Source organism: Lepus europaeus, chromosome 5 (genome assembly GCF_033115175.1).
Source record: "Lepus europaeus isolate LE1 chromosome 5, mLepTim1.pri, whole genome shotgun sequence".
Lineage (NCBI taxonomy): Eukaryota > Metazoa > Chordata > Mammalia > Lagomorpha > Leporidae > Lepus > Lepus europaeus.
In genome coordinates this window covers 23996932-24066829 of record NC_084831.1, presented here as the reverse complement: position 1 = coordinate 24066829, position 69898 = coordinate 23996932, and the positions used below count along the sequence as shown (strand labels likewise).

At 53.5% G+C, this 69898-nt stretch overlaps 1 protein-coding gene across 1 annotated transcript; it reads left to right on the top strand.

The window, feature by feature from the left end:
- The first annotated feature begins 39747 nt into the window (after nt 1-39747).
- SPOCD1 (SPOC domain containing 1) lies at nt 39748-69116 on the top strand. The gene is made up of 15 exons (XM_062190053.1): nt 39748-41067; nt 57954-57998; nt 59234-59419; nt 59648-59750; nt 59855-59917; nt 60172-60262; nt 60541-60700; nt 60802-60918; nt 62218-62343; nt 65386-65500; nt 65691-65841; nt 66121-66256; nt 66687-66776; nt 67021-67207; nt 68422-69116. Exons 1-15 carry the CDS (start codon nt 39748-39750, stop codon nt 69114-69116), a joined length of 3585 nt encoding a protein of 1194 aa, XP_062046037.1.
- The last annotated feature ends 782 nt before the right edge of the window (nt 69117-69898 follow it).

Here is a 69898-nt window from a genome sequence, read left to right as displayed (position 1 = left end):
TTTGGACCATGTTCTGCTGCTTTTCCCAGGCCATTAGCAGGGAGTTGGATCAGAAGTGGAGCAGCCAGGACAGGAACCAGTTCCCATATGGGATGCTGGCATCGTAGGTGGCGACTTTCACGCTATGCCACAATGCTGGTCCCCAAAACTTTTCATTGTACCCTGTATATCTCCAAATCTTCTATATTCCTCAACAGACTTTTTTTCCCCCCACAAAGCTTTTGCACACCTTTGGTAAGTTTGTTTCTATTTTACGTCTTTACTAAAATCATGAGCAGACTCTTTCCCCCATTATATTTTCTAACTACTTTTTTTTTTTTTTTAAATTTGAGAGGCAGAAAGAAATAGATAGAGAACTCCCATCTGCTGGTTTACTCCCCAGATGCTCACAGTGGCTGGAGCTGGGCTGGGCTGGGGCAGGGGCCAGGAGCCAGGATCACAATCGAGGTCTCGCACCTGGATGGCAGGAAGCCACCTCTGCTGTCTCCAGGGTCTGCAACAGCAGGAGGCTGGAATAGGAGTTTGGCCACGGACCCAGGACTCTAATGTGGGACATGGGAGCCTTAGCAGCTGGCTAAACACTTCTCCTCGCTACTGTTTGTAGTTTGATGGGAATGCTATTGGCTTTTGCATATCTATTTTGTCTTACCATGTTCAATATTTGTAATAGATTTTTGTGAGATTTTGATGTATATGTATATACATATCCATACTAACTTTAAATAATGATTATTTTGCCTCCTTTTTGGTATCAATATCTCTGTCCATGTGTTTCCCTAATTAAATCAATGGGGTCTTCCCGAACATTGTTTATTGAGAGTGTGGTAGGCATCTTTGATGGTTCCTTACCTGCTGGCAATATTTCTGGAGTTTCATTGTGAAACATGGTGTTTACAGTTGCTTTGGAACATTTTAAAAAATAATCATAAGAAAGTATCTTATTTCTATTTTGCTAAGATTTTTAAAACTTAGGTATGGATATTATATTTATCAAATGCATTTTCATTATCTTCTAATATGTGGTTTTCTTTTTCTACTAATTCATAAAATAAATTATATTAATAGACTTTCTAATATTGATCTATCTTTCTAGTCCTGTAATGAATACCACATGGTCATGGTATATTATTCTTTTAAGCCATTATTGTAATCTATTTTCTAGGATAAATTATATGAATAAGTTTATTAATATCGAACCATCCTAACATTCCTATAATAAACACCACTTGATCACAGTATATTTCTTGCCTAATACACTGTTAGGTTCCCTTTGTGAATATTTTTTGAAGATTATGAACTCATGCTACAAGCTCCATTGTACAAAAAAAATACTACATTTGTTGTTCTGCCACAATTTTACTTAGGAGTTTGCATCCGTATCAGTAAGAGAGGCTGGGCTCTTTTTTTCCATTTCTGTACTACCCTTGCTGAGGATGGGTGACAGACAGGATCTTCCTCAGGACAATCAAGAACATCTCCTCCTCTCCCTGTGCCGTTAGCTGATGTAATTCCGAATACTTGGAGGAGATGGGGGGGGGGCAGGGAGTGAGGAGCCTCTGGTAACCCTTTGGGAGGCAAACTTCACTGACAGACAGTGCTGCCTAGTGGTTGTCTTCGTCTGTGCTGCTATAGCAAAACATCAGATGCTGGGTGCTCCATAAACGACAGAAATGTATTTTCTCACAGCCCCAGAGTCTGGGGAGTCCCGGATCAAGGCTCCATGGGCTTGGTGTCTGGCGAGGGCCTGCTCCATCAGTGGTGTCTTCCCGTGTGGCATTCTCACATGGCATAAAGCGAAAGGGCAGAGGGGTCCAGCTAGCTCCCTGGTGCCCCCTTTTAAATTGCTAATTCCATTCTTGAGGTGAGGCCTCACGGCTTCATCTCCCCGGAGGACTTCCTGCTGCATGCCCTCGCCTCGAGGCTCAAGTGCCTCCAGGTGGGATTTGGAGGAACACATCCTTCATTTTTTAAATTTATTTTTTATTTTTTAATTTTATTTTATTATTATTATTATTTTTTTTGACAGGCAGAGTGGACAGTGAGAGAGAGAGACAGAGAGAAAGGTCTTCCTTTGCCATTGGTTCACCCTCCAATGGCCGCTGCGGCCGGTGCACCGCACTGACCCGAAGGCAGGAGCCAGGTGCTTCTCCTGGTCTCCCTTGCGGGTGCAGGGCCCAAGCACTTGGGCCATCCTCCACTGCACTCCCAGGCCACAGCAGAGAGCTGGCCTGGAAGAGGGGCAGCAGGGACAGAACTGGCGCCCCGACCGGGACTAGAACCCCGTGTGCCAGCGCCACAAGGCGGAGGATTAGCCTAGTGAGCCGCGGCGCCGGCTAGGAACACATCCTTCAACCCAGTGGTTAGAGTGTGGACAGTGGGGACAGGTGAACCAGTCAGGCCTTAGCTGAGCAAGAGTCGGGAGACGCCCCCCGCTGCCCCGGGAGATGTCATGAGGATTTAACGAGAAGATTGCGAACAGAGCTGAGAGCAATGACTGGCACGCGGTAAACACTAGACAGACATGAGCTGGAAACAAAACAGCGAAACAAAGCCCAGTAGGTTGTTTGGTGAACTGGGAATCGGGCCAGTGAGACGAGCAGTCCGAGGATAGCGCCTTCCAAGCTCAGAAACCCCGTCCGTTCACAGCAGCACCCCCTCTCGAGAGCCCACAGCCCGCACAGCCCCCTCCCCAGGTCAGAGATGCAGAGACCACCTCGATGGTCAGCTCTCTGCCTGGAGATCCCAGGTGCTTCTGGGCCAGGGCCTCACAGGGTTCACCCTGGAAGAGACTGGCATTTGATCTGGGGCTGAGTGAGGAAGATGCACCCTCACCCCACGTGGGTGGGTGCCATCCAATGGCCTGAAGTTTGGAGAGAACAAAAAGGCAGAGGAAAGGCAAATCCGCCCTGTCCGGAGCGGGGGCACTCGTCCTTGCCTGTCCTTGGACACCAGGGCCCCAGCTCCTCTGGCCTCTGCGCATGAGTCTTCACTCTTGGACTGAGCCCTGTGCCACTGGCTCCCCTCTTTCTCAGGCCTTTGCTCCCACACTGAGCTATGCCACCAGCCTTCTTGGCTCTCCAGCTCACAGATGGCACATCAGGGGATTTCTGCGGTTCCACTATCATGTACGTCAGTTCCCCTGCTGAGTGCCCCCTCCGCTGTCTGTCATTGTCATCTAATCTATCATCGATTTGCCTGTCTCTCCCTGTCATCTACCTACCTGTCATCTGTATCATCTATCAGTCATACCTACCTATCATCTGTCAATCACATCTATTATCTACCTACCTATCATCTGTCAATCACATCAATCTATCTGTCTATGTACCTGCCTGCCTGCCTGCCTATCTATCTGTCACGTATCCATCCGTCCATCCTAGAGCTCGGCTCTTCTGGAGAATTCTGATGAATTCAGGATTTGACGAAGAGTGCTCATTCCTGAACTCGCTTCCTTCCCTCCTAAGCTGTCTCACTCACACTTTCTGGTTGCCTTGAAACGCCACCCTACGCTCTCAACTTGCACCGGGGCTGGGTGAGCATCCTCTCTCTGCTCCCCCCCACCCCGCCCCGGCCCCCACGTGGTGCCTGCTCCTAGGACTCAGGCCCTGTCGTGACCCCGGCCAGTGAGTCTGCCTTGAGCTCTGGCTCTCCTCCCACAAGAGCTGCCTGGTGCTGTGCTCCGTTGCCCTTGGTCCGCGGAGACAACGATTAAGAAGGTTTATTTTTGGTTTTAAAAATGGAGTCAGTTTATTAAAATTACAAATTCTGAAAGCTTAGTTCTTCCTCAGGCTTTTATGTTCAGCTTACAAATCTTATTATTCTATTTATAAGCCTAATAAATGTTAACAATAATTCTAAAGGAGATCTTGAATAATGTTTGGTCCCATTTATGAACTTAGTTAATTAAACACCTTCACCATCGTAAAACTGCACTGATAAATTGAAATGTGTTTGATTTCCTTTTTAACTATTTAAATTTTCTCACTTAAACCAAACCTCCCTAAGTACAAAATAATTCCTATCAATCCAGAAGATTAAACTAATAAATAAAGTGAGCTTGAAACTCAGTTAATGTTCCAATATCGTGCATTACTCTAGTGAGATTTCAACGTGGAGTCACAAGTCTCCATCAACTTCCTCCATGGCACGTTCAAGTTGGAGTTCCAGGCTCACGTCTTGGTTTGTTGGCCAAGTCCTCTCAAGCTCTGTGACCACATGAAATAGCGCATGCGCGGAGACGGTCTCCTTATCACAAAATACCACCTCTGTGGCTGGCAGCTTCCTAGACTTTTCCATACTTAGCTTAAAATAATAACAGCGAAGACTTCTGCACAATTGCCCATGTGCCGGAGTCTCTCGTCCAGGTGCTGTTCATGTATTACACATGAGCTCCCTTCACTCCCAGGGTCTCGCCCACCGCCCTCAAGCGGGGCCTGCAGGCTGCCTGCAATCCCGCCCCGGCCTCAGGGAGGGCTTCACCTGGTCCGTTGGCCTCCCTCTCTCACTCCCAGTCCGGGCCCTGCCTCCCAGGGATCCACCGCGTCGTTCCCATCAGGAAACAGACCTGCAGCTCTGGTCAGATTCCCCTGCCAGCCCCCAGCCCTGCTTTTCACTCCTCTGTGACAGCAAAGTGCCTCCAAAGAGGAGCTTTCTTCTCACCCCCCTCCCCCAGGGGTCCTGCCGCCCCCCCCCCCCCCCCCCCCCCGTCCCGTGGGACCCAGCGGCCGCCCTGTCTTCCGGAGTCACCGCTTCCAGACCCTGGCCCCCTTGCATTTTCCTCCCACCTCCCTGGCCGCACTAGCTCTGTCTCCTGTGGGGTCCCTCGTCCTCTCTGCCCTCCTCACGTGCCATGTCCCAGGCCGCAGTCCTCGGAGGCCTTCGTCCCGTCTACTCTCGCTCCTGTTCCTCTCATCCAGTCCCAGGGCCTCCATACATTTCTTTCTACACCTAGGATTTCCGATTTTTTTTTTTTTTTAAATTTTTTGACAGGCAGAGTGGACAGTGAGAGAGAGACAGAGAGAAAGGTCTTCCTTTTGCCGTTGGTTCACCCTCCAATGGCCGCCGCGGTAGGCGCGCTGCGCTGACCCGATGGCAGGAGCCAGCTGCTTATCCTGGTCTCCCATGGGGTGCAGGGCCCAAGCACTTGGGCCATCCTCCACTGCACTCCCTGGCTACAGCAGAGAGCTGGCCTGGAAGAGGGGCAACCGGGACAGGATCGGTGCCCCGACTGGGACTAGAACCCGGTGTGCTGGCACCGCAAGGCGGAAGATTAGCCTAGTGAGCCGTGGCGCCGGCCTGGATTTCCGATTTTTTTAAAGGTTTATTTATATTTATTTGAAAGGCAGAGTGACAGAATGAAGGAGGGACAGAGAGGGAGACAGATCTTCCATGTGCTGGTTCACTCCCCAAATGCCGGCAACATCCACACTGGGCCAGGCTGAAGCCGGGAGCCAGGAAGCTGCATGTAGGTCTCCCCTGTGGGCGGCAGGGGCTCAAGCACTTGAATCACCACCTGCTGCCTCCCAGGGTGAGCACTAGCAGGAAGCAGGACTGGAAGCGGAGGCGGGACTCAATGCCAAGCACTTTGATGTGGGGTGCGGGTGTCCTGAGCGGTGCCTAATCCGTCGTGCCACCGTGCCTGCCCCCGATTCTCCCGGTTTTTATCATCAGCCCCGAAGTCCCTCCTCAGCTGCACACTTGTCTCCCAGTAATGACGACCCAACCTCTCCCCTTGGAGGTCCACTTGGAGGTGCCTCAATCGCGACACAGTCCAGTGGAATCCCGGGGCACCCCAGGCTTGCTCCTCTTGGGGCTCAGACCCAGGACCCTGCACCCCCTCTCCCTCCACCCCATATTCCACCTGGGAAGTTGCTGGTCCTGCCATCAAAATCCATCCAGAATCTGCCCTCTTCCTGCCACCTCCACACAGGCTGTTGCTTCCTGCCCGGTCTCCTCACTTGCACCAAGCCCACTTGCATTTTATTCTCGACATAGTATCCACAGGCGGCCTCGTAAAATCTGAACCAGAGCCTGCCGCTGCTCTGCTCAACACTTCAACGGCTCCTGCTTCATCCAGAGTCCAAGCCAGAGTCCTGTGGTGACCACCAGGCCTGCCACGATCTCATCCTCCCCTCCTCCTTCCTCCTCTCCGCCCCTCCCGCTGCGCTGGCCTTCTTCTTCCTCTTCTCTTCCTCTTCCTCCTCCTCCTCCTCTTCTTCTTCTCCTCCTCCTCTTCCTCTTCCTCCTCCTCCTCTTCCTCTTCCTTCTCCTCCTCCTCTTCTTCTTCCTCTTCCTCCACCTCTTCTTCCTCCTCCTCCTCCTCTTCTTCCTCTTCCTCCTCCTCCTCTTCTTCTTCTCCTCCTCCTCTTCCTCTTCCTCCTCCTCCTCTTCCTTTTCCCCTTCCCCTTCTCCTTCTCCTCCTCCTCCTCCTTCCTCTTCTTCTTCAAGATTTATTATTTGAAAGGCAGAGTGATGAGCAAGAAACAGAGAGATCTGCTGGGTTACTCACCACTTCCCTCAACCGCCAAGTCAAAACCAGGAGCCCAGACTCCATCTGGGTCTCCCATGGGTGACAGACACTCAAGTACCTGAGCCAGCACAAGCTGCCTCCCAGGCACATTAGCGGGAGGCTGCATTGAAAATGGATTAGTGAGGACTCAAACCAGGTGCTCTGCTGTGGACTCTGGGTGTCTGGAGCAGTGGCCTCAAGGCCTGCCCTGCACTGGCCCCCTTGGTACTTCCAGTGTCTCCAACACTTCCAGGAGAGTGCCCGCCACAGGGCCTTTGTATCAGCTGTTCCCTTTGTCTAGAAAGTTCTTTCCTTAAACGTCTGCTTTGTTGCACTCACCTCCTTGAAGTCCTCACTCAGATATCGCCACCTCCATGGAGCCACACAGGACATCCTAGTAACATCCTGTTAACACGTCCTGTCACCTGCTTTCCTCTCCGTCCCCCTCTGCTCTGCTTTTCCACAGCTTTTGTTATCCCTGGAGGTACAGATATTTATATTATAGAATACATTATATCCTCTATATACTTACATTACATTCTATACATTTTATATTCTATATATATTTTTGTATATATTTTTTAAAAGATTATTTTATTTATTTGAAAGAGAGTTACAGAGAGAGGTAGAGACAAAGAGAGAGAGAGGTCTTCTCTCCGTTGGGTCACTCCCCCAGATGGCTGCAACGGCCAGAGATGCACTAATTCGAAGCCAGGAGCCAGGAGCTTCTTCCAGGTCTCCCATGCGGGTGCAGGGGCCCAAGGTCTTGGGCCATCTTCTACTGCTATCCCAGGCCATAGCAGAGAGCTGGATTGGAAGAGGAGCAGCTGGGACTAGAACCGGCCCCCATATGGGATGCCGGTGCTGCAGGCCAGGGCATTAACCCGCTGTACCACATTGTCGGCCCCTATTCTTGTATATTCTTAAAAAATAAATATATATATTCCCCCTTTTTCATTTGTTTAAGCTGGCTAGTGATTTTGTACTTTTTAAAAATTATTATTCCTGGGGCTGGCACTGTGGCACAGTAGGTTAATCCTCTGGCTGCTCCTCTTCTGATCCAGCTCTCTGCTATGGTCTGGGAAAGCAGTAGAAGATGGCCCAAGCACTTGGGCCCCTGCACTTGCCTGGGAGACCCGGAAGAAGCCCCTGGCTCCTGGCTTTGGATCGGCGCAGCTCCAGCCTTTGCGGCCATATGGGGAGTGAACCAGCGGATGGAAGACCTCTCTCTCTGTCTCTCCCTCTCACTCTACCTGTGAAATAAATAAATAAAATTTTTTAAGAGAAGTGGATGCTAATTCCCTTCAGGCAGATTCATTTAAAACTTATTATTATTAATTCATTTGAAAAGCAGAAAGAGAGAAAGAGAGAGATCTCCCATCTGTTGGTTCACTCCAAATGGCTGCAACATCTGGGACGCAGCCAGGTCGAAGTCAGGAGCCAGGAGCTTCTTCCGGGTCTCCCACACGGATGCAGGGGCCCAAGGACTTGGGCCATCTTCTACTGCTTTCCCAGGCACATTAGCAAGGAGCGGGACCAGAAGTGGAGCAGCTGGGATTCAAACCAGAAGCCATAAGGGATGCTGGCACACAGGTGGAGGCTTAACCTGCTACGCCACAACACCGGCCCCGAGTTTGTACTTTTAAAAAGTATTTTCAAAAAGTTTTTTTTTAAAGATTTATTTATTTATTTGAAAGTCAGAGTTACACAGAGAGGAGAGGCAGAGAGAGAGAGAGAGAGAGAGAGGTCTTCCATCCGATGGTTCATTTCCAAATTGGCCACAATTGTGCCAATCCGAAGCCTGGAGCCAGGGGCTTCTTCCAGGTCTCCCGAGTGGGTGCAGGGGTCCAAGGACTGGGCTATCCTCCATTGCCTTCTCAGGCCACAGCAGAGAGCTAGATCGAAAGTGGAGCAGCCGGGTCTCAAACTGGCACCAGGGTGTTAACCCGCTATACCACCGCGCCGGCCCCCAAAGAGTTAGTTTTAAAATTTGTTCTTCTAATCTCTTTTCTACTTTATTATTTCAAAATGTTCTCTATTTTGTTTCTACTTTCTTTTGTTTATCTTGGTCTTTTTCTGCATTCTTGAGTGCATATTTAGTTCATTTACTTTCAGCGTTGAAACTGTTTATTTGAAAGGCTGAAAGGGAGAGACAGACAGACAGACAGGTCGATATCTCCCATCAGCTGGCTTATTCTCCAAGCCCTTGCAACAGCCAGTGCTGGGTCAGGACAAAGCCAGGAGCTGGAACTCAATCCGAAACTCCCACATGGGTGGCAGCAACCCAAGTACTTGAGCCAACAGCTGCTGCCTGCCCATGTTAAAGAAAAAGCATCTTAAAAAGAGAGAGAGAGAGAGAAGGAGAAGAAGGAGGAGGAGGAGGAGGAGGGAGGGAGGGAGGAAGGAAGGAGGGAAGGAAGAAAGAAAGAATAAGGGGCCGGCGCTGTGGCATAGTGGGTAAAGCCACGACCTGCAGTGCCAGCATCCCATATGGGTGCTTGTTCGAGTTCCGGCTCCTCTGTTTCCGATCCAGCTCTCTGCTATGGCCTGGGAAAGCAATAGAGGATGGCCCAAGTCCTTGGGCCCCTGCACCCGTGTGGGAGACCTGGAAGAAGCCCCTGGCTTCGGATTGTTGCAGCTCTGGCCATTGCAGCCATCTGGGGAGTGAACTAGTGGATGGAAGACCTCTCTCTCTCTCTCTCTCTCTCTCCCCCTCTCCCTCTGCCTCTCTGTAACTCTGCCTTTCAAATAAATACATAAATAAATCTTTAAAAGAAAAGAAAAAACACACAGGGCAAAGCTAAGCAAAGCATACTGTCTTTTGTGCCACAATGAGGTGAGGAAGGGGTATAACTACAAGAGGATTTCAGATAGTTCATAGGAAAATGAAATTAGATATTTATTTTGGTGTAAAAGTCTTTTCAAATTCATGCATCATTTTTTCATTATATGCATTTTTATGAAATTTTTGAAGCCTTCTTATATGCATGAATTTCAAAAATGCACCAAAATAAACTTATCTTTTAATTCCATTTTCCATGAATTTTGCAAAGTGCCCCCAAGTATATACAAATTTGTTTGTATTTGCAAAAGGAACCTCTGGCAGGATAAGCAAACAGGTGGAAGGTAACAGAATGAGCAGGTACGGAGGCGCGACATTGACGGAGGGCAAAAGCTTCATGTAGCTTTCGACTTTGGAATCAGATATTTTATACATTCAAAAATAGCACTAAACCAAAAAAAAAGGAGAAAGGCTAAAGTTTGAAAACAACCCAGAAGAGGGGCTTGACATGAGCATCAACTTGGTGATGTAGCACTTAGTGAAAAGAATAATTACTTATTTATTTTATAGATTTATTTATTTATTTGTAGGGCAGAGTTACAGAGAGAGGAGGAGATGGAAAGAGAGAGAGAGAGAGAGAGAGAGGTCTTCCATCCGATGGTTCTCTCCCCAAATAACTGCGACGGCCGGAGCTGGGCTGATCCGAAGCCAGGAGCTTCTTCCAGGTCTCCCACATGGGTGCAGGGGCCCAAGGACTTAGGCCATCTTTTGCTGCTTTCCAAGGAGCAAGGATTGGAAGTGGAGCAGCTGGGACTCAAACCAGCACCCATGTGGGATGCTGGCATTGCAGACAGTGGCTTAGCCTGCTAAGCTACGATGCCAACACCGGAGATTATTTTTGTAAGTGGCTTTACCTCACAGCGTATTGACTGTATGTGGAGTCTTCAAAAGATTCATGGGAAATGCATATTATGAGAAAACTATGTATCGATGTAAATAATTTTTGTACCAAAATAACTATCTTTTAATTCCATTTCCACACACTTTTTGAAGTCCTCTTGTATATTCTTAAAGATATATTTTCCTTTTTTTAAAAAAAAATATTTATTTGAAAGGAAGAGTTACTGAGTGAGAAAGAGATAAAGAGAGAGGTCTTCCGTCTGCTGGTTCACTTCCCAAATGGACACAATGGCCGGGGCTGAGCCAGGCTGAAGCCAGGAGCCTGGAACTCCATCCAGGTCTCCCACATGGGTACAGGGGCCCAAGCATATGGACCATCCTCTTCTGCTTTCCCAGGCCATTAGCAGGGAACTGGATTGGAAGTAGAGCTGCTGGGACACCAACCAGTGTCTTATGGGATGCCGGTGCTGCAGACAGGAACTTTATCTACTAAGCCACAGCACCTGCCCCAAGAATTATTTTCCAAGAACAAAAACGACTTTAACTAAATTTCAGAACCTCATTTGGAAGGCTTATGTTAGTCAAAGCATTGACATTGCTTGTGAAACTATTTTACAAGAACCACAGCGTGATGCAAATCACCAATTATAGTAACATATAATCTGGGATCTTCGGTGTGTGAGAAAAGAGAGGAGAGGCTAAGACCAAACAGACTGAACACAAACCCTGCAGTGTTACATCTGAACTGGAAGGAGCAGCGGAAACAACGAATCCTTTTGCTTTTCCTGTTCAGAAATCGATATTTCCCGGCTCTGTCCACTGAGGAAGTCGAGACGCCGGACGACCCGGAGCGGGCGGCGGGCCTAGGGTTAAGATGCCCGCGCTCCACATGGGAGCACCGGGGTTCGAAGCCTGGCTCTGGCTCCTGACTGCAGCTTCCTGCCAATGCAGCGATGCCGCCAGCGAACTGGCTTCCTGCCACCCGTACAGGAGGCCTGGGTTGAGTTCCTGGCTCCCGGCCGTGGCCCAAGCCCAGCTCCAGCTGTTGTGGGCATTTGGATAGTGAGCAGCTGAAGGGGTGTGCTCTCTCTCTCTCTGTTCCCTCGCTCTCTCTCTCTCTCTCTCTCTTTCTCTCATATGAAATAAAAACCCCACTCTAATGGATACACCTGGGGCTTGGATCGTGGTCTGCAGCTTGGTTCCTGGAGCAGCAGCTGACTCCTGGCCTGGGGCAGGAAAGCAGGACACGAGATCCAGGGGATGACGGCCAAAGGACATGGGCGTGGCCAGAAGGGACGGCCACCGGCTGACGATGGGAAAACGCATGCATGAGGAAGAAGAAGGTGGCAACTGATTGAAAACCCTGACTAGCACTCATTCGTTCGCATTGCTCTACACAGGGAAAAGGCCCCAAAGCAGCAGATACCACTGAACACCACTGGAGGCAACTAGGCACCATCCCCTCCCCTGAAAACGAGCAACGGAAAGGAAAGAATTAGGCCTTATCCTGTCATTTTCCTACTAATTCGTCTCAACCTTAAAACCCCAGTTTATGAAGGAATTTTCTTTATAAAAAAATTTCCAACTAATAAATGTGGAAGGGTTGATAGGATTAGAAAACCAGCTTTATTTTTTAATAAACCTTAAAGAAATAATGGACTTAGGCACTAATCACCAATGGATAAAATGCTTAGTACGAGAGGTTGACGGGGAATTCCTGGTAGGGGATCAGGTTGTCACCACCTGCGGCCACGGCTGAGCCGTCTCCCAGAGTGAGGGACACCGCCCACCTCTGCTGCACCTGTCTTTCCCCAGAACAGCGGATCCCAGGGAGGAGACCTGGGTGCACACAGTTTATCTGGGAGATGACAGGGAAGTGAGGCAGGAAAGGAGGAGGGGCAATAAGGAATGAATTAATAGGGGGTGGGCATTTGGTGCAGGGGTTAAGGCACCACTTGGCACACCTGCGTTCCCCGTCAGAGTGCCTGGGTTAGAATCCTGCCTACACCTTCAGTCCAGCTTCGTGCTAACCTGCACCCTGGAAGGCAGCAGGTGGATGGCTCAAGTACATGGGTCCTTGGTGCCCAGATTAAGTCCCAGGTTCCTGACTCCGGCCTGCCCAGCCCTGGCTATTGTGGGTATGTGGGACTGAACCAGTGGATGGAAGATCTCTTTCTGTCTGTCTGATCTTCCTCTCTTTTTCTGTGGGTGTCTCTGCCTTTCAAATAAATAAAAATAAACAAAAAAATTTGTTTTAAAGATGAACAACTAACTTTTAAAGAAAATAATGAATAAGCGGGCCACTTCTTGGCAGCCGAACCTGCACCTTGGCTGAGAAACCTTCCCCAGCTAAGAAGAAACCCTGAGGTGGGGAGGCTGAGGGAGCCGCTGGGCGCGTTGGCTACAGGGTTCAGGCAAGATGCATGCGGCTCTCTCCCAGCAGCCCTGGGTCAGGTGGGATGTGGGGAGGCCCCCAGCGTCTGCAGTGTGCTGGCAGATTCTCGCATGGGCTCAAACAGGAGTTCCTGCTGTGAGGGGCAGCTCCTGCGTGGCTGGGTACCTCCGGCAGGTACCCTCACCAGGCGCCAGAATGTCCCTGTGAGGTCTGTACCAGGAGTGTGTGCGCATGTGTGAGCAAGTGCAATGTGTATGCGCATGGCTACAGATGTGCACGGGTGTGTATGTGTGCAAGCATATCTGTGCAACTATGCGTGTGTGCATGTGTGGTGTGTGTGTATGTGTGTGACATATGAAAGTGCTTTGCAGGCCTGTCTTGCTCTCCGAAGTCTCGGGCCTTTCTCAGTGTGGTTTAGCTGGGACCCAACCCATTTCCTCCTAGCAGATGTGGGCTATGTGAACACCCAAGTTCAATTGCGTCACTTCCCGGTTTAAGGTCATCCAAGCAGCCACCCTTGGTTCCTGAGTTTCCAGACCTGAGATGATGGAGCGAGTGGAGGATGGGCTGCTGCCCAGCTGCCTGGCTGTGGCTCCTGGGCTGATGGGGTATCAAGGAGTTGATGGGGAAGTTGAGGCTCTGACGGTGGCTATCGGGCAGCTGGGCCCTGGTTTCCGCCCCTGACCTTGACCTGGTCTTTGTCTCTCTCCAACTTCATCTCGATTTCCCCATCTTTCTGCCTCAGTGTCGCCCTCTCCCTCCTCTATCCGGGCTTCCTCACATCTGGCCGGGTCTCTGTCTCTGCCTCGGCCTCTGACACTTCCTGGAGCTCACACTGCCCCGTGCCCTTCCTCCTTCCCTCTCCACTTTGTTGCCTGTCTTTTCACTAAAGCAACCTCGGGGCAGTGCAACTCCACCGCCAGGTGGACCAGGCCCCTTCGCGGGGGGTTTTCTCAGCCCTCCCTGGTGCACGTCGTGGCTGAAGTGGAGCTGCTGGGTTTAAAGGTGTGCCCTCAGAGACGTCTGTGGCTTGCCCAGCTGCCCTCTGGCACCTCCACCAGGGGTGTGCCAGGCTTTCTGCCGCACCCCTTCAACTTTTTGCCTGTTTGGTAATCAAAATGTTTCTCCTTGGGGAAGACCACTTGGCGTAGCAATTAAGACTGCTACTACCTGGGACACCTGTGTCGCATATCAGAGTGCCTGGGTCCAGGTCCCAGCTACGCTCCTGATTCCAACTACCTGCGAACATGCGTCCTGGGAGGCAGCAGGTGATGGCCCAGGTGGTTGGGAGACCCCAACTGAGTCTGTCCCCAGCTGCTGGCTCTTACCTGTCCAGCTCCTGTTGTTGTTGTCGTTTCAGGAGTAGACCCGTACAACCAGGCGAGATCTCTCTCTCTCTCTCTCTCTCTCTCTCTGTGTGTGTGTGTGTCACTGCCTTTCAAGTAAATAATAAAATGTATCATGCTTTATGTTTTTCTAATTAGAACCTACACTAAACATCTTTTCATAAACTCACTAGGTTGTTGCAGTTGATTTCTCAACAATGTTGCAGTGGATTCCTTTCTGAGAGGAGCGTGGTGGGGGCAAGAGGCGCGGAGTCACCACACAGACCCCCGGGAGTCGGGTGAAAGCAGGCTTGAGGCATTGAAGCAAGCAGCCTGCAGACTCGTTTATTTCAGTTGGTACAACAGCTTATATAGCCAAGACCAGCCAATCCGGTCAAGGGGCAGTCTATGCCCCAACCAATCACAGCCTGTTGCCAGGCAGTTTCCAAAGCCATCCAATCACAGCCTGTTGCCAGGCGGGCTCCGTTGCCAGGTGGGTTTCAAAGCCATTCCTGAGTAACTGACGCTCCTTGCCAGTGGCCACCTTGGCATGACCTTCTCATTCTACCACACTAGGTGTTTGTATTTCTTCTGTGAATCCTCTTTTTTGTATCTTTTGACCATTTTTGTCTTGGGTCATTGGCCTCTTGTTGATTTCTTTTTTTTTTTTTTTTTAATTTTTTTTTTTTTTTTGACAGGCAGAGTGGACAGTGAGAGAGAGACAGAGAGAAAGGTCTTCCTTTTGCCGTTGGTTCACCCTCCAATGGCCGCCGCGGTAGCACGTGGTAGGACGTGGGTGGGCATCACAGCTCTGAGCATTCCAGACAGACAGGGAAGAGTTGAATGGTCAGTGTGGCTCTTCAGTCAACGTGGTCCTTGGCACCCACTTGAGTGGCCCCAGAGGGCCACAGCCCCATCAGCTGTGGCACAGGGGGGTTCAGCTGTCTCTGGGCACCCCCCCTTCCTCTCCCTGCGGTCCCACAAGTCCTGTTCCCTCCTCGTTCCTCCAAGGTCATGCCTCCCTCTCTCTGTCCCAGCACCGGGAGCCCATTTAGCTCCCCCGGGGCGGGGAGGGGGGGGGGACGGTCAGGGTCTTCTGGGTCTTTGTCAAGCATCTTCCCAATCGGTAGCGAAGGTGTCGGTTTTATCTCCAGCTTCCTTCAGGTCCTTGCCGCTTGATTTTCAAGAGCATTTTCTTCTCTCGGCAAAAGCAGCCTCTCGCAAATCAAAGGAGCGGCCTCACAGCTTGGTTTCTGATGTGGGCTTCAGTAGGCTATCTGGGAAGCTGAAAAAACAATGGCATCTCCACACCGACCGCTTCTCTCTCTTTGTGTTCCTGCTATAAAGGCACTAATGCTCTGGGAGCTAACGTGGAGCCTCTGATTGACGGGGGAAGTGGGAAAAATGAAAGCAAAATGGTTATTATTTCAAGATAAGTTCTTGTTGCCTTCCTGTATGTCTGCGGCGGGTTTGTTTTCCTGTCCCGATGTCTTTTAACTTTGTTCGGAGTCTTCTGTCATTCGGAAGTTAAATGTTTTCATGTAGTCAAATCTAGCCATCTTTCTGATTTTTTTTTTGTCTAAGGCTTTTGTGGCATTTTGTTTTTTACATTTAGTCCTTTAAATCAAAACATTTTTGTATGTGGGTCTGCTGGAAGATAGGATCCAAATTTTCTATTTTGCATATTGGGGAGCCATTTATCCTGATGCTGTAGGTCAGATAGTCTGTGTGTGCTTCACGGTCTTGAAATGTACACTAGCTCGCTAGATGGACGATGCAGATGACGACAGATAGATAGATAGATAGATAGGTGATGGCTGGAGAGAGACGACAAATGGATGGATAGATGCATATACACAGCTAGCTGGCGATGGATGATATATATCGGTAGATAGGTAACATTTATCTTACTGTACAGCACATTTGTATTTCACTTTTGCTTATTGTAAATGTTTCTTGTAGCAGGGGGTGTGGGTTTCTCTTTAATCGGTGCAGAGTTGCAGTTAGGGACGATGCGGCACTTTTGGAGGTGGGCAGCAGAGATGGCCTCCCACCACGGGAACGCACTTCGCACCGCTGAGCCTGCTCGTGGCTAAACGGGCAACTACTGTGTCACGTGTTTTACCATGATGAAACAAATGAACAATTTTGCATTTTGTATCTGTGTGCATTTTTCCACCTTTTCTTCTATATGAACTTGTCAACTTCCACCAAAAATGCCTTGGCAGGGTGGGTGTTGGTGCAACGGCAAAGACATAGTTTGGGATGCCCGTGTCCCGTTACCGAGTGCTTGGGTTCAAGTCCCTGCTCTGCTCTCCGTTCCAGCTCCCTTCTGATGCACACCTGGGAGGCAGCAGGTGATGGCTCAACTGCTTGGATCCCTGCCACCCATGTGGGAGACCCTGGTTGAGTGCCAGGATCCTGGCTTCATCTGGATCCTAGTCTGGATACTCTGGTTGGACCTCCATTACCTTTGTGGATTCCTCCAGGGCACGGACCTCTTTGGCATTCTCGGTCCTCCCAGGGGAACACGGCCTGATTCTCCTTTACTTGGAACTTGAGACTTTTGCAGCCTTCAGTAATGGGTTTTCATTTTATTCTGCTCGTTCCTACGTAGGTGATGGCTTTCGTAGCCACTGTGAAGGAATGCTGAGGCTGGCACAGACGTTGTCCCTCTGGTCTGTACCCAGCTCGGTCCCCCGGGGATGCAGGACCAACTCCAGGACACAGAGGGCAGGAAGCGCAGACTGCAGGAGTCACGTGACCAGGGCCTTGGCGACAGGTGGGGGGCTCTGAGCGTGAGTGTTGGAGAGAGACAGAGCAGGGCAGAGGGAGTCAAGGGGCCAACCGGAGGGGACTGTGGGGCCAGAGAACCCTGAGATTGTCACCAAAGGAGTCAGGAGGAGGCCGACGCTGAGACAGACGCTGGAGAGGGGGGCTGGTGCTCAGGCCAGTGCAGATGCAGCACAAATGTCCTTTCCACGCTGCAGGGCACATGCTAGCGGGGGAGCTGGGAGAGCCGAGTGTGAACCCTGACCCCATTGCTACCACGTACTTACTTTTGGGGGACTCAGTGACCTCACTAAGAGGAGGGCTGAAGTCTCGTGACAGGTGCAGGACATGATAGACTTGTCTGTCCTCCACTGGAGACATGAATCCCGTGGGCAGGACCACGTGGGCTCCCTTCATCCATGTGTGCAGGGCTGCTGCCAGCCCAGGCACTGCTTTGGAGAGACTCAGGCACGGCTCTGAGAAGCCAACTCTTCGGCAAGGTTCCTGGGCTGGATCTGGGGCCTGGGGTGGGCCAGCGTCTTCACACGTGAGCAGCCTGCCCTGGTGTCTATACCCAGAGCTCCGCGTAGGCTGGGACCCGAGAGATGCTCCAGGGGCGCAGTGAGGGCAGGTGTTTGGCCTGGCGGTTAGGATGCTGCTGAAATGCCTGCATCCCACGTCGGAGCAACTGGGTTTGAGTCCTGGCTCCAGGTCCTCACTCCAGTTTCCTGCTCATGCAGACCCTGGGAGGCAGCAGAGATTCTTCCAGTAATCAGATCCCTGCCACCCATTGAGAGAGCTGGATTTAGTTCACGACTCTTGGCTCTGGCCCTGGCCTAGTCCTGGTCCTAGTGGACATTGGGGAGTGAACTACTGGATGGGAGAACTTCTCTCTCTCTCTCTCTCTCTCTCTCTCTCTCTCTCAGCTTCTCAAGAAACAACTAGAAAGGAAAGGAAGGAAGGAAGAAACGCATTGATAAAGAGCTGCTTGGATGCAAGGTTTAGAGATGAGTGAGGTATTTCTGGGAGCCCCTGAGGGGTTCTCACTTGTGCTCAGAAAGAAGGCCTCTGCTTCCAGGTGCGGAGTAGCACAGAGTTCTGCAGGCTCTTGGGTTCAGGTGTTTCTCCGGGGCCTGGGAGTGTGTGCCCAGCGCTCAGGCTGGGAGCCCACAGGAAGAGGCTGAGTGATGACTGGGCAGGATGCCCCACGGTTTGCATGAGCACGGGGCGCCTCCGGGAAGCATCCTTGCTGGGGAGGCGGGAGCCTGACTTCCTACAGCCTGGACGGACAACCCCGGGGCAGTGGTGATGAAGAGTCCCTGGGGAGGCTCTCCCAGGAGGGGCAGACTGCGGGGGACCTGAAGGGTGAGGAGAAGCTGGGGAAAATGCACTTGAGGCCAGGGGACAAATGTGCGAAAGTCCTGGGGCGGGCTGCAGGGGCAGGGCCTTTGCAGAGCCACACGTGGACAGCGTGGCTGCCCTCCACGCGCCACTTCAGAGAGCGTCACTACTTAGGTGTGCTTTAGAGCTTTTGCCCGCTGGCCTGCTCTTCATGAACTTCAAGTTCAAATAACTGAGAGTCCAGCTGCAGCTCTGACCCCTCTGTACAGGAGACTTTGGATGGAGGCAGCCAGCGGCTGATAACCATCCCGTGATGCAGATAAAGATCTCGGGGCCAGTACTGTGGTGCAGTGGGTTAAGCTCCCTCTTGCAATGCTGGGATTTCATACTGGAACGCAGGTTGAAGTCCTGGCTGCTCTGCTTCTGGGCCAGCTCCCTGCTGATGAGCCTGGGAAAGCAGCAGAAGATGGTCCAAATCCTTGGGCCCCTGCACCCACATGGGAGACAGGATGGAGTTCTTGGCTCCTGGCTTTCACCTGGTCCAGCCCTGGCTCTTGTGGCCATTTGGGGAATGAACCAGTGGCTAGAAGCTCTCTTCCTCTCGCTCTCTGCTTTTCAAAATAATTTTTTTTCTTTAAGAATCTCAGCACCACTGAACATTGCCTGTGGATTTTATCAGCCTTCCACAGTCTCCTTCTCCACCTGTAAAATGAGAATGAGAATAGCAACCTTGCTGAGTTTTTGGGAAGAGTTTACCCTTGATAATAACAGCAAATGGTGTAGGATCAGAGGAAAGACAATGGACAACTCCAGGAAAAATATAAGGATGCAGAAGGAGGGAAATATACAAGCACAGTTCTTGACTCAGCAATGAAAAAACGTAGATGTTGGGGCTTGCTCTGTGGCATGGTAGGTTAAGCCTCCAACCTGTGGTGCTGGCATCTCATATGGGCCCCCGTTTGAGTCCCGGCTGCTCCACTTCTGATCCAGCTCTCTGCTATGGCCTGGGAAAGCAGTGGAAGATGGCCCAAGTGCACATGAGTGCAGGAGCCAGGAGCTTCTTCTAGGCCTCCCTTGGGCCATCCTCCACTGTGCCATAGAAGATTAGAAGACAAGTAGCTGAGACTTGAACCGGAGCCCATATGGGATGCTGACGTCACAGGCAGAGGCTTAGCCTACTATGTCACAGCGCCAGCCCCGAAGTGACATCTTGACTCCTGTCTTAGAAGCACTTGAGCCATCATTAGCCATCTTCCCAGGGACATTAGTAGGCAGCTGGATGGTAAATAGGGCAGCTGGGACTCGAACTGGCGCTCTGCTATGGGATACTGGTGCTGCGGGCAGCCACTTAACCCGCTGCGCCACCAGGGCGGCCTCCGCCGGCAGCCTCCAAGGCCGGCTCACCTCCTCCAGGCTGCTCCCCTCTTGCCACCCACAGCATTTGCTGCAAGACTCAACACAAGCCCCAGTCTTTTCAGTCTTCATTGAATGTTGAATAGGAATGTAAATGAATCCCCGACTAAACTCTAGGTCGTGATAAGGAGAAAATTCTGTTTCCCCAACAAATCCAGACTGTGCTGTTGCCTCAGCCCCTGAGCTTCCCACACAGGCTCAAATGCATTGCCTTTGTCTTTGTGCTCCAGGAGCGGTTTGGCTGAAAATAAAAGGCTTGAGTCACACTTTCTTCCCTGGGTGACTTTGTAGGTGTTGCTCTCCTGTGCTCTTGTTCTGGAAGCTTCCAGAAGGAAGTCAGAGGCCAGCCTGGTTCTTCTTGTCTAGTGTACAAAGGATTCTTTCTTCATCTTAAAATCCAATACCTTTTCATTGCACTATATTTTGGTATTGATCATGCTGCATCAATTTTCCTGGGCTGCACTAATTTTTCTTTTTTTAAAAAGTATTTACTGGGCTGGCGCTCTGGCATAGCGGGTGAAGCTGCCGCCTGCGGTGCCGACATCCCATATGGGCGCCGATTCGAGTCCTGGCTGCTCCACTTCTGATCTAGCTCTCTGCTATGGCTTAGGAAAGCAGTAGAAGATGGCCCAAGTCCTTGGGCCCCTGCACCTGCATGGGAGACTCGGAGAAAGCTCCTGGCTCCTGGCTTCAGATCGGCGCAGCTCCAGCTATTGTGGCCACTTGGGGAGTGAACCAGCGGATGAAAGACCTCTCTCTCTCTCTCTTTCTCTCTGCCTCTCCTCTCTCTGTTTAACTCTGACTTTCAAATCAAATAAATAAATCTTATATTAAAAAAGTACTTATTGGAGGTTGGCATTACGGCATAGTGGGGTAAGCTGCCAGCTGCCGTGCCAGCCTCTCATTTGAGTACTGGTTTGAGTCCTGGCTGCTTCACTTCCTGTCCAGGTTCCTGCTAATGTGCCTGGGAAGGCAGGGGAGGATGGCCAAGTGCTTCCATCTCTGCTACCCATGTGGATGGAGTTCCAGGTTCCTGACTTTGGTCTGTCCCAGCCCCATCCATTATGGACACTAAGGGAGTGACTGAATGAGCCGATGGAAAATTTCTCTCTCTCTCTCCATTTCTCCTTCTCTTTCTGTAACTCTACCTTTCAAATAAATAAATAAATCTGAAAAAATAAAAGTTATTTATTTTCATGTTATTTGAAAGGCAGAGAGACAGATAAGGAAGAGATCTTCCATCAGCTGGTTCACTCCCCAAATGCCTGCAACAGCTGGCCCTGAGCCACTCTAAAGCCAGGAGGCAGGAACTCTTGGATCCCCCACGAGGGTGGTGTGGCCCAAGTACTTGAGTCACCTGCTGCCTGCCAGGGTGCAGGAGCAGGAAGCTGAGTCAGAAGTGGAGGAGCTGGGATTCGAACCAGCGCTCTGACCTGGGCAGCAGCTTAACCCCTGTGTCAAACACCCATCCCTGTGTGATTCTGAATTCAGCCTCAACCCCTCTGTTCCACGAAACTCAGGTCCAGGGCGGCCCCTGCTGCTGGCCTGCACCCACACAGCCTCTGAGGTGTGAATCCTCTGCCTCTCCCCGCGCTCCTGTCGGGGGCTCCCTGCCCTGTCACCGCGTGTGATGCCTGGTTTCCTCGAAGATGGAGTTTGCGTCTTTTTCCTTCTCTTGTTGCTTTCGGAGAAGAGGAGTGGGGAAGCGCCAGCTTGACTGTTTTCAAACAGGAAGTTCCGACAGGAAGTTTCCCGTGCCCCTCCACTTCCTCCTGCGCGGTGGCTCCCCCCCACCCCCGCCCCGTGTCACCATGTGTGCTGTGGCGAGCCGGGATCGGCCTCTGCTGACCTTGGTGACCTTGCTGGCAAGCCCGTGATCTTTCCTGCCTCAGGGTTTCTACTTCGTGCTCCTGGCCTGGCTGACTCCACCCACCATCCACAGCTCAGCTGCAAATGTCCCTCCCTGAGGAGCCTGCCCAGCCTCCCCCAGCAACCCTGCGGGGGCTCCCAGGACCTGACCCTTTCTGGTGCACAGTCAGGAGCTGCGGTCTTTCCCCGTGGGATGCTCTGACTCCATCCAGGGAGCCGGCCCGGCCACGCCGCCTGTCTAGGGTGCAAGCACAATTGCCACATGGCTTTTTGCAATCCTGACCACAGAACTGAGACCCCCCTGCGGAGGGACCCAGGGTGCCCGGGGTGCCCAGGGAGCAGGGAAGAGGCCTGGTGAGGAGCGTGCAGGAAATGCCAGGTGCCTCCCCGCGGGCTTCAGACCCGATGACGAGGGACAGAAGATTCAGCAGGGCTGCTTCCTGGTATTGTTCGGGCAAAACCGTGGATGTCAGCCAATGGCAGGGTGGGGCTGTGGCCCGTGGAGCTCTCTGGAGGAACAGGGACTAACGAAACGGCCTTCTGGGGACAGCTTTGATTTGTCTTTAATTGTGTTTTAATTGCGCAGATGACATTTAAAAAGCACTAAAGGCAATATTTAAAAAGAAAGAAAAGCCACTGGCCCCCGTCCATCCGACACATCTGACATGTTGGAAAGAGCGCTGGACTTGGAGTTCCACGCAGCAGGGCGGCCATCCTGCCTGCCAATTCCCGCCACGCCCCCTGGGGCAGGTTTGACGGCCTCCTGTATGGTGGTGGTGCCTCACCTGGAAAGAGGAACATCTCCTACCTTCCCGGGGACTTGGGGAGAATTGACGAATTAAGAGCAATGCCAAGTATGCGGGCTCTTGGCGTGGCGTCTGGCACAGGGTGGGCTCTCGCTGGTTTCTCTTTTTTATCCAAGCAACTGTTTTCATTTTCTTGCGTTTTTCCGCCAAGCTTTCATGAAGGCCAGATGAATGTTTTGCACACTGTGATCATACTTGAAATTTAGTGTCGCAGTCGGCTTGTGGACCACCTGACCACAGCACTTGCTGCAACGTTTTCCTGCTTAGTTGATGGCGGACGCTGTGCCACGGAGCCAGTCTACCATTATTGATGTCGCCATCCTTCTGCTACTGGCCATTTTTTGCCATTGACAATAACTCTGTACTGAGTTCTGGATCCTGGGCTGCTGGTGCTTTCGTCTGTAGCTCGTCTGTATTGCTCCTGTCAAAGGCTGACTTTCTCCCGTGTTTGCCTGCTACTTCCGCTTCCTCCCTGGCATCGTGTGCCCATGACCTTTGTACAGCTCAGGTATTTCTCGTTGGCGTGTGTGTGAAATCTTTACCTAATGGAGACCCTGGTGGGTTTCCGCTTCCCATACCCTCAGCTGATGCTGTGATTTCTGGCATTGTTGTTGTTGTTACACAAACTTGCAGGGTTTTATCTTCCCGTCTTTGCAGTTGTGACGTCTCCGATTGAGTGGATCCCACAAAAGTTGCGTGAACGTCTGGTCTCTGTAGCAGGTGCAGGAGCGGGCCTGGGGAAATGACAATTTAGCCCCTGACTTCCCAAAAGCCTCCATTAAGCTGGAGATGCAACTGTGAAAGCGAACACCCTGTTGCTAAGGCGGAAAGAATCCTAAGAGCCAGCAGCAGCAGCTCACGGAATGCCTTGCTGTGCCAGGCACCCTTCTGAGACCTTATCTCATTTAAACAACCCTGCAACTTACCTACTGTTTATATCTCCAGTCCCTACTGGCCACACTGAACCAGCTCCCCAGGGCCAGCCTGTCCTGTCTCCATGGTGACAATGGTGGTGGTAGGGATGGAGTTGTCCATCAAGGCGGGCCTCCGGGAGGAAGCGAATCAAAGAACTGAGGGACCACTTCATCAGGAGGCGGGGTGAAAGCAAAGATGGCTGCCTGGGTGGCCATGGCCTCAGCGTGCGGCTGGTTCTGTTCCAGCCCACGTTGTGTTCAGCTGGTTCGTCTCCACAGGCTCCGTGTCAGGTGTGAGACGCAGCGACCAGGGTGTTCAGGTCCCTGCCTGCCCGGCGTTGACAGGGAAGCTGAGGGGGAAGGCGAGACAGAAGATGACCGAAAGCTGGTCTTTGCCTGCTGCTCAATGCTGGGAGAATCATTTCCTCCTAGGAGGGTGTTGTGGCAGAGATGGCTAAACTTCCTGCAGCCCTCATCAGAGTGCCTGCGGCTGAGTTCCTCCTCCTCCTCTCCTTCTGATCCAGGTCCCTGCTAATGCCTGGGGGCAGTAAGTGATGGCCCAAGTGCTTGGGTTCCTGCCACCCATGTGGGGGACCTGGATGGAGTTCCTGGCTCCTGGATTTGGCCTGGCCCAGACCTGCGGTTGTGAGCATTTGGGGAGTGAACTAGTAAACAGAAGGTTGATCTCTCTCTCTCCCTCCCCTTTCTTTTTCTGTCATTCTGCCTTTCAAATAAAAAAAAAGAAAATAAAGACAAGTTGCAGCAGGGAAATGAAGACTCCTACTCACAATTCAGAATCTGCTTTAATTAAATCAGCATCTCGTCCTGGGAGACAAAACAACTTGCCAAGAGCACTGAGCCGAAGGCGGAGAAGTCGATCGCACCAAAGTCGTGCTTTCTCCACCGCCAGGGCCGGCCTGTTAGCAGCTCGAAATGCGAGAGGCTTTTCTGTTGGATGCAATTCTTTGCATTTTCCAAGGCTGGTGGATCAATAGCTACAAACAGCTAAAATAAATTTCTGCCTCTGCTCCGCACGGCCTCAGACGGGGAGATGGGCTGCGGGGTAACTCAGGCTCCCATCAGGGGCTCCTGTTCTCAGCAGCCCTGGCCATGACCTTGCTGGAGCCTCAGCTGCAGCTCCGGAAGTCGGGGCTTTGATGCCTATTTCAGAGGTGCAGAAACTGAGGCTGGGTTGGGGTGGGGGGACGCCGTAACCCAGGGTCCCCAAGCTGCTGCTTGGCCTCTGGGTCGCTCCAAGTGTCAGCTGTTTGTTATCACAACAAATTGTCAACATCTCAGGCTAGGGGGGAATACGGATCCTCCAAGGTCACACAGGCGGGGGCTGACAGACAGGGTTGGAGGTGTTGAATTGCAGGGCCCAGGATCAATGGGAGGTGCCTGATTTGTGTGTGTCTGAGAGGTCCCTGGAGGCCGAAGTGAGCACAGGACCAAAGGCGGCAGTTCCCGGCTCCGGAAGGCCCTGCTCCCCAGGGCTGGAGTGTTCTATTTTTAGCCTAGAATCCATCAATAAAGGGGGAGTCTGGTAATGAAGGCAACTCCTGGCTGCCTGACATTAAGGAGAGAGCAAGGGACCATTTATTAAGCACGTTCTGTGTGCTGGGTATTACGCAGAGTGCTGCACATGGATTATCTGCTCCAATCTTCACGACATTCCTATAAAATAACCACTGTTATTATCGCCGTGGCATAAACAAGCAGGACGAAGCTCAAAGAGGGTGGGAGGCCTGCTGGAGGCCACACAGCCATAGTTAGGCTGCGGTGCCCACGCCAGTCTGTGGGCCACCAAGACCACGCCCTTTCTTCCTAAGCACCTGGCTCTAAGAAGTCATGACTTTGACCCTTGGGCAGCCTGGCTGGGGGGAGGGGGGAGAGAAGGGGGCAGACAGGCAGCCAAGACTCACAACACTGGGGAGGTGCTCAGAGCAGGGCCGGGAAGGAAGCCCCAGCTCTGGCTGGTTGTGCGGGAAAGGTGTCACTGAGGCAGAACCTGGATCTCCAGCCCAGGTGGAGGGGGGCTAAAGGATCACCAGGGGCAGGGGGCCCGGCACAGGCCAGCGCTCGGAGGTGCGATGGCCAGGCCTGTTGGGCAGGATTGGGAGAGAAGGAGGATGAGGCCAAGGGCACAGCACAGAGCAAGATTGTGAAAGATCCAAGGGACATTCTGAATCCTGGAATCTCGAAGGGTGACATTGTTGTGTCTCTAGAATGCGTACAGAGCACAGAGTTGAGGAAGAGACTGGGAAGAGGGGACGAACGACTGGCCTCCTAGTGATAACAGCTGCCAGGTGTTCAGCACCTACTAAGTGTCAGTTGTCACCTAACACTCAGCAGGTGCTCAGTTGCTGGTAGCTATTTGGAAACTGTTATCATCTCTTTTTTTAAAGATGAGAAACTTGTGTTTGAGAGATCAATTGACCGCCCTGGCTCATCAGGATTGGAATTCAAGTCTGGTTGATTCCAGAGACCATGATGCTCCTGTGGCCAGATGGGAGGGTGTGTCGGATGAACGGACACTGGTCCTGGGGCCAGCGCTGTGGTGCGCTGTGTTAAGCTGCCGCTTGCGATGCCAGCATCCCATGTTAGAGTGCCAGTTCAAATCCTGGCTGCTCTGCTTCTGATCCAGCTTCCTGTTAATGTACCTGGGAAGGCAGTGTAAGATGGCCCGGGTGCTCTGGCCCTACCAACCACATGGGGGACCAGGATGGGGCTCCTGGCTGCTGGCTTCAGCCTGGCCCAGACCTGGCTATTATGGCCAAGGAAGGTCTCTGTCTTGGTGTCTCTCTCTCCAATAAAGAACAATAAATAAAAATTTTCCCATTTAAATTCACGCACTGAGGGCGGCAGCTGTGTCCCCAGGGCTGGAGCTGGAGGGAAGACTCAACCAGGGGAAAGGGCATTGCCTCTGCAGAGCAGTGGCTGCGGCGGGGGAAAAGAGAGCCCAAAGCTCAGTGTGTCCAGCAGCCCAGGGCTCTGCAGGACCCACCAGAGGTGCAGCCGCAGCTCAAGTTCCGGGGCCAAGGGCAAGTGGCCGGGGTGAGTGAAGGAGGGCATCAGTCCGAGTCTCATCTAGCGTTAACATCCTGGCATCCAAAGGCTCCAGGCAGGTTAGGGACACACTGCACACGCACACATGGTGCACACAGGTGCACATCCACTCATGGGAGTACATCAAAGTGTCCAAGAGCAACGTGCATTTAGCTGGTGGTTAAGGCGCCTGTGGCCCACACCAGAATCCCAGCTCTGGCTCTTCACCCCAGCCTCCTGCCAATGCAGATCCTGGGCGGCAGTGGTGATGCCTAAAGAGATTGTGTCCCTGCCACTCACGTGGGAGACTTTGATTGAGTTCCTGGCTCCTGGCTTTGGCTCTGAGCCATCTGGGATGGGAGCTGGCTCTTTCTGTCTTCCTGCTTCTTAAATAAATAAATAAATAAATAAAAATTTAAAAAATGTCAAAGAGATAGGAGCCAACTAAAAGAGCTCCCGATGGCCAAAACTGGAATAGTTTGAGCAACCAAATAAATGAAGTAGCATTGGATTACAACCCAAATATAAAATAAATATGCATGAGTCTGCACGGATATAAAGAAATGATTGAATAAATGACATAAATAAATGATGGCGAAGGGACAAATCTCCCAGGCAGAATTCCAAATGATGTGGATAGATGCTCCAAGGCGGTGGCACAGAAGTCCCACTGCATGGTGTGCACAGCGACCTCCTTCCTAGCAGAGCAGTGGGGGCTGGGAGTGCGAGAAGACTGCCCTCTGTGGTGGGCAAGGCCGAGAAACTCTGCACTCGCCAGGGGATCCAGGCCAAGAACAGAGTGAGCAGTCATGTTGGTGTCACGGGCATCCGTCAGCAACCTTGGCCTGGGAGCCTGAGAAAAGGACCACCAGGGCCAGCAAAGATGCTACTAGGGATGCCCGCATCCCATGTAGGATTTCCTGCTCGGCTTCAGATTCCAGCTTCCTGCTAATACACACACTAGGTGGTAGCAGGCAACGGCTGGAGTCCGAGGGTCTCTGCCACCCATGAGGGAGACCTGGCTGGAGTATCTGACTCCTGGCTTCAGCTTGGCCCAGTCTTAGCTGTTGCAGGCATTTGGGAAGTGAACCAATGGATGGAAGATCTCTCTCTCTCTCTCTCTGCTTCTCTGCCTTTCAAATAAAGTGAATATAAAATTTAAAAAATTAAAGTTTAAAAAAGGGGGCTGCCTTTCTCAAGCACAAGCATTCCCACCACAGTAGCTACAGCTCCAGGGTCCTGCTGGCTGCGCTTGGCCACGTGCCTGCAGGATTAGGAAGAGCTGCCTGGGAGCAGCTGGCCATCTCCTCCAAGGCTCAGGGAACCCAGCCGCCCTGGCCATGGCCTAGGACTCAGAAGAGTGGCGACGTGGAGTGGAATAGGAGGCTCTGCTGTTGGAGGCACCAACCAGGCCCAGCAAACTCAGCAGGGCTCCGCAGCACGGGGCCGGCAGGTGCAGGGCCATCGGGTGCCTTGAGTATTCCCAGGAGGCCCCAAGGGGTCAGAGCAGCAGTGGTAGCTGATAGCCCCAGAGCGAAGGCAGTGTCCATCTTCAGGCAGGGGCTGAGCCTTGGGAGGAGGAGCTGCAAGCCCTGTGTTCTGGAGCCTCGTGTCTGGGGCCCCAAGGGCTTGTCTCTGGTCAACCCGTTCATGACCGGGTCCTTCAGCCAACCAGGGCACCCAGGAGGCAGTGTGGCTGTAGGCAGCTGCGTGTCCAGGCCGAGTCTGTGGAGCCCTGCACGGTCGTGGTGACTAGGGCTGGGGGGTTCCACTGCTTTCTGATCAAGACCTAGGTGCACAGTGCCCAGCACAGGGCCCCCTGCCGGCGGGCGGAGGCCAGCACAGGGGGCGCCTCTGAGGAGGCGTGGCTCCCAGAGCCTCTCTTTCCCGGACTGGCTGCTCTTTGTGGTCCAGACCGGCCCCCTCTCTCCCTTGTGCCCTCAGCTGGACTGGAGACTGTGTGCAAAGGCAGCCTTGGAAAATGACATGTCGTCTTCCCTGGCAGCTTGAGAAGCCAATTTACGAAAATCAGCGCATCTCCCAGAGGCAAAACCTCTGAGCACGGCGGCCAGAGAGACCCAAGAGTGAGGCACCAGCCTCTGGGTCAGGGAACACTGCGTGGAGACGTGGAGACGCAGGAGGCCTCCGGGGAAGCAGTGGGAGGCGGAGCTGGCGGACGCGACTGCTGCTGACCGGCTCAGGCGGGGCTGGGGGCCTCAGTGCATGGACCAGGACACTGGAACAGGCACCCAGGAGGAGGAGCGGGTGGCGGCCACATGGTCAGGCAGGCGTGGAGGCTGCAGCAGAGCTGGCCCCTCCGGGCAGGGCAGGCAGACCCCTCTACTGCAGCCCTGTTGTCCCCACTCCTGATCCCGCTGGGATTTCATCACCCTCCCTTCCCCACCCTACCCTGCCCTGCCCCTTGGTTGTCAGGAACGCAGGGCTCTCCCACGGGCCTCTGTATTTCCAGCTCTTCTGTAGCAATGGGCGCTCTGCAGACAAACTACTGCTCAAAAAAAGAATGAATTTCAGCTTCCTAATTTGAAAGAAATATAAGCACAAAAAAATGCATGTGTATTGCAGGGAGGGAGGGAGCAGGCGAGCAGGGAAGCCAGGAGAGCAAGAGGAAATGGAAGGAAGGAGGGAAGGTGGAGAGGGGTGGAAGGAAGGGGGAGTGAAGGAGCTGCCAGGAGCAGGACCTTCGTCCCTGGGAAGCCACCGGAGACCAAGTCATCAGATTCACTGGGTTTCCTGTCGCCTGCCAAGGGGAGTGTCAGCTGGCACAGCCGCCTGGAAACACGGCTGGGTATTCATCTGTAAAGTCAAACATTCACTAGTCCCATCGGCCAGTGGCCTCTGGAGCCAGAGTCCCCAGGGACCTCCCCTCGGCTGCGTTCCCGAGCTCCGGAGTGCCCTGCGCCGACAGGCACCCCAGCAGCGGATGCACCCGTCTGCCCAGGGTCTTCTCCTTTGTGGGTGCAGCGGGGGGGACCCCTTCCCAGGCCCAGGCATTGCCTGGACGTGAGGGGAAGTTCACACCGAGGACAGCCCTTGGCCAATGGCGCTCAGGAGGCTGCAGAAAAAGGCTGTGGTTGCCTGTTTTTCAGGCCCACGATTCTGGGAAGCAAGTCCCCCAGCAGCGGCCTGGGCCTCTTCCCTGCCTCCCTTTCCTCTGTTGCCCCACCCCTGCTTCTGGGGTTTCTCCCCAGATCAACTATCGGCAGCTTAGTCTCTGTCCGGGGCTGCTTTAGGGGGGCCCAAAGTCCAACCGTGACCCAGTAATCTCACTCCTTAGCTCCGTATGCAAGTGAAACTCTGAACTAGAGCACGCATACTAGACTGTTCCTATCACACAAAACCTGGAGAGCATCCAAGTGACCTCAGACAGGAGGACACACACAGGTTCTAGATAACGCCCAGTGGAGTGTTAGACAGCAGCCGGAATAAGTGCAACACAGCCAAATGCAGCCTTGGGAACGGAATTTAGCAGCGTGATTGTGAGTGACCAATCACCACATACACATTCCAATCACATTAATATCCTTCTGATAAAAACTGATCCCTAGGAACAATACATACACTTTTGGGAAACAGTTACAGATGCGATCGGAAGGGAGGCAAAGGAAATACTGAACACAGGATTCACGCGTGGGTTGCTTTGGAAGGATAAAAGTTGGGACCTACCCTGGCTCCTGATGCCAACTCCCTGGCACTGCAGGCAGTGGCCCCGCCCGCTACGCCACAGCGCCGGCCCTGGGAGGCAGCCATGATGCTGCAGGTGGTCGGGTCTCTGCCACTTCTGTGACAACCCTGGGTTGAGTTCCTGGCTCCAGGCTTCCAGCCCGTAGGCACTTAGGGAGTGAACCAGCAGATGGGAGCTCTCTTTCATTTCATCTGAAGAAATGAAATGAAATTTTAAAAGGAGAAAAATCAGCGGAAGGTGTTGTGGTGCAGTGAGTTAAGCCACTCCTTGGGATATACATATATATATCTCCCATCCTGGAATGCTGGTCCACGCCCTGGCTCCTCAGCTTCCCATCCACCTCACTGCAAAAGTGCCTGGGCAGGCAGTAGATGATGGCTCAAGTACTTGAGTGCCTGCCACCCATGTGGGAGACCAGGATGGAGCTCTAGGCCTGGCCCAGCCTGGGCCATAGCGGCCATTTGGGGAGTGAACCGTTGAATAGAAGATCTCTTTCTCTTTGTTTCTCTCTCTCTCTCTGTCACTCTGCCTTTCAAATAAATAAATCTTTTCTTAAAAAAGGAAAATTGGTTCTTATTATTAAATTTTTTAATAATATGGGTACTACATTAGCAGATTTAAGTTCTAATTTGTTTTATTTGTCACTCTGGGCAGTAGTTCCACAGATATTTTATATTAGAAATATATAATGGCTGGCGCCGTGGCTTAACAGGCTAATCCTCCGCCTTGCGGTGCCGGCACACCGGGTTCTAGTCCCGGTTGGGGCGCCGGATTCTATCCCGGTTGCCCCTCTTCCAGGCCAGCTCTCTGCTATGGCCCGGGAAGGCAGTGGAGGATGGCCCAAGTGCTTGGGCCCTGCACCCGCATGGGAGACCAGGAGAAGCACCTGGCTCCTGGCTTCGGATCAGCGAGATGCGCCGGCTGCAGCGGCCATTGGAGGGTGAAACAATGGCAAAAAGGAAGACCTTTCTCTCTGTCTCTCTCTCTCACTATCCACTCTGCCTGTCAAAAAAATATATAATATTTTGCATTATCATATATTTTACATTATTAAATATACACTGGGGCCGGCGCAGTGGCATAGTGGGTGGTGCTGCTGCCTGCAGTACCGGCATCCCATGTGGGCGTCAGTTCAGGTCCCAGTTGCTCCAATTCCGGTCCAGCTCTCTGCTATCGCCTGGGAAAGCAGTAGAAGATGGCCTGGGTCCTCAGGCCCCTGCACCCGCATGGTAAGATCCTGAAGAAGTTCCTGACTCCTGGCTTCGGATCGGCACAGCTCCGGCTGCTGTGACCAGCTAGGGAGTGAACCAGTGGAAGGAAAACGTCTCTCTCTCTGCCTCTCTCTCTGCATCTCTTTCTCTCTGTGTGTAATCTGACTTTCAAATAAGTAAATAAATCTTTAAAAATAAATAAATAAATACACACGTTCTTAAATAATATAAGGAGGACCTTGAGCGAAGCAGTGATGTGATTATGATGTGATTGTGTGATATACTCAAAGGTTGAGATTAGCTTAATTCTAGGGGCCAGCATTGGGACACCGCAGGTTGAACTGCCACCTGCAACACCAGCATCACATAAGAATGCTGGTTGGAGCCCCGACTGCTCTACTTCTGATCCAGCTCCTTGCTAATGTGCCTGGGAATGCAGTAGAAGATGGCCCCTGCTAATCGTGTATGAGACCCAGGGGAAGCTCTTGGCTCCTAATTTTAGCCTGGCCCAGTCCTAGCTGTTGCAGCCATTTGGGGAGTGAACTAGTAGATGGAGGATCTCTCTGTGTCTATCCCTCTCTCTGTCACTCTGTTTAGACACACACACACACATACACACGAGAGAGAGAGAGAGAGAGAATCTTCCATTTGCTGTTCACTCCCCAAATGGCCATAATAGCTGGGGCTGGGCCAGGCTGAAGCCAAGAACTCCATCCAGGTCTCCCATATGGGTGGCATGGGCCCAGCACAGGGAGCTGGATCAGAAGTGGAGCAGCAGGGATTCAAACCAGCACTCCCACATGCAATGCTGGTGGCACTAGCGGCAGCCCAACCTGCTGCCCCGCCCAGCTGGGCCTGAACCTGACTGTTTGTGCCCTCACCCCTGCTTCAGGGGGGCATTAGCGTGAAGCAGGTTGGGAAGTCAGGTGTTCTGATGCAGGATGTCACTTTGCCTTTCAAGTAAACAAATAAACATACTTTTAAAAGAAGAAAATAAAGGGAATAAGCATAGTTAGATACATCCTAAAGAAAGCAAAAAAGGATACAAAGGATGAATTTGTAAGAAGGAGTAAAAATAACGACATAACACAAATAGGTTACGCACACTGAAGAAAAAGATGTTGTGGGCGGCTGGCGCTGTTGCACAGTGGGCAAAGCTGGTCCTTGCAACATCAGCATCCCTTGATGGGTGCCAGTTGGAGTCCTGGCTGCTCCACTTCCAATCCATCACCCGCAAATGTGTCTGGGGAAGCAGCAGCAGATGGCCCAAGTGCCTGGGCCCCTGCCACCCATGTGGGAGACCTGGATGAAGCTCCTGGCTCCTGGCTTCGTTCTGGCCCAGCCTTGGCCATTGAAGCCTTTCAGAGAGTGACCCAGCAGATGGAAGGTCTCTTTCTGTCTTTCCCTCTCTTTCTGTTAACTCTGCCTTTCAAATAAATAAATACATCTTTAAAAAGAAGAAGAAGAAGAAGTATAGTGATTGGATCTCTCAATTCTAACAATATGCCATTTACAGGAGACACAATGAAAAGCAAAACCACAAACAAAGACTGAAAATAGAAGGATAGAAAAATTATACTAGGTAAATACTGAACCAGAGGACGCAGTGCACCAATGCTGACATCAGAAAAAGTGCACTCAATCGAAAGAACATGAACAGGAAGAAAGGACACTGGCACTGATGAAAGTTACAATCTACAAAAAGGATGCAGACATTTAAGGGTTTGCATGCTCCGAGGAAGCGCTTTGAAGACAGGAAAGAACAGACAGACAAGCCCACAGTAGCACGGCGAGATGTTAGACACGGGTAGACTGAGTCGCCGAGAGTAACCTCGGATATTGTAGAACGTAACAAGGACCGACTCACTTGGCATCGGCTCCGGTGTCCTGGTGCGCCTTCCCGCACCGCTGCGGACAGAAGGTGGGAGCTTCTTCCCAGGGCCCCTTTCCAGCTGCTGTTCCGGATGTGAACTCGTTTCTGCCTTTAGGGTCGGTGGCAGGAGAAAGGCGGATGAGAGGCAGGGACCACCGGCCTTTTCCTCGGCCGTGATGCTCCCAGGTACAATTGCAGAGCCATCGAATCTCCGTGCGTGGCTGTCTGGTCCCTGGTGCTGTGATGCTGAGTGGTAGCATCGGCAATGCTCGTGTTCACGTCTCTGTGTTGTTAGCACAGTTGTGTCTTTGGGAACATAGCTCTGGTGCAGGCATCCAGAGGCCCCACCTGGGGTCTTTGCCCACAGCCGTCCCACCTCACAGTGAATATTAACAATAGCTGACATGACAGGGAATTCAGAAAGGGCATAGAAAATATGTTTTGTGGGCCGGTGCAGGGCTCACTTGGCTAATCCTCCGCCTTGCGGCGCCGGCACACCAGGTTCTAGTCCCGGTTGGGGCACCGGATTCTGTCTCAGTTGCCCCTCTTCCAGGCCAGCTCTCTGCTGTGGCCTGGGAGTGCAGTGGAGGATGGCCCAAGTGCTTGGGCCCTGCACCCGCAAGGGAGACCAGGAGAAGCACCTGGCTCCTGGCTTCGGATCAGCGCGATGCGCTGGCCGCAGCGTGCTGGCCACGGCGGCCATTGGAGGGTGAACCAATGGCAAAAGGAAGACCTTTCTCTCTGTCTCTCTCTCTCTCTCACTGTCCACTCTGCCTGTAAAAAAAAAAAAATTATCTGAGGGTTCAAATCCAGAAGGAATTAAAAGAACAAGAATAAATCAAAGGAAATAGAAGAAAGGTAAGAACAAGAGAAGACAATGAAATAGAAACTATAAACACAAGTACACAAAAACCAGATAACACACAAAACAAAAATCTAGTTTCTGGGGCTGGTGCTGTGGTGTAGTGGGTAAAGTCGCTGCCTGCAGTGCCAGCATCCCATATGGGCGCCAGTTGGAGTCTCGGCTGCTCCACTTCTGATCCAGCTCTCTGCTAAGGCCTGGGAAAGCAGTGGAGGATGGTCCGGGCCCTTGGGCCCCTGCACCGTTGTGGGATACCCGGAGGAAGCTCCTGGCTCCTGGCTTCGGATCGGCGCAGCTCCAGCCATTGCAGCCAATTGGGGAGTGAACCAGCGGATGGAAGACCTCTCTCTCTGCCTCTTCTTCTCTTTTGTGTAACTCTGACTTTCAAGTAAAATAAATTAATTAAAAAAAAAACTAGAAAAGGCAGAGTAAGAAAATAATATCATAATAGTATATTAATATCGAATTAAACATGGATGTAAAACTCCTGACTGAATTGTATCAAAGCAAATATAGCAGTATTTTTACTACATTATACTTAAGTGGGGTTGTAATAATTCAAAGATTATTCAACATTAGAAAATTTCATCAATGTATTTCATCGTATTAACTGATTTAAACAGAACTATCAAAAGATGTGGGAAAACATACAATAAAGTCCAAGACTCAATAATGAAAAAATATTTTGTAACTTAACATCAGAAAGAAATTTCCTTAACCTAATATATATTATTTATGAAAGATACATAGTAAAAATATTATCTAATTATGAATCTGAAATGTTCCATTTAAGTCAAGAATGAGATAAGGATGTCCTACATCCAGTCAATAGTGTACTAGAAGTCCTAAACAATGCAATAAGACAAGAAAAATAAATACAACACATGAGGAATGATATAATCTGTCAAAGGTACAATCTACCAAACAGATGTAAATGAACAGGATTATATAAGTCTGATGTAACACAATGGGATAGCACTATTTTCAGACCATATATGATCATATAGTCATAGACATCTACAAAAGGATCAGTAGAAAAATCAGTAGTAAAGTTTCTTGATACAAGGGCAACAAAATACAATAGCCATTCTTCACACTGGCAACAACCAAACAGAAACTAAATAAGGAAAAAAGTAATAAAATTACAGAGTACAGAATAATTTAATAAAATGTGCAAATTTTAATGAAAAAACAGAAAAATGAATTGAAGACATGAAATAATAGAATTATACCTCATTCCTGGGTAAGAAGAAATATCATAAACATCAGTTACATGTTCAATCTGTAAATTCAATGAAATCATAAAGTAAGTCCCAACAGAATTCTTCAGAAAACCTGAGAAAATGTTTCTGGGGCCATCTTCTACTTCCCAGGCCACAGCAGAGAGCTGGATCAGAAGTGGAGCAGCTAAGACTCCAACCAGCGCCCATATGGGATGGCAGCACTGCAGGCAGCAGCCTTACCCACTATGCCACAGTGCCGGCCCTGACGAAATGTTTCTATAACTCATATGGAAGAATAAAGCAATTATGAAAAATGAAAACCAAGTCTGAGAGGGATGAGGCTTGCCTCTCAGAGATCAAGATGCATCGCTGGCCGGCGCCGCAGCTCAATAGGCTAATCCTCCGCCTTGCAGTGCCGGCACACTGGGTTCTAGTCCTGGTTGGGGCGCCGGATTCTGTCCCGGTTGCCCCTCTCCCAGTCCAGCTCTCTGCTGTGGCTGGGGAAGGCAGTGGAGGATGGCCCAGGTGCTTGGGCCCTGCACCAGCATGGGAGACCAGGAGGAAGTACCTGGCTCCTGCCTTCGGATCAGCGCGGTGCACTGGCCCGGCGGCCATTGGAGGGTGAACCAACAGTGAAGGAAGACCTTTCTCTCTGTCTCTCTCTCTCACTGTCCACTCTGCCTGTCAAAAAAAAAAAAAAAAAAGATGCATCGCAAGGTCACGGAGTTAAGACATCAGTGTATTTGTCAACTTCCTGTCAGGATAGCGAATGAAGAAAGGCAGATTCATTCAGCTCGCAGCTTTGGAGGTACAAAGGCAAGGTGCCTGCGTCAGCTCAGTCCTGGTCATGGGTGCTGGGCCGGCTGAGATCACAGCTCCAATCAGGGCCAGAGAGGGGCTGGGAGGGGCCGAGCTCAAGCTTGTACCACAGCCCTCTGGGGCCGACGCTGTGGCACAGCGGATAAAGTCCCCGCCTGCAGTGCCGGCTTCCCATATGGGCACCAGTTCGAGTCCCAGCTGATCCACTCCATCTGGCTCCTAGCTCTGGATCTGCTCAGCTCCGGCCATTGCAGCCATATGGGGAGTGAACCAGCGGATAGAAGACCTCTCTCTCTCTGTCTCTACCTCTCTCTGTAACTCTCTTTCAAATAATAAAAAAAAAGTAACAGCTCTCTTTTTTTTTTCAACTTTTATTTAATAAATACAAATTTCCAAAGTACAACTTTTGGATTATAGCGGTTTTTTCCCCCCATAACCTCCCTCCCACCTGCAACCACCCCATCTCCCACTCCCTCTCCCACCCCATTCTTCATCAAGATTCATTTTCTTTTCTTCTATTTTTAATTTATTTGACAGAAAGAGTTAGACAATGAGAGAGAGAGACATAGAGAAAGGTCTTCCTTCCGTTGGTTCACTCCCCAAATGGCTGCTATGGTCGGCGCTGCACCAATCCGAAGCCAGGAGCCAGATGCTTCTTCCTGGTCTCCCATGTGGGTGCAGGGGTCCAAGCACTTGGGCCATCCTCCACTGCCTTCCTGGGCCACAGCAGGGAGATGGATTGGAAGAGGAGCAACCAGGACTAGAATCCAGCGCTCATATGGGATGCCGGTGCCACAGGTGGAGGATTAACCAAGTGAGCCACAGTGGCAGCCCCAAGATTCATTTTCAATTATCTTTATATACAGAAGATCTACTTAGTATATATACTAAGTAAAGATTTCAACAGACTGCACCCACACAGACACACAAAATATAGAGTACTGTTTGAGTAGTAGTTTTACTGTTAATTCGCATAGTACAACACATTAAGGACAGAGATCCTACATGGTGAGTAGGTGCACAGTGACTCCCATTGTTGATTTAACAATTGACACTCTTATTTATGACGTCAGTAATCACCGAGGCTCTTGTCATGAACTGCCAAGGCTATGGAAGCCTCTTGAGTTCACAAACTCTGATCTTACTTAGACAAGGCCATAGTCAAAGTGGAATTTCTCTCCTCCCTTCAGAGAAAGGTATCTCCTTCTTTGATGGTCCCTTCTTTCCACTGGGATCTCACTCACAGAGATCTTTCATTTAGGTCTTGGTTTTTTTTTTTTGTTTGTTTGTTTGTTTTTGTTTTTTTTTTGTGCCACAGTGTCTTGGCTTTCCATGCCTGTGAAACTCTCATGGGCTTTTTAGCCAGATCCAAATGCCTTAAGGGCTGATTCTGAGGCCAGAGTGCTGTTTTGGACACCTGCCATTCTATGAGTCTGCTGTGTATCCCACTTCCCATGTTGGATTGTTCTCTCCTTTTTAATTCTATCAATTGTTATTAGCAGACACTAGCCTTGTTTATGTGATCCCTTTGACACTTAATCTTATCATTATGATCAATTATGAACTTAAACTGATCACTTTGACTAGTAAGATGGCATTGGTACATGCCACCTTGATGGGATTGAATTAGAATCCCCTGGCACGATTCTAGCTCTACCATTAGTGGTAAGTCCAAGTGAGCATGTGCTGAACTGTACATCTCCTCCCTCTCTTATTCCCACTCTTATATTTAACAGGGATCAAAGTACACCATCTCTGAGGACACGCCCCTTCCCCCCACCTCCCCAAGCACCACCTCTAAGGGCACCCTCCCTGGCCCTCCCATGAGTTCCCAGGAGAACTGCCATCTGGGGACATGCCCCCAGTGACCTATGGCCCTCCCACTAAGCCCCACTCCTTGGGAGTTCCACCACCTCCCAGGAGTGGGACCCTGGGGGCCAAGCCTCCAAGTGTAAGACCCTTTGGTGGGAACATCAACCACACCCAAACCATAACAGTTGGGAGTAGAGAAATTCTTCAGTGGACCAGAGAGACAAGAAATAAATCCATGCATTGCTGGGAACTGGGTATACAGTAGAGTCACGAGTCAGGGGAGCAATGAACAACCGGGAAGGGCACTGGGTCCAAACCTCCTTTTGATTGTTTTATTTTTTTATGACAATGAGACATTTTAGAGGAGGCAGACTGGCTGGGTTCCAAAATCAACACTTACTAACCTTGGGCAAGTTTCTTTCTTTCTTTCTTTTAAAATATTTATTTTATTTATTTGAAAGACAGTTACAGAGAGAGGTAGAGAGAGAGGTCTTTCATCCGCTGGTTCACTCCCCAGATGGCTGCAATGGCTGGGGCTGAGCCGATCCGAAGCCAGGAGCCAGGAGCATCTTCCGGGTCTCTCATGTGGGTGCTGGGGCCCAAGCACTTGGCCCTTCTTGCCCTGCTTTCCCAGGTGCATCAGCAGGGAGCTGGGTGGGCCCATATGGGATGCCAGCGCCGCAGGCAGCGGTGTAACCTGCTGAGCCACAGCCCGGGCAGCCACTTCTGTCACTGGAACACATTCGTGTTGACCTACAGATGTAACTCACTCAGCCTAAGTGCGTAGGTTCCGGTGACCCAGAGCCGTCTCACAGCCTCCTGGGGCACAGGTTTGGTGCCAGACCGTTCCGCCTTCGTCTCAGTCAAGCCTCCCAAAGCTGGCTCTGCCATCGCAGCAATGCAACAAATACCGCTTGGCTTTCAACGTTAGGACTCAGCCCACGGGCAGACTATGTCCATGGACTCACCTCTGCCTGGGGGAACATGAATGCTGTCCCACACTGCTGTCCCCAGGGGAACTGCCCATCCCACCCCCAGAGAGTGAAGAGAGGGGCACGCTGGCATTCAGGACTATGGTTCAAAGTGACCACGGTAACCCCGAGAAAGCCTAAAAAATACACACATGGGAAAGCTGGGAGGAGGAAGGGGAGGACCACTGTGAATATTAATGAGTAATACAGGTATGGTATTCAGTTAGACACCAAAACAAAACCAAGTGATGGGCGGTGGTGGGGGTGACTGGGGGCTGAGAGGGAATCTCTGACTTTGTATTTCTAACTCTTCTATTGAGCTTGAATGCACACTTCCAACTACATAAATTGCATTGAGACCATATTAAAATAAGCATTCAGTCTGCCCCCCCCCCCCCCAAATCTAGATCTAATTCTTGACATTCTCCTAGGCGCCCGGGCACTTCCGGGAGCGCCTCCTCGTCGTAGCATTGAATGGACGTCGCAAGCAGGCGCTCAGGGCTCTCCACCGCCTCGGACCCCGCGCCCCCGCGCCCAAAGGCCGGGCGCCACCTCCACGCAGCCCTCGGGAGGGACAGGGCGCCCTCTGCCGGGGGCGGCGCGCCGGCGCACTGGGGAGCCGCCCTCTGCGCATCCGCGGGGGCTCCGCCCCCGCCCCACACCCAGCGCGGCCTGCCGCCCCCGCTGTGTCACGTGCTGGCTGCCCCTTCCCCCTCGCCGGTGGCGCCTGGGGACGGGGAGTCGCGAGGGCGTGGGTGAGCGCGGCTGGGTGACGGGTCCCGTCCGACCCGGGTGTCTGAGCGGGCTGTCGGGTAGCATGGGGCTGACAGGAAAGGGGAGCGGGGCTTGAGCCCCCTCAGTGTTGGGCTCAGGCTTTGGGTCTGGGGGAGACTCCTGGCCCTTGAGTTTGCTGTGTGCCCAGGAATGAGGGACTACCCTCCCGCCAGTCACCAGAAGTGGTGAATCTCCTTCAGGCAAAGGTGTGGGCTCTCAGGGACCAGCCAGCCTTCAAGGTCCCTGTAGCTCAGCTTCTGCCTCACCCCGGGGTGCTGGGTGGTGCCGGCCTTCGGGAGTCATGGCCAGGGCCCAGCGGTGGGCAGGGCCTGGGGCGCTGCCTCCCAGGTTCCCCCTGGCCCCGCGCCCTGGGTGATGAAGTCTCCCGACTGTCTCCGCACAGGGCCCGTGGCCTCCGTGGGCGCACACATGTCCCAGGACGGGGACGCAGAGAGCTCCAGCTCCGAGGACCCCGAAGGAGCAAGCTCCCGGCTGGCCCTGACTCGGAGGCTGCCAGGGGCTAGGACTGGGGCTGGCACCAGGAAGAGGGTCCTGAGGAAGAAGGCAGCGGGAGATGCGGGCTACAAGGTTGGGAGCGCCGCAGGGGCCAGCCTGGGGGTCTTGGAGCCCCCAGCGGTGGGACAGAGTGGGGAGTCCACGCCTGGCCCCAGGTCCCGCGTTCGGCTGCACGCAGCACCTTCTAGGGGGCGGGCGCAGGCCTGCAGGAGGCTCCGGGTTTCTCTGTACGATGTCTTAGCTGGGCACTGCCCTGGGAGTCTTTGTAGCAGAACTGCCATTCTCCAGAGAGCCGTGCTGGGCAGGGGGAGGCCTGCAGAGGTGGAGGAGGCGAGCGGCCCTGGGCCCCAAGGCGCTGCAGATGGAGAACTGGGCTCTCCAGGGTGTGATGGAAGGAGCCCCACCGTCAGCAAAGAGGAGCCCCCAGGACAGGGCCTGCTGTCCTCAGCAGGCCCAGCCCCCCGGAGGGCAAGAAAGAGACGCAGGATGGGTAGCAGGATGGGTAGGGCCCGTTCAAAAGGTAGGGGGCAGACAGCCAGCCTCTTGCGGCTTGATCTGAGCCCAGGTGGGGACAGTCCCCAGTCTGGGGGGGAACTCCTGCAAGGTGCTGACCCAGAGTCCTGGGGAGGCTCCTGCAGACCCCTTTCTCCCAAGGACACTGGGTCCGGGCCTGGAGGTGCAGGTGGGAGTTTGGCAGGGTGCTCCCCAGGGCCTGGAGCGTGGGGGTGCTTGCCCACTGTCGGGGCTGGCAGCCCCTCCAGCCCTGTGGGCTTCCCGGTGCCTGGTGGGGGAGAGTCCCTGCAGCCAGAGGCCCCGTCGCCTCCACCGAGCCCTCCCTTGTGCCTGGGGGTGTCAGGACAGCAAGAAGTAGCTGAGCACAGCATGTGGGCTGCCGACGACCACGAAGGCCCCACTGCTTCCCATGGCCGGGAGGGGCTGGCACCCAGTGCTGAGTCCGCAGCCAGTACTGAGCCAGTGCCCGAGGATGGGCTGGGGCAAGGGCTGGCCGCCCTCCTTGACCCCTGTGCCAGCTCCCTGGAGCCCTCCGGCAGCCGCAGCTGCTCCCCGGAGCCTGAAGCCAGCACGGCCTGCTCAGACCCATTCACGGAGCTGAGATCCAAGCCCAGGAAGGGGCCAGAGCCCTGCGCCCAAGACTGCGATGCAGACAGACGCTCAGACAACTCCAGCCAGGACCAGCCGGGGGAACCCAGCCCTGGAGGCTGCTCCACACTGGTGAGTGGCGTCTGAGAGAGGGCTGCGAGGGCCAAGCTCCTTTCCCAACACCCTGCTTGGAATTTATCTGGCTAAGCTGGATTGGCTCTGGTTGAACAGGATCTCTCATACCCATTTTATGTCAGCTGGGTAAACCGAGGTCCCAAGTTAAGAAAGAAGAAAAGAAACTGAGTTTGCTGAATGCTTGGGAGGGGTTGTTTTGTTTGTTTTAAAAAGAGATTCTTGGCTGGTGCCGCGGCTCACTAGGCTAATTCTCTGCCTTGCGGCACCGGCACACTGGGTTCTAGTCCCGGTCGGGGCACCAATCCTGTCTCTCTCTCTCTCTCTCACTGTCCATTCTGCCTGTCAAAAAAAATTAAAAAAAAAAAAGAGATTCTTATCGCCCTTTCTTTTAAAAAACTCTTTTAAATTTGAAAGGCAGAGAGGCAGAGACAAAGAGCTGTGACTTGCTGGCTCACTTCCCAAATGGCCACAGCAGCCAGGCTCCTGGCTTCCCCCTGGCCCAGAACTTGATTGGGTCTCCCACATGGAGTAGGTGGGCCATCACCTGCTGCCGCCCAGCGTGCGCATCAGCAGGGAGCTGGGATGGAAAGCAGAGCCAAGGCTCGAACGCAGGGAGTCTGATGCAGTGTGGGAGTCTCCAGTGGCACCTTAATTACTGTGCCAAATACTCACCCCTCATTATCTTATTTATTTATTTATTTATTTGACAGGTAGAGTTATAGACAGTGAGAGAGAGAGACAGAAAGGCCTTCCTTCCGTTAGTTCACTTCCCAAATGGTTGCTACAGCCGGCGCGCTGCGCTGATCCGAAGCCAGGAGCCAGATGCTTCCTCCTGGTCTCCCATGTGGGTGCAGGGGCCCAAGCACTTGGGCCATCCTCCACTGCCTTCCCAGGCCACAGCAGAGAGCTGGACTAGAAGAGGAGCAACTGGGACTAGAACCCGGCGCCCATATGGGATGCCGGCGCCGCAGGCAGAAGATTAACCGAGTGAGCCACGGCGCCGGCCCTCCCTCATTATCTTTTGGAGTTAGAGAGTCCTGGGTTCAGATCTTGCCCTTGCTGAATGCCCTTGGGATTCAAGTTTTATTAACTTCTCCAAATTTCTACATCTGTAGAGAGGAGATACTAATTCCAGTTTAATGGGGGCTGTTTTCAGAGTTAAATGCAATTGTGGTGTAACATAATGTGCTTCGCCCAGCCAAGGGGACAAGGTAAATTGCTTAATTCATGTTGAATTTGCTTTTTCTTTCGTGTAAACAAAAACTCCATGAGGTTACTTCAGAAAGTTCGTGGAAAGTGAGATGAAAAGGGGACTTTATGTGGGCGCAGAAATTGAATTGCATGCGTAGTTTTCCCGTGGTGTGCATTTTCCATGAACTTTTAGCGGGTTTGCTCATATGCATGGATTTCACTTTTTCTTGCACCAACATAAGCTTATCTTTTCATTCCATTTTCCATGAAGGTTTTGAAGACCCTCCCCCCACTGTAAGAATATGAGGCTGGTGCACTCGTAGTAGCAGGCGGGGGACTGAGGCTCAGGGCTAGCAGACTTCTCCAGGCCCCTGTTCCCTGCAGCCGCAGCCCTCCTGCCATTGTTCTCTTACTTAGATTAACAACGAACTGAACTGCGTTAGTGGCTGATGTGTTTATTCACCAGAGGCAGAAGGTTGGATGGCACCTCTTGGTTTGGACATACAGTTCCAGCATGGTTGAATTTTTATCACATTATTGGCTGCATATTATGTGCTGGGTGCTTTGACTTAGTCTTCACCTCCAGCCCAGAGAGGTGAGGTCGCAGCCCCCAGCTCACACAGCTGCTTAGTTAGTGACAGGCAGGATACAAACCCAGGCAAGTCTATCTCGAGGGCAGCTGCGGGCCAACCTGTGCATCTCCCGTGCTGTCCACACAGAAGTCGCGGTATCCTGCCTGCCTGACACATGCTGGGTACTGTGCTGAGTACTCCGTCGTCCATCCTGGTGACAGCCCTGGGAGGGACATGCTATTTCTATCTCCCTGTTGTACTGGTGGCTTCATGTGCCTCAGTGGCTAGACAGGGAGCCATGTGGAGTGGGGGTGGGAGCCAGGGAGCTGCTCATGTCTTCACCGTTCTCATTATACCTGTCCTCACAGGCGTCACTCAGAGACACTGCTCTTTTTTTAAAAAAGATTATTTATTTGTTTATTTGAAAATCAGAGAGAGAGAGAAAGAAAGAGATCTCCCATCTGCTGGTTCACTCCCCTAATGGTCGCAACAGTCAAGACTGGGCCAGGCCGAAGCCAGAAGTCAGGAGCTTCATCCAGGTCTCCCACATGCGTGCAGGGGCCCAAGGACTTGAGTCATCTTCTACTGCTTTCCCAGGCCATAGCAGGGAGCTGGATTGGAAGTGGAGCAGCCGGGACTTGAACAGGCGCCCATATGAGATGCCAGCACTACAGACAGTGGCTTTACCCGCTGTGCCACAGCGCTGGCCCCCACTTATCTTTTTTTTTTTTTACAGGCAGAGTGGATAGTGAGAGAGAGAGAGACGAAGAGAAAGGTCTTCCTTTTTGCCGTTGGTTCACCCTCCAATGGCCGCTGCGGCCGGCGCATCGTGCTGATCCGAAGCCAGGAGCCAGGTGCTTCTCCTGGTCTCCCATGCGGGTGCAGGGCCCAAGCACTTGGGCCATCCTCCACTGCCTTCCCGGGCCATAGCAGAGAGCTGGCCTGGAAGAGGGGCAACCGGGATAGAATCTGGCACCCCAACCAGGACTAGAACCCGGTGTGCTGGCGCCACAAGGCGGAGGATTAGCCTGTTAAGCCATGGCGCCGGCCCCCACTTATCTTTTAAAAGTAATAAATAGGGGGCTGGTACAGTGACGGAGCAGGTAAAACCACCACCTGTAGTGCTGGCATCCCATAAGGGTGCAGGTTTGCGCCCCGGCTATTCCACTACCGATCCAGCTCTCTGCTATGGCCTGAGAAAGCAGTAGAAGATGGCCCAAGTCTTTGGGCCCCTGCACCTGTGTAGGAGACCCGGATGGCGCTCCTGGCTCCTGGCTTTGGATTGGTGCAGCTCCGGCTGTTGCAACCAATTGGGGAGTGAGATCAATTGGGAAGTGAGCCAGCGGATGGAAGACCTCTCTCTCTCTTTCTCTCTCTCTCTTTCTCTCTTTCTCTCTCTCTCTGCCTTTCCTTCTCTTTCTGTGTGACCCTGACCTTCAAATAAATAAATCTTTTTTTAAAAAAATAAGTAGAAAATGAAGAAGGAGCAAATCACCCCCACTCCCCACCCCTGTATTTCCCATGTTCGGATCTAACCTTGTGACTTCATGGTACACCTGCTTTGGTTTGTCTTTGTGCAACCCACATCTACCTACAAGTAGAATCACGTATCGAGTCTTATAATTTCCGTTTTTAGTACTTAAAAGAATTTCACAATTTATTAATAGAGTAAGGAAGTCCCCTATGAAAATTTTATTCATTTATTTGATTTGAATGAGCGAAGTCAGAAGGAGAGAGATTTCCCATTGGTTTTTACTCTCCAGATGCCCGCAACATCTGGGGCTGGGTCAGGCTGAAGCCAGGAGCCAGGAACTCCATCTGGGTCTTGCACACGGGTGGCAGAGACCCTGCTGCCTCCCGGAGTGCACACTAGCAGGAAGCTGCAGTGCAGCGTGGCACTGGGGCGGGAGCCGGGGCGCCCTGTGCGGGACATGGCTGTTCCAGGCAGCGTCTCAGCCCCTGCTTCGAGCTCCTGCCCCGGGGTTCCCTTGCAGCGCCTTCTGGCCTCACTGCCCTTCCCCCAGAGGCAACCGCTGTTCGCCACGTGTGTCCCTTCGCTGCCCTGTGGCTGAGCTTCTGTGCGCCCACGACCGTCTACAGGCAGAGCCTTTTGCATATGCAGAGGCTCATAAGCGCCTATCATTACAGGGCCTGCCCTCTGTTTTTGAGCTCCTAATATTTGAAGGTCTTCCCAGGTTGGTACACACTGTTCTGCCCAGTTTGTGCTTTTCCTAAACCCTGCGTCATTGCTGTCCACGGCTGTATTTGTCACAGCCCCAGGAGCTGTCAGGATAAGAGGATGGGCTGGGACTTCCTTTTCTCGTTCCCAACGGCACCGTGACATGAGCACGGTCCGGAGGCTGGCAGCCTGGCCTTGCGACCTGGTTCTGCCGCTCTCTGAATGACCTAGGTGAATGCCTTCACCTTTCCCAAACGAGTTCCCTTATCTGCAGATGTGGGTGCTGGGAGAACCAGGCTCCAGGTGGGGTGGCGACGATGAGAGGACATGACGCACGTCTGGCATTGAACGCAGTGCCAGGTACCAGGGCAGGTTGCCTGTGATTGACGGGGTCCTGCTGTCAGCTAGGCTGCGGCGCGCAACCTTAGGCATCTGCTTCTCCGGCTGCACGTGCTCTCCAGGCACTGGGTGCCCTGCCTTGGGGTGCCTGGGTCTGCAATGTTGTTTGAGCCCCATGGTGGAGCCGGGTTCCCGCTGGACTTGACAGGAGGCAGCCCACAGCTGCTCCCTCCTCCAGGGCCCAGCCTTGACTCTGCGGGCACAGCCCATCATCCCGCAGCTTCCCAAACATCCCGTTGCCGTGGCAACCAGTGCCAGCTGCAGGAGAAGAATGGAGGCTGGGCTGTGACAGGGACGGGCAGGCGGCTGAAGACAGGGCTGAGTGGGGTATAAGCGCGGGCACAGCGCCCGGCTGGTCCGGAGCCCCTGTAGGGCCCTTGAGGTGTGGCCTAGTTCGTGACAGGGACAGCCAGGAGGGCTCAAGGTCAGGCTCTGCCTGCCTTCCTCCAGGTGGCTTTGGACAAGAGCTGTCGCCTTTCTGTGGAGTGGGGAGCATCTCATGGGAGGGGCCGGGTGTGCTCTCGTCTTCTGGCCTGGAGGGGTGGGTGGGTGGGGCTTGGGGTGCCATTCTCTTGTCTGTCCTGTACCCCCAGGGACCAGGGAGGCCTGGGGCTGCTCTGTGGATGAAAGAGCAGGGGACAGGAGAGAGCAGCTCAGCCCTGAGTCTGCCCAGCAGGGCCGGGGTAGGGGTGGCACACAGCGTTGCTGGCCCGTCCCGGGCTCCTGGCTGGGAGGGCGGGCTGCCTGCAGCTTCAGGGGGCCAAGAGGTATGGGAGGCAGGAGCAGGCCTTTGCGGCAGGTGGGCAGCTGAGCACAGGGTGACCACACACCATGAGCTTTCCATGCCAAGCAGTGTGGGTGACCCCGTGTTGCTGGTTAGGAACTCTAGGATTAGAGAACCGTGTAACACACTTGTGGTCACATGGCAGGGTGAGGATTTGCATCCAGGCCTGTGTGATGGCAGAGTCCAGGATCTAACGGTCCAGAAGCAGAGATAAGGGACCAGATGGCGGAAGGACAGACTGAAGTCCAGCAGGTGGCAGGTGTCCAGAGGTCAGGAGAGCACAGGGGAGGGCGCCGGCTACACTCAGCCCAGGCAAGGGAAGCGGGTGTTCAGCCAGCAGAGAAAGCAGGAAGGTCACACCAGGCAGAGGGCAGTGTACGTGCAAAGGCACTGAGGCAGGAGGTGGCTTGGGGGGCTGTAGGAGTGGAGCCGTACTTGGGGCAGGCTGAGGAGGAAAGCATGAGGTGAGATCTTTGCTGGAGTGGAAGTAGAGAAACCGCTGTGTGGCCGGGTGTTGGGAGGGGCCTCTCCGGGAGGAGCCAGGGAACCCTATCGCCATCCGTGCAGAGAGCACACTGTGTTCTGGACGCTGCTCGGAGCCTCCAGCAACGGTGAGGATCGCTGCGTCGACACTGTGAGGCAGACATGGCGTTCTCCCCATTTCGCTGATGAGAAAACTGAGGCACACAGAGGCTAAGGAACTTTGCTGAGGTCACACAGCTCCTGAGTGTTGGCAGCAAGCGTCCCATTCCGTGAGTCTGCCAGCTTGTTTGTTTGTTGACTCCATACAGGTTGTTTGCTTCATTCATTCATTCATTCATTCTTTTGCTGTTACATACGGTGCTGCCATGAGCAGTTTTGCATGTTTTCTGGGGACATTTAAGCAACACTATCTCCAGGGGGAATCTGGATTTGCTGGGTTTAGGGGCACACACTTTCTACTTTTTAAAGATAGTGCCAGAGGGCTGGTGTGGCATAGCATAGGGGCTAACGCTTGCTGCTTGCGACACCGGCATCCCATGTGGGTCCTGGCTGCTGTACTTCCGATCCAGCTCCCTGGTAATGACCTTGGGAAAAGCAGAGGAAGACGCCCCAAGTGCTTGGGCCCCTGGACCTGCTACGAGACCTGGATAGAATTCTGAGCTCCTGGCCCAACCCCAGCCATTGTGGCCATTTAGAGAGTGAACCAATGAATGGAAGACCTTTCTTTCTCTCTCTCAGTCTCACCCTCTCTCTGTGTAACTCTGTCTTTCAAATAAATAAATAAATCATAAACAAACAAACAAAAACGCAGTGTCAGAGGCGTTCTGAGCTGCAGGGGACAGTTTATATTCCCTCCAGCAGTGGGTACGTGTTCTTTCAGACTGCTTTTTGCCAAAGTGCAGGTGTGTTATGGTGTCTCCATACTGTTTTAATTTTTGTTTTCCTATGAATAAGGAGAATAGTTTTATGTGTTGGCCATTCCCATTAAGTCTTTTGCCAAACAAACAAAAAAGGTTTTGTTGCTGTCTGACTTTTCCTGATGGGTTTCTAGGAGCTCATTCTTATTTGGGGTACTGCTGCTTGGCAGGTTTTTGTTTTGCAAATCCATCCCACAGGGCCACTGGTAATTTTGGTTTCCTTGTGGGGTCTGTGGGTAAGCAGAAAATTTGATTATTTATTTGAAAGGCAGAGTTACAGAGAGGCAGAGAGAGAGAGAGAGAGAGAGAGAGAGAGATTTTCCATCCACTAGTTCACTCCCTAAATGGCCACAATGGCCAGGGGGGGCCCAGGTGAAGCCAGGAGCCAGGAGCTTCATCTGAGTCTCCCCCGTGGCTGCAGGGGCCCGAGCACTTGGGCTGTCTTCCACAGCTTTCCCAGGTGTGTTAGCAGGGAGCTGGATGGGAACTGGAGCAGCAGGGACTTGAACTGGTGCCCGTAGGGATGCCCGTGTTTCAGGTGGTGGCTTAATCCACTCTGCCATGACACTGGCCCCCAGATTTATTCTTAGATGTCATATTTGCGTCTGTGTATAACTTGTTTATTATCAGAAGTATTGTGGGGTCGGCGTCACGGCTCAATAGGCTAATCCTCCACCTTGCAGCGCCGGCACACCGGGTTCTAGTCCCAGTCGGGGCACCGGATTCTGTCCCGGTTGCCCCTCTTCCAGGCCAGCTCTCTGCTATGGCCCGGGAGTGCAGTGGAGGATGACCCAAGTCCTTGAGCCCCTGGCTCCTGCCTTCGGATCAGCGCAGTGCGCCAGCCACAGTGCGCTGGTCGCGGTGGCCATTGGAGGGTGAACCAATGGCAAGGGAGGATCTTTCTCTCTGTCTCTCTCTCTCACTGTCCACTCTGCCTATCAAAAAAAAAAAAAAAAAAAAAAAAACAGAAGTATTGTGGAACATTCCCAGTGTGTGTAAAGGTGGACTGATCTGTAGGCAGAGGTTGGCTGCCTTGTGGGTTTCGTAAATAAGCAACGGCTCTTGGTTTGCGTGTGGACAGGGGCTGAGTTGGAGCTAGAAAGAGAGCGTTGAGTAGCTGGGAGAGGGACCAGATAGCCGCTGTCAGAAGCAAGTGAAGCCAGACACCAGATAAAGTGGCGAGGGCAGATTTTAATCAGTAGGAGCTGTTGCAGTAGGAAAGCAATGGGGCCTGAGCTGAGCACGGCTTTGATCTGCGCAGAAGCAACGGGGCCTTGTGCAGGGGGGCCGAGGAGCTCAGGAGACACTAGAAGGGTTAGCCAGCGTGCTGCGACCTGGCCGCGCCGCCTGCGAGTGGCCGTTTTCCAGGTGAGGACTCCGTCCTCCCGCAGAGACTGCGAGACAGAGGCCCTGTCCTTCGGTGTCGGCGACGGTAGACAGCAGCCTGGACAGCCTTGACTGCGCAGACAGGGGCTTGCACAGGGGGTGGGGCCGTCTTAGGGGGTGCAGCCTTGAGTTCGTAGAGACTGCACTGGGCCCCGTTCAAGTCTTCGCAGACAGAGGGGGAGGCCTGCTGGAGACGCGGGCTCAGAGGAGCCTGTCCACGGCGTTCGGTCAAGGAGAGAATCTTTGTTCCTGGCAAGCCCCAAATATTTTCTCTTGCTCTTTACAGAAAAACACTGTTGGCCCCTGCATGAACTCCCTTGCACGCATACCCAATCCCAGCCACACGTGCTGTCTTGCCTAAAAGTTGGCCGTACGTCCTTAAGTCACCAAGGAGCAATAGCCACTTTACCAAGAATCTCTTAATTTATTTTTCTAGTTTGTCACTTGAAAGTCAGGATCCAAATAAGGGCCACACACTGCAACGGGTTCATCAGCCTTTAAAGTCTCTAGAAGGTCTCTCTCCATGTGTCTTGTTTCTTCTTGCAATATTTTTGGAAAACTTTGAAGTTATTTTTTACTTATTTGAAAGGCAAAGAGAGAGACAGAGAAAGAGATCATCCATTGGTTGGTTCACTCCCCAACTGCCCACCTCAGCTGGGGCTGGGTCAGGCTAAAGCTAGTGGACATAAACTCAATCCGGGTCTCCCCCATGGCCGACAGGGGCCCAAGTACATGGGCCATCATCTGCTGCCTCCCAGGTTGCATGAACAGAAACTGGATTGGAAGCAGAGCCGGGACTCAAACCCAGGAACCCTGCTGTGGGATGTGGCTGTCCCAAGATGCATCCAGGCGGTTGTCTCCTTTCTTGAATTCCGACATCTCCCCTCCCTTTCCCTCCTGCACTACCTGAGGTTGCTAGTGGTGACATCATCGTTCCAAAGTGAGTGTGGTGCGTGCAGCACTTCCCAGGTGCTCCAAGTCAGGCTTAGGGAGCTCTGTCTGTCCCTGGTTTGCTAGTTTCGGTCACGTGCCATGTAAGGATGCTCTGGTCTGTGACACACCGCATGTTTGATGGAGAGGCCATAAGCCTGTGTCCCTGGGTGACGCCATAGCTGGCCTCGTCTGAGGATGGAAATGCTGTGTTTGCACACAGGGAAACTGCCTCCCGAGGCGTTTCTCAGCGCAGCCGTGTCACCAGCAGTGCAGCACCAGTGCAGTGCATTCTGCCAAACGTGTTCTCCAGTCTCTTGAGCTAATAACACGAGAAACATTGCCCTCCAACTTAACAATGTAGCAAGTGTAATGAGCTATTTAGTTTCAATGTTAAACCAAGTTTGCTTTCTTGGAACAAACCCAGCTTGCGAGTGTTCTTTTTTATGTTGCTGTCATTCCTGTTGACAGTATTCTGTTTGGAGTTGGTGTTGATGAGTTACCTGGCCTCAGGTGATCTGTCCTCACCCTCCCCTCTAGCTCCCAGGTTTTGCTAAAGCCCCGGAGAACGACTGGCGGGGGCAGCCATTCGGCACGGCTGTTCAGAGCCACTGCTTCACGCGTGCTGGTGTCTGGCCTGAGTCCGGGCCTTGCTCCCAGCACCGCTCGTGTGCAGGTCGGGAGGTAGCAGGTGGCGGCTCCAGAAACCCGGCCCCTGGCGCCCTGAGGGAGACTCAGATCGAGCTCCGGGCTCCCGGCATTTGGGGAGAGAACCAGTGGAAGAGCTCTGTCTTTCTCTCGCTGCCTTTCAAATAAAATGAAGTAAATAAACATCGAAAGAAAAGAATGGCTGGCGGAGTGTTTTCTTTTTCTGTCCTCTGTGATAATTGGAGTGAGGTTGGAATGACTTGATTTTGGGACATTTTGGTACAAAACGTGATGCCAAGGCTGGTAATACAGGGTCTGGACTGGTGTTTTCTTTAGGGAAGATGTTTCCTTCCCTGTTGTGTCTGTTTATCTTGTGATTACTCGGGGTTTTTTCCTTCACTCTATTTTGGTAAGTTGTATTTCTCTAGCTCTGTGTTCATTTCACCGAGCTGTCAAGTTTCTTGGCACGTTGGTGTCAAGTATTTAGCGGTAGCCTCTTCTCCTTGTCACGTCTGTCCACTCGCTCCAGACAGCGTCTGGTTGCACCTTTGCTCTTCAGCCAGGCCGCAGAGTTGTCAGTTGCTTGGTCTTATCAGAGAACCGATTCTTGGTTTTGGTGATTCTCTGCATTTATATATTTGTATATTCAGTGTTATCTCTTTTAGTTTATTCTGTTATTTTATAATGCCTTAAAATGATGCCTAATTCATACATTTCCCCTCTAATAAAGCCATTTAAAGCTGTCAGCAAACCTTCATCATTTTTGCTGCATCTGCAGACTAATATTTAGTCTTTCTTACCATTTAGTCTCAATATTTTATAATTTTTTAAAACTATTTATTTGAAAGGCAGAGGAGAGAGAGAAAACAAGGGAGAGAGAGAGAGAGAGAGAGAGAGAGAGAGAGAGAGAATGAGAATCTTCCATCACCTTGGTTCACTCCACCTTGGTCCACTCTGGATTGGAGTAAAACCGGGAGACGGGAACTCCACCTGCGTCCCTGATATGAGTGACCGGTACTCAGAACGTGAGCCATCGCCTGCTGCCTCCCAGGATGCACGTTAGCGGGAGGCTGGGTCAGCAGCAGAGCTGGGACTCCATCCCAGGCACTCTGATGTGGGACGTAGGCATCCCAAGTGGCCACTTAACTCACTGCACCGCAGTGCCTGCCCTGTTATTTTATAATTTGTTATAATTTTTCCTTCGCCTGCGTGTTATTTTGAGTGTATTTTTTCATCTCCAAGCACCTGAGGGGTCTTGTGTTGTTATTATTGCTTTCTTTTAAAAAAGAAGTTTTTATTTATTTGAAAGGTATAGCGACAGAGAGAAAAGGAGAGACAGAGATCTCTTCCATCTGCTGGTTCACTCCCCACGTGCCTGCAATAGCTGGGTGTGGCCTAGGCCGAAGCCAGGAATCAGGAACTCAGCCTGGACCTCCCACATGGATGGCAAGAACCTAAGTACTTGGCCATCACCTGCTACCTCCCATGGTGTGCTTTAGCAGGAAACTAAATCAAGCAAACACAGAAATTCTGACATGGATGTGGGCTTCCCAAGCAGCAGCTTAGCCACTGCACAGCGCCTGCTGTTGTTGCTGCTTTATAATTTAACCACACTGTGGTTTGAAAACGTGGCCTTTATCTGAGTTATTGGATATGATAGCCGCTTGCTGCTGTCTGTCTGTTGAGCACTTGAAATTTGGCTAGTCCATACTGACACGTCCTGCCAATGTTAAAACACACACTGGGGGCTGGCGCTGTGGCACACAGGTTAACTCACAGCCTGCAGCACTGGCATCCCATATGGGCACTGCTGCAAGTCCCAGCTGCTCTACTTCCCATCCAGCTCCCTGCTAATGCACCTGGGAAAGCAGCAGAAGATGGCCTGAGTGCTTGGGCCTGTGCACCCATAAGGGAGGCCTGGAAGAAGCTCCTGGCTCCTGGCTTCAGCCTGGCCCAGCCCCAGCCATTGTAGCCATTTAGGGAATGAACCAGTGGATAAAAGACCTTTCTCTTTCTGTAACTCTGCCTTTCAAATAAATAAATAAATAAATAAATGTTTTCACACACACACACACACACACAGAGGATCTCAAAGACTTTAGTACCCTAGACCCAGGTAAAATCCCAGTCATTTTGTATTAGTTACCTGCTCAAAAGATTCTATTTTTTATATATTGAGTTGAATAATACGTAGAATTAATTTCACTTTTTTTTACCTTTTCCTAATGTGGCTACTAGCAAGTTTAAAAGTATGCTGTGGCTCACGTTATTTCTGTTGGGCAGTGCTGGTCTAAAACGTGTGACTCTTTTGAGACCTGTTGTTATTTGCTGCATGGCCCAGGCTGTGCTCAGTTTTCACGTATCCTCCGCGTGTTCTTGGAGAGAATCTGTCCGGGCCTTGCTTCCAGTGCCAGTGTGCCACTCGTGTGCAGGTCGGGAGGTAGCAGGTGGCGGCTCCAGAGACCCGGCCCCTGGCGCCCTGAGGGAGACTCAGCTCGAACTCCGGGCTCCCGGCATTTGGGGAAAGAACCAGTGGAAGAGCTCTGTCTTTCTCTCACTGCCTTTCAAATAAAATGAAGTAAATAAACATCGAAAGAAAAGAATGGCTGGTGGTGGGGTTGTGGTGCAGCGAGTTGAGCTGTGCTTGGCAATGCCAGCTTTCTGTATTGGCACACTGGTTTCAGTCTTGACTGCTCTGCATCCAATCCAGCCCCCTGCTGATGCGCCTGGGAGAGCAGCAGGAGATGGCCCAAGTGCTTAGGCCCCTGCACCCACATGGGAGATCTGAGTGGAGTTCCTGGCTCCTGGCTTCGGCCCTGCCCAGTCCTGATCCTTGTGGCCATTTGGGGAGTGAACCTGCAAATGGAAGTTCTCCTCTCTGTTTCTCCCCCTCTCTCAGTTGCTCTGCTTTTCAAATAAATTTTTAAAAATCTTATATATCTATGTAAAAAGAATATGTATTCTCTAGTTACTGGGATCAGTGTTCTGGTACAGACACAGAGGTCAGACTTGTAATTGCGTTCGTAATTATTTTCTGATCTTGCTGGTTCTTTTGCCGTTTGATCTGTCGGTAGCTAGAGCTATGCTTGAGCTTCTCCTGCAGTGTGGAGGATCTTTTTCCTTGCAGTTCTATCAGTCTTCACTTTATGTATTTTGAAGCTATGTTATCAGGTACTTACAAGTGTAGATTTGTTACAGCTTCCTGATAAAACTTACATGGTCAGATCTTTGCTTTTAGTTATTTTTTGCTTCTGTTTGATTCGACATTAATATGGTTTCAAAGCTTAACTTCAATTGGTATTTTCTTGTTTATATATTATCCCATTTTATTAACTTTTTTGCATCTTACATTTTAGACATGGATCTTATAAGTACCTTATAATTAAAGTTTCCGTCTGTAAATGTCTGACAGTTCATTTATGTTTGTTGCAGCTACTGATTTGTTTGTCTATGTCTGTTTTCTTGCATGCTGCACTTTTCCGCCTTTTACTGCCTGATTTGTGATTACTTTTTTCTTGCTCCTTTTTATTCCTCTAATAGTTTAGAATTTCTCTATGTCCAAACTAAATGTATGCATAGTTATATGTGAACAATAGAACTAAACTGTATGTTTATATAGCTCTTGGTGGTTCTCTTAGAAATTGTAACATGAGGCCGGCGCCGTGGCTTAACAGGCTAATCCTCCGCCTTGCGGCGCCAGCACACCGGGTTCTAGTCCCAGTTAGGGCGCTGGATTCTATCCCGGTTGCCCCTCTTCCAGGCCAGCTCTCTGCTGTGGCCCGGGAAGGCAGTGGAGGATGGCCCAAGTCCCTGGGCCCTGCACCCGCATGGGAGACCAAGGAGAAGCACCTGGCTCCTGGCTTCGGATCAGCACGATGCGCCGTCCGCAGGGCCATGGGAGGGTGAACCAACGGCAAAAAGGAAGACCTTTCTCTCTGTCTCTCTCTCTCTCACTATCCACTCTGTCAAAAAAAAAAAAAAAGGCCGGCGCCGTGGCTCAACAGGCTAATCCTCCGCCTTGCGGCGCCGGCACACCGGGTTCTAGTCCCGGTCGGGGCACCAATCCTGTCCCGGTTGCCCCTCTTCCAGGCCAGCTCTCTGCTGTGGCCCGGGAGTGCAGTGGAGGATGGCCCAAGTGTTTGGGCTCTGCACCCCATGGGAGACCAGGATAAGCACCTGGCTCCTGCCATCGGAACAGCGCGGTGCGCCGGCCGCAGCGCGCTACCGCGGCGGCCATTAGAGGGTGAACCAACGGCAAAGGAAGACCTTTCTCTCTGTCTCTCTCTCTCTCTCACTATCCACTCTGTCTGTCAAAAAAAAAAAAAAAATTGTAACATGAATTCCTAGCCCGACAAAATAGAAAGGGAGCTACAGTCGTCCTCTTCAATGACACAAGCACCCTGGAACCCTCTGTTTCTGAACACACACCTTCCTGATCTGTGTACTGTCGCTAGGCAGTGAATTGGTTCTGTTTTTTTAATCCCACAAATTACACTGTTATTGTCGTTCCATGTGGTGTTTGTTTAGATTTCACAACATATTTCTCATTGTCTTTGCTCAGAATTCCTCCTGGCACCTCAGTTTTTCTAGCAGAGATAATTTTTCTTTCTTACCACCTCAAGTTCATCTTTTAGCCTTTTGTTTATTGAATAAAACAAAATTGTCAAGAAAACAACTCTCTTTGTTTTCTCTAAAACAAAAAAAAAATTTGTTTTCTCCATTCTCAAAAAAAAAAAAAAGAAAAGAAAAAATACTTTGGGCCTGTAATTGACAGCTTTTTAAAATCACATGGAAAATATTATTCTAGTATGTTTTATTTTCCCTGATTGCCATTGAGAAGGTAGCTGTCAGTCTATTGCCATTCCTCCGTAGACAGAGTCTTTTAGGGGGTGGCACGGAGCATCGTGGTTGCAGGCGTAGTCCCCGGAATTGCGCTGCCTGGATTGAGACCCTCGCTCTTTGGCTGTGCAGCACTGTGTGAGCTGATGGACCGCCCGTGCCTCAGTCTCCTCTTCTGTACCACGGGTGTAAGCGCAGCACCAGGGCCCGCCCCCCAGGGACCAAGTGAGAGTGAACGCTGCAGATGCTCCAAGGGTCAGCTGGTGCTTTTCTCCTTAGCATTAGCACTGATTGTCCAGGTGTGGATTCCCTGTTGTTTATCTTGTTTGAAATTCACCGAGCTTTTTAAATCTGTGAATTGCTGGCTTTTATCAATTCTGAAAAATTCCTCACCATGAATTTTCAAATACTGCCTCTGCCCTCCCTCCTCCTGGAACTTCAGCTGACTAATCAGTCCCCCACCCCTGTCCTCTGGGTCTCTCTGTGTTTCGCAGTCTTGGTGCTGAGAATGGTCTCAACATTTCTTCAGATCTGTCTTCCAGTTCACTCGTTTGTCCAACCTCCAATATGTTATTAAACCTACACACTGAGCTTTTAATTTTAATTATTATTACATTTTGTACTTCCAGAAGTTGTGTCTGACTCCCAATCAAATCTGCCTGTTTTATCTGTGTCTATATATATATCTATGACTGTATGTCTATGTCTGTATCTGTGACTCTATGCCTATAGCTATGTCTGTCTCTAGATCATGTCTGTATCTAGATCTATGTCTGTACCTACATCTAGCCTTTGCCTTTCACGTGTGTCTGACTCCTTTGTTTATTTCTCTAAGTGTGTTATACAGAGGCGCTTCCTGGTCTGCTAGTCTGGTGTCTAAAGTCTTGGCTGCCTGGCGGGAGGTCCCCAGAGGCCAAGGCCAGCCCAGAGGCTTTCAAACACGAAGCGCTGGCTTAAGAGCTTTCCCGCGCCTTTCCCCAAAGATGTCCTCTGCTTTCAGGTTGTCTCCTCCATTCTCAATGTACTATTTTTTAAAAAAAGATTTATTTATGTATTTGAAAGGCAGGATGACAGAGTGACAGCAAGAGTGAGAGAGAGAGAGAGAGAGCGTGAGATGTCTTCCATCTGCTGGTTCACTGCCCAAATACTGGTGAGAGCGAAAGCTGGGCCAGGCCAGAGCCAGGAACCAGGAACTCCTTCCGCGTCCTCCCTGTGGGTGGCAGGGAGTCAGCCCTTCGGCCATCTGATCTGCTGCCTCCCAGGAGGCTCAGTCAGGGAGCCGACATGTGATGCAGTGGGTTAAGCCAGCTCTTAGCAATGCCGGCAGCCCATAGCAGAGCTCTGGGTTGAGGAATGGCCACTCCACTTCTGATCCAGCTCCCTGCGAATGTGCTTGGGAAAGCAAGGGAAAGATGGCCAAGTGCTCGGGCCCCTGCATCCATGTGGGAGACCCGGATGGAGTTCCAGTCTTCTGGCTTAGGCCTGGCCCAGCCCTGGCTGTTGCAGCCATTTGGAGAGTGAACCAGAGCTGGAAGATCTCTCTCTCTCTCTCTCTCTCGCTCTTTCAAATACATAAATAAATTTTAAAAAAGAAAAAAGTGAGGAGGAAGCAGGACTCTGTCTGCGGTACTCTGACAGGGATGTGACGGGTCCTGTCCCTCGTGTACTCTAGAAAGACGGCTCCATTCCCCTGGTTCATAAATACACATTCGGGGGAACGTCTCCTCCCAGCGCCCAGTCCCCTCCCGGCCCTGGGCTGGATTAGTCGGTTCTCACGGCTACTTCCAGAGATGTTTTTTGTGCATTCGAGCACATACAAATTTTAAAATTCGTTCTTTCGGTAACACAAATGGTAGCGCAGTACACATACTGTTCTGAACTTGCATTTAAATAAAAGACATGTTTCTGATTATGAAAGAAATACATGCTCATTGTGAAGAGCAGCTCCCCACGTGTGTACGACAGCAAGTGAAGGCTCCCCTGGAATTTCGTTCCCCAGAGAGAACCTCCATTATGCATCTATAAATATGTATTTACATAAATGGGCTTATGCAACACACACTGCTCCCTAACCTATTTTTCTCTCTCCTTCACCCAACTGCATGCCATGGTGTCTGCCCGCGGGTCTCTCTGTCTGCACCGCCCAGCCATCAGGAGCTGGGGTTCTGCCGTCGATGGGGGTGGGTTCTGATCCCGAGCCTGCACTTCCCGGGCTGTAGGACCTTGTGGAGCCTCTGTGAGCCTTGGTCTGCCCACCTGGAGATGGGTGTGGGTGTCGGGAGACCCTGTGTGAGGTGCTGAAGCCCCCGGGGAGTGGTCATTCTCATCCTGACTCCCCCGCCCTTTGTTCCGGTCACACAGAAGGTGTCGCAGGAGGTGTCACCATCTATTAACCATCTCTCTCTGATGGACACTGGCTCGTCTCCAACTTCGGGGTGTTAAATGCCAGTGAGCACTGAGCAGTCCCTTTTGGAAAGTGTCCTCTTCCTGAGGACTCCCTGCCTGGGGTCCCTGCTCCGTTAGATTCTAACCTGTGCGTCCTCTTTCTCTCCAAGGACAAGGTGGACAGGCCCCGTGGTGTGAAGCTTGTGTGTTACCTAGTAGGTTTCACTTTCGCTTACTGCCTTTACCCCTCCCCTCCTCGGGTGCTGTGGGGCGGGAGGGGTCCCCCGCAGGGAGCTGTCCTGGTGCCCCAGCCTGCCCTCCTCCTCCACCGTGATGCTGCTTCTCAGACTTCCGGTTTCCCTCGAACCTTAGGACCGAGGCGATTCATTCCAGAAACTGCCTTCAAAACAACTCCTTGTGCTTCACTCGTGAGAAGAATCGTCACACGCTTACAGTGGGGCAACGGGCAGGAGAAAGCCAGAAAGGATCAGGGGACCTTTTTTTTTTTAGATTTTTGTTGTTGTTGTTGTTTATTTGAAAGGCAGAGTTGAGAGAGAGAGAGAGAGAGAGAGAGAGAGAGAGAGAGAGAGAGAGAGAGAGATCTTCTATCCACTGGTTCACTCCCCAAATGACCACAATGGCCGGAGCTGGCAGGTCTGAAGCCAGGAGCCAGGAGCTTCCTCTGGGTCTCCCACATGCATTCAGGGGTCCAAGACTCAGGCCATCTTCTGCTGCTTTCCCAGGCACATTAGCAGGGAGCTGGATTGGAAGTGAAGCAGCTGGGACTCGAACTGGCGCTTATGTGGGAAGCGGCATTGCAGGTGGCGGCTTTACCTGCTATGTCACAGTGCCGGCCCTGGGAGGGGAGATCTTGTTACAACAACTCCTCACCCTCTGTCAGTCTTGGAAGGCTCTGCCTGAACCCTGAGCTTCCTAGCAGCCATAGTAAAAAGGGGAGCAGGACAGGTTCTGTAGCTCACGAGAAGACCAAAAGCTGCTCTTTGCCTTGAAATCAGTCACAAAGAGATTCTCTCCAGGGCCTCAGAGGGAAACGGGGAGCTGCTTCAGGGGAGGGGCAGAGAGCAAGAGCAGCCAGTGACCCCCGAAAAGCACAACGCAGAGCTTTGAGCGGGGGGGGGAGCGTCAGAACAGGCTGTGTCCATCCTGATGAGGTGCGTCTCCAGTCAGGACGGGAGGAAGGGCCCTGGCACAGGGTCCAGATGCCTCTGACTGTGGCTGGCCTTGGAGAGGAAGGTGAGCCGGAGGGAGGAGGACAGACATGCCTGCTGAGCGCTGCTGTGTGGCGAGCCTTTTCCAGGCCTGGGGGACACGGAGGGGCCAAGCCAGCCCTGTTCCCTGGGCTGGAGCTTGCAGCCCTGTGAGGGCTTCCAGGCGAGGCAAGGAGGCTGACGGGGAAGGGCTCGTTCTGAAGGGTTCGTGTCTCCTGCAGCTGGGGTCCGGGGCAGTGCTCCAGCTCCTGGGGGCTGTCAGCCACCACCCAGCAGGGGGCCAGCTGCCAGCAAAGCCGGAGGACCTGATGGAAGTCAGCTCGGCCTCACCTGCCCGACGGCGCAGACGGAAGGAAAGGTCCCTGGCTCAGGGCCCTGCGGGGTGCCAGGTACAGAGCAGGCTTCCTGCTGGGAGAGGCCCCTTCGCATGACGCACAGAGAGACCACTGAGGCTCGGGGAGGTGCCGAGGCTTGCTCATGGTCACACTGCCGAATGGCCAGACATGGGTTAGTTCCTGTTTGGTGGGCTAACCTGGGCTCCGGATCCCCTATGGCCTGCGCCGCAGGACTCCAGAGCTGCACTGAGGGCAGAGGGCTGGACTGACCAGCCTGAGCTGGTGCCCCCAGGTTTCCAGGCACCTCCTGAACTCCGGGACTCCGGGGGCCTCTCTAACCTTTCCTGTCCCCCAAGAAGCCGAGCTCTGCCCCTCAGGGAGCCCAGCTCTGAGGCTGGGTGTTGGGGACATGAGTGGCTTCCTGGGATGTGGCCCCTGGAGCGCGTGGGGGTGGGGCGGTGACTGGGGAAGCTGCGTCCCCTGGGCCAGAGGTTCCTCATCGGTCCCCACAGTGCGGCCCAACAGAGGCTGAAGTGGAGGAGACCCTACCCAAGGGAGCAGAGGACTCGAGTGAAGGTCGGTGGACACCCCTGCCGGCTGCCTCCTGGCTGCCCAAGGCTGCTGGGCCCCTGCTCTACCGGGACTCCTCCCCTCTCTCCATCAGCCTGTGGTCCTTGCCTTACGGGGTGGGGCTTGGGGGGGCTAGGCCTCTGAGGGTTGGGCCCCCCTCCTTGCCTCCCTGAGTCCTCAGCCTCGATCCTGCCCTGCCCCCACCGCCTGGGCACCCCCTTCCCCACCCGGCGTCTGTGGCTGTCTCCCCGCAGTTCAGCTTCGGCTCCAGCAGGAGAGGCTCCCGCTGGACTTGGCGGTCCAAGGCACCGTGGTCCGTGCCATCCACGAGGCGCTGAGGAGTCGGTAAGCCAGAGCTCGCTGCAGCCCAGAGCAGGGGCTGAAGAGCGAGGCGGTGCTGGGTTCCAGGCTAGCTTTGGCCCTGGAGGCGTGGCGCTGGGCAGGCCCCAGTCTTGGCCTCGCTGCCCCTCGAGAGTGGACAGTGGATGCCTCCTCCTCAGGCTGGGAGAGAACTACCGGGCTCCTGCAGAAAAACCAGTGCCCCTGCATCCCCGGGGCCCAGGTGTGCCGGGAACCTCCCCCACCCTGGGCTCGGTGCCCACTGCCCTGCCCTTGGCCCACAGCCTTCGGGAGCTTCCCGACCTGGTGCTGAGCGAGGAGGCAGTGGAGGCCATTGCCACGGGCATCGAGGCCGCCCTGTTCGCCCTCACACAAGGCACCAACTGCCGCTACAAGACCAAGTACCGCAGCCTGCTCTTCAACCTGCGCGACCCCAGGAATCCAGTGAGTGGGGCTGGCCCTCCCCCGAGGGGGCCCAGCCCCGGGCAGATGTCGGGGTGGGGGTGTCGGAGCAGGCGGTGCAGCTCCGGCCCCCACCCCTGCAGGACCTCTTTCTCAAAGTGGTTCAAGGTGAAGTCACCCCCCACGACCTGGTGCGGATGAGCTCCATCCAGCTGGCCCCCCAGGAGCTGTCCCGCTGGCGGGACCAGGAGGAGAAGAGGGTGAGCTGAGAGCCACGGCAGGAGAGGCCACGGCATGTGGCGGGGAGAGGGACAGGAACAAAGGGATGGGAAGCAGAGGGGGCAGGGAGGGGGAGGAGGGGGCCAGAGAGAGCCTCCCAGGAGGAAAAGAGGCCAAAATGAAAGGGCTTGGAGTCGGAGGGCTCTGGAGGGAGCCAACACCAGGTGTCGCGTGCAGCTGGGCCTGTGAGGCGGGTCCTGGTGACGGCCCAGCCTCTGGAGTCCAGGCTGGGCATTGGCCACCCAAGGGGGACACCCCAGGGCCCCCTCTCTTCCAATCCTCAGAAGGCCCAGCCTCAGAAGGCCCAGAAATGGTTGCATGGGGTCTTCCTGGTGGCCCAGGCTCGGGGGGGGGGGTGCTCCACAGGCCCTGCACCTCACAGCTGTGCCCCAGCATGCCCTGCATCCATGGCTCTCTCCCTGTCTGGGCACTGCTCTGGGGCAGGCAGGTGCAGCACTGAGCAGGCTCTGGAGAATGCTCGCCTGGTGCCAGGTGGCCGGTGAGAGAAGGGGCAGGGACAGGGACGCTGGGATGGGGTTGGGCATGAGGCCCTGGAAGCCACTGGACTGGTTAGAACGAATGATAGGAGCCCATTGGGTGAATCGGTCCACCATACGCTGAGCCTCTGTGCTGGCCCTGTGGGCGGCCAAGGAGCAGGACTGGCTACATAAGTGGGGGCGGGGCTGGGACCAGCACAACCTGAAGTTGTGGACCCTTTGTTCAATGAGTAAAAATCGCCAGGTGACAACAGCAGAGCCTTCAGCTAAGCCTGGGGCCCTGGGAAGCCAGGGCCCTGCAGGAGGGCTTGGCCCCCCACCCGCCAGGGCTCCTTGGAAAGGCAAAGCAGGTGGCTTTGTAGAGACAAACCAGGCAGGGATTGTGTCACTCAGGTCCTTGATTAGCCCCAGAGGACAGCTCGCCTGTGGCTCTGGTCAGCGAGGTGCTGGTCCAAGGCCATGCACCTGTGAGTCTTTGGTAGCCACCCAGCCGGGCTTCTGAGCCTGCGCCGTTTCCCCTACATTGTACGCTCCTCAGGGCAAAAGCTGAGGTACAGTCAGAGGCAGAACTGATTGATGGGGAAAGGCGAGTCCAGGAGGGCTTCCTGGAGGAGAAGTGAATTGAAGAGTGAGTGGATGGAATGTGGAGAGGCAGGGCTGAGGGTAAAAGGAATGGCAGAAGCAAAGTGTGGACAGGCTTGGCGTGGAAGGGGAGCCGCAGGCGAGGGGCCTCCCTGGGCTTGTGGGGTCCCAGACCCCAGCCTGGCTGTGCCACCTCTGCAGGTCCTGGAGGTCATCGAGCAGCAGCAGAAGGAGCTGGGCAGCCTTCCAGCCTCCAAGCTGACCCACAAGGGAGAAGTCGAGATCCCACGGGACCTCGACCAGACGCTGGCCCTGGAGGACCTGGTGGTAAGTGGGAGGTGGGAGTCTGAGCTGGGGCTGGCAGGACCCGTGCCCAGAGAGCCCCCTGCCACTGCCAGCCTCATAGCCTTGCGCAGGTCCTCTGGCTGCTCTGAAGCCCACCTTGTTCCTGGTGAGCGGGGACCATGATCCTCGGCCCAGGGCCCAGGGCCCATGGCCCATCCAGCGAGACAGAGCTGCCGGCATGGGCCACTAGGTTGTGGCCTCACCCCAAGGCCATGATACGAGTGGTGCTAAGTCCTATGGCACGGTCATCCCCAGCACAGCCATTTGCCAGATCTCTGGCTGGGAACCAGGGGGGCCACACTGGTCCAGGCAGTGGTCTTTCTGAAGTGAGGAACAGAGGCTCCGCCTCCTCAGCGGACTGGTTCAGAGGTGCTCCAAACAGGGACCACCCAGCGCCCAGAGCTGTAGGAGCTGCCTGGGTCCTGGAGCCAATGGCAGTGACTGGAGTCCGGGTCTCCTCTTGTCACTGGGAATCTCTGCTCCGTGTACCCTGCAGCCTCCTCCCCCTGGGCTCCTCCTCTCCCAGGGCTCATCCCCCAGGCTCCTCCTCCCCCAGGCTCCTCCTCCCCCAGGCTCCTCCTCCCCCAGGGCTCCTCCTCCCCAGGCTCCTCCCCCAGGCTCCTCCTCCCCTAGGGCTCCTCCCCCAGGCTCCTCCTCCCCCAGGGCTCCTCCCCCAGGCTCCTCCTCCCCAGGCTCCTCCTCCCCTAGGGCTCCTCCCCCAGGCTCCTCCTCCTCCAGGGCTCCTCCTCCCCGAGGCTCCTCCTCCTCCAGGGCTCCTCCTCCCCCAGGGCTCCTCCTCCCCCAGGCTCCTCCTCCCCCAGGCTCTTCCTCCTCCATGGGGCACCTGGCACAGTGGCTCAGCAGCCTCAGGTCCCATTAGGCTGTGCCCGAGCCTCCTACAGCTCCCATCTGTCACTCTCAGAAGAAGGCCACCCTGGCTGTGGTTGGCCCCTGCGTGGGTCCTGTGTTCACCCTGCTTTGCCACGCTGTGTGCCCAGGAGAAGGGTGTAGGGCCGGCCCTTGAGTCACTCGTTCACTCAAGCCCTTTCTGGTTGCCAGGCGCAGCTCTAGGCGGTGAACATGACAGAGACCCCTGCTCGCCCTCCCTCTGCCAGCAACCAGGAGAGACATGGCCTGTGCAGAGGGGACCCTTGCTGGGATGGCTGATGTGTTCCCTAAATAAGCTGGGGAGACCTCGAGAGAAGCCCCCAGCACAGGAGTGTGGGGGAGAGAGCAGGTGGCAGGGCAGGGGTGGGGGAGAGAGCCCCGAACACCCTCTGTGTGCCTCTTTCACTAACAGTGCCTCATTCAGCCCTCACAGTGCCCGATGGGTGGGTGCTGTCACCACGTCCCTTTCCAGGATGAGGGACCCAGCGGCATTTGCCCCATAGTCACCTGGTGGATGGCGGCCGGCCGAGACCCGAGCGCAGCTGTGTGACTCGGGCCGTGAGGCAGCCCTGCTGTGCAGGTGTCTGTGAGGCGGGAGGCAGTTTCAAAGTTATCTTCAGTCTTCCTAAAGTAGTGCTGGCTTTGTATTTAAAGCCACTTCTGTTACCAAAAAAAGTGATTTGGCAATGGGCATCAAGAGTCTTATTTTTTTTAAAGGTTTACTTATTTGAAAGACTAGGTGACAGAGGAGAGACAGAGAGAGCAAGACCTTCCATCTGCTGACTTACTTGCCAAACACTCACAACAGCAAGGGCTGGTGTGGGCTGAAGCCCGGGGCTGGAACTCCATCTGGGTCTCCCACTTGGATGGCAGGGGCCCAAGCAGCTGGGCCATCTTCCAGTGCTTTCCCAGGTGCATTAACGGGGAGCCGGGTTGAAGCGGAACTGAGACTCAAGCCCAGGTACTCCAATATGGAATGTGGGCGTCTTAACCGTGCCAAACACCCACCCCAGGAGTCTTTAAAAGGTTCAGTCTTGCTGATTCCATCACCTGCTTCTGAGGCCTTGTCCTCAGGAAGTAAGTTGAGAGTTTAGGGAAACGTTTCCTGCACAGCTCTGTTTCTGTTTCCGGGTGGCGACCCAGAAGTGGCCAAGCTCTGCAGCAGTGGGGGTGGCGCACTACACTGCAGCTCTCGGTGCAGTGTCCACGGGGAGTGGATAACCTGCAGGTGGCTGGGAAGCTGAGTGCTCAGCCCAGCTGTTCTGTGAAAGGCCCCCAGGCGGCCCCGTGTGCAGGAAAACGGGTACAGGGACGCGCAGGCTGCCCATGGTTGTCTCTGAGTGGTGGGACAAGGGGTGCTTTTTAAAATATTTCTCAGTATTTTTCAAAGTTTTCTAAGTTCACAGTATTTACAGATATTTTTGGTAATTCATGTTATTTTCATCCTCAATAATTTCTTGTATTTTACAGATTCTTAAACTAATTTCCGGGGCGGGGGTGGGGGGAAGTACACTACTTGATTACCTGGGTTGCTGGACAGTGTCCGGAGACTCCGCCTCTGCGAAGGTTCTAGTCCTCTGAGTTGCAGACCTCTGTGGGCCCTTTGGGCCCATAGTCAGAGGGCTGACCGCCCTGCACCGTCTCAGCAGGCTTCCTGGCACCAGCCCCCGCTCCTGCCCCTGAGTATTTGGTTTATTTGTTTGTTTAGTTAGTTGGTTGGTTGATTGGTTCACTCCCCAAATGGCCAGGCTGAAGCCAGAAGCCAGAAACTCAACCCAGGTCTCCCACATGGGTGACAGGGACTTAAGTACCTGAGTCGTCACCTGCTGCCTCCCAGGGTGTGCATTAGCGGGAAGCTGCAATTGGAAACAGAGCCAGGACTTGAGCCCAGGCATTGCCGTGTGGGACGCCGACTTCACCCCTGTGCCGAATCCTCATTCCTCATGGTACTTTTGTAATTTATTTATATATATGTATATATGTATATATACGTGTATATATATATATACATATATATGTATATGTATATCTTATTGAGGAAATGAAATAAACCACGTCCCCAAGGCTGTCTCCCTGGGGAGGCCTCCCGCCTCCCAGCCTCTTTCCCAGTGTGCCCCTCTCTCCTCTGCCTCCCAGGGATCCCTGGTGTCCGTGGACTGCAGCAGCCCTCCAGCCCTGCCTGCCACGGCCGAGGACACCACCGAGCAGCACGAGCACCACTTCCTGGACCCCAACTGCCGCATCTGCATGGGTGCGGGGGACACAGCCCCGGGCGGTGGGCAGGCTGGGGCCAGGGCCGGGTGGCCTGGGGAGACGGTGGCAGAGTGGGGATGTCTGTGCCCCAGGTCACCTTAAAAAGAACCTGATTCAAACCTTGGCTAAAAGCCAGCGTTTTTTCTTCCTGCCTGCCCTGCTTCGGTTCCTGCCTCTGCTGTTTGCAGACTGGGATCCCACAAGTGAGCTGCCAGGCTTCTTCAAAGCCACCAGCACCGGCAAGCACAGTGTCTTCCAGAGAGCCCCAAGCCCAGCTCCCGTGGCCACCACAGAGACGCCCAAAGCCAGGGAGACACCTCCCCTGAAGCCCCGGGACAGGTGCGGGACAGGGAGCCGGGAGTTGGGCAACTCAGCAGGGCTGGCGGGAGCGGCCCCCAGATGGGACAGCAGATGCGGGAGGGGCTTTTCGGTCTGTGTGCCTGTGTCACCCGGTCCATGCAATGCGGGCGTCGAATCGCCTGTCCTGCCGGTCCCCCTGTGCAAGACCAGGTGTGGAACAGTGTCCCCACCATGGGGATGCAGGTGCTGCTCTGAAGAGAAAGGAGGTGCTGGGGGAGCCCTGGCGCTCTGCCTAGCCCTGTCTCTCTGTTCCTCTAGGCCCCAGGTGCCTGCTGCACCCACAAAGGCCCTGCCCAGCCAGCCGCCCTGGGAGGGTGCGCTTGACATGTTCTCCATCAAGCGGTTCCGGGTCACGGCCCAGCTGGTCTTGGGACACAGCTGTCGCCTCATCCAGGTGCACGTGCCCTGCTCCCCAGGGACTCCCCCGCACGCCGCTCCCCATCATCCGCTGTCACTCCTGTTCATTCACTGGTCCGTCCGTTGTGTTACTGATTCTAAAACAAGGCGCTGGCCCCCTCTCTGCACCTGCCTGACCCTGTGCTAGGCGTGGGTGCAGGCGAGGTGCCAGTCCCGTTCCTGCAGACACACACAGGGTGGAGGGCTTCCTGTAATGCGAGAAGGGCCCCCGCAGAGGAGGCTGGTGCCTCCCTGGGCCTGGGGGGGGGGGGCGTTCAGCGACTAAACCATCAGCTGACCTGCTGGACGAGGGTGGGAGGTGCCAGAGACTGGCCAGGCCAGGCACTTAGGGTCCCAGGACACCACCTGCCCATCTACCAAGCGGCTGGGAAGCTGGGGGCTGACTGCCTGGCCTGCCCCGCCCCCAGGCTCTGCCCGATGTCCTGCGCTCAGCAGGCTGCATCCCCCCCAACACCATCTGGGACCTTCTGGCCAGCATCGACCCAGCCAAGGCCAAGGTAACTGCCCCCTCTTGGGCACCCTCTTCTCCTGGCACCCTAGCCCTCTCCCTCACTCTCTGCTCTGGAGCTGAGGCCTGGCTGGGGATAGCTGGGCCTGTGTGGCCCCTGGCAGGTCCCTCGGCTTCCTCCTCTGTAAAGTGGGACCCACTTCCTCACAGGCTTCTCAGAGGCTTGGTTGGCACCGGGGTGTGCACAGGGACAGAGGGCAGTGGCTCCTCAGTTGCTGCTGTGCACCCCACAGGACACGTGCGTGATCAGACTGTGCCCACACGGGGCTCGGGATACCCAGAACTGCCGCCTGCTCTACTCCTACCTCAACAACAAGCAGCGCCACGGCCTGGCAGCTGTGCAGCAGGTGGGCGTGGTCCTGCTGCCCCTGCCTGCTTTCCAGCCCCTGCCCACCAGGCTGCGCCCCCTGGGAGGCCCAGGTGAGTGCCTCGGTGCCCATACCAGACTCTCCTCTTTTTTTTTAGAGAGTTATTTATTTATTTTTATTTGAAAGCATTACAGAGCAGGGGGCGGGGGGCCTGTGGAGAGAAAGAAAGAGGTCTTCCACCTGCTATGCATTCCCCAAATGGCTGCAATGGCCAGGGCTGGGCCAGGCTGAAGCCAGGAGCCAGGAGCATCATCTGAGTCTCCCATGTGGGTGAAGGGGCTCAAGCAGTTGGACCATCTTCCGCTACTTTCCCAGGCCATTAGCCATCGGAAGTGGGGCAGCCGGAACACGAACCAGTGCCCATATGGGATGCTGGCGTTGCGGGCGGTGGCTTAACCCACTGTGCCATGATGCTGGCCTTGCCTCCCCTCTCTTGGTGACCAGACTGACGTGGCCACCTGTGTCTCAAAGAGGAGAAGCCGGGACGTCTCAGAAGGGAACTCCTGGCGGTGGGATAAGAGTAGCAAGGAGCGCTCATCCCTGGATGTCAGCCATTGTTCTAAAAGCTTTAGTACACGAACTGTTCGGGTCTCCAGACAGCGCTGTCAGAATGGTACTGTTAGAGTCTCCATTTCACAGATGAGGAGACTGCAGTAGGGAGAAGGCAAGGACTTGCCCAAGGTCCCACAGCCAGTCCATAGCAGAGCCAGGCTTCAGGCCCAGGCAGCCTGGCTCCAGAAACTGGGCCACTAACCACCTTACCATCCTGCCTCTCCAGTAGGCATCTCTGAATAGCAACTGCTGGGGCAGCCCCATTTGACCCTGGTGCAGGACCCACAGTTGACGGAAATGTCATCTAAGACTGAGGGAGGGATTTTCACCATCGCTGTGCTGGGTCAGGCGTGGCCTCTGTGCCTGGATAACCCCCCCCCCCAAGTGCAGCTTCAGGAAGGCACCTGTGGGGCGGGGGTGGGGGGCACTGGGCCTGCACCTGTTCGTGAATGCAGGGTATGACCTTTCTGGGCTGCGTCTCCTAGAACAATGAGGTAGACTCTGAAGCGCCGTGATCCTGAGGACAAACCATCCATGCCCTCCCCAGCCAGGTGCTCGCAGCCTCTTTCCTGTCACCTCCTGGGCCCCAGCTGTTCCTGGGCTCTCAGGATCAAACCTGCACACCTGCTGCAGCCAGAACGCTCCCAAGGGGGCTCCGTGCTCTCCCCGCCGGCCTCGGGTCTCCCCGTCCCTCTTCCTCTCCTTTGTTCCCAGGCCTGGAAGCCACTCACTCAAGCCTGTTGCTGGCCGTGCTGCTCCCCAAGGAGGGGCTTCCAGATACAGCAGCCGCCAGCCCCTTGTGGGGAAAGGTCCGCAAGGTGGTTTCCTTCAACAGGAAAGTGGAGACGAGATGCTACCAGCCGGAGGACAGGCGGCCAGAGGTGGCCCCGAAGGGCTCCCCTGCCCCAGGGGGCGCCCTGCAGCAGGCCCAGGGAAGGGGCAGGCTGGCTCCCAGGGCCACCTTTGCTTGGCAGAGGTTCCCCGGAGGCAGGGGGAGACTGTCGGCAGAGCCTGGAACCTGGCAGGGTCCTGGACAAGGGCAGCAGCCCCCAGAACCAGGCTGGTGCCAGTCCTGGCACTCCTGTTCAGCAGCACCGGGAGGCCGTGGCTTTGGCCTCCCGAATCTTCAGCATCTCCACAGGGCTTCCTGTCCCCACCAAGCCCTGCTGCAGCACCTGCAGTCCCTGGTGACCGTGAGTCACCAGCTCCAGGCCTCACTGCTGCCCCCAGGCCAGGAGCCCTGTCCCAGCTCCTCTGCAGCATCCGGTCAGCCCCCTGCAGTCCCTGGGACTCTCAGCTACCTCTGCTGGCCCCCAGCAGCTCCAGGACTCCCTGGCTCAGCCCCTGACTCCTCTTTGGGCCCTACAGATGGGGCTGGCAGTGAGGGTCCCCTCCCTGGAGAGGGGTGACTCTCCTTACCCACCAGAACGGGTTGGAGACACCCTCCCCAGTGCTGAACCCTCAACTGCTCCAGGGGGAGATGGGGGAGGAGGTGGGGAGGGTCAGCGTTCCCCACCTGCCCTATTTCAGTTTCCTGTTCCTGAGTTTGGTGTTGGTTTTTGGTTCAATAAAGAAGTTGTCAAAGTTGCCATTCTGTTAGCTGGCTCTGGGCAGGAGAGACCCGGGTCCTGGTCAGGTTTTGGGGGCTTGGGCTGTGCAGCCCTGCCAGCTGCAGGCTGGAGGTCCTGAACCAGCCCTGAGCCTGGGACACAGATGTCGCTGCGGTGGCCCTGGGAGCATTTTGTGAGTATTGTGGAGGAGGAGGAAGAGGAGGAAGAGGAAGAGAAGGTGGTGGGTGGAGAAGTCAGGCCTCTGGTGGGGGTAAGGGGAATGAACAGAGGTTTGTGAAGGGCCAGGGACACCTAAGGATTGCTAGGGAGAAGAGGGCCAGCAAGGGACAGTGGTTTCTAAAGTGTTCGTTTACCTAGACTTTTCCCGCTGGACTGAGGTGGCCTGCGGTGGCACAATGCTCCCCTGCCCTGTACTTTTGCGTCTGTGTGTGCGTCTGTGCGTGTTCCTGTGAGTGTGTGTGCCTAGGAGTCTGTGTGCGGGGCTCTGCGGAGGCCTCTGCTGGAACTGGGCAATCTGGCTAGAGGCTCCTAGCTGTACCTTGGCCAGCGCCCAGAGCCGGTACTGGAGCAAGTCGGGGGTCTTGGTGTAGGGGGAGGGCAGCCGGGGTGGTTGCAGGTGC

Excerpts from the sequence above, each read along its gene's own strand:
- SPOCD1 (XM_062190053.1), top strand. The coding sequence starts at position 39,748 with ATGTCCCAGGACGGGGACGCAGAGAGCTCCAGCTCCGAGGACCCCGAA. Across the intron at positions 60,263-60,540 it reads CACGAGGCGCTGAGGAGTCG|CCTTCGGGAGCTTCCCGACC; the intron begins GTAAGCCAGAGC and ends CTTGGCCCACAG. Across the intron at positions 65,501-65,690 it reads CAACTGCCGCATCTGCATGG|ACTGGGATCCCACAAGTGAG; the intron begins GTGCGGGGGACA and ends TGCTGTTTGCAG.